Below are 72,089 nucleotides of genomic sequence, written 5' to 3' on the forward strand. Positions count from 1 at the left end.
TAGTCAGATTGTTTACACACTAAATTGTCAACGGATTTTCCCGGTTCTTTTCATGACAGACCGTCACGGTAGCTCAGTCGGTAGAGCGCTCGCTCCGTGATCGGAAGGTCGTGTGTTTGAATCACGGCCGTGACTGACCTAAGTCGATAAAAAATAGGCAGCAACTGTTCCTTCGCCAAGCGCTCGGCACTTTGAAGTGAAAGTAACGGGTCTTTCGGATGAGACCTTAAAAACCGAGGCCCCGTGTCACGAATACTGATCGTTACCTCCATATTTCATTCAGAGGTATTCATGATTATAAATTTGTTAACAATTATTGTTTGTTTGCTATGGATATGCAAAAAGATTTCAGAATTCGATACGTGGCCAATGTGATCCTAAAGGTCTTTAAAGGTACATGTGTTCAAAAGGAAAGTTTTTATTGGAATCCATCCTGCAATCTCTGTAGTATGATATTGACCATACCATTTAAATATGCAATAAGGTGCTAGAATAGTGATATCTTTTACGATTATATTGGGATCCAAAAAAAAACCTGGTGCCTAATAAAAATTTGACATTTTTTTTATATTCTTGGATTTTAAGATGGAAAAGCCTATAGGTGTGCAATAAGGTTTTGGATATTTCAAGGATTCAAGTTTTCTGGTGGTTGATCGTCTTTATAGCATGATCGGTTCCCACGTTACTAATTCTTCATTGTTCAAACTTACATAGATTGTAATACAAAGGTGCATAGTTATAATAATAATTTGGATATTGGATGTTCAAAGTATTTATAAAGGTAATCTAGGAGATGTTTCTGGAACAGGTCTACATGTATACCCACGCAAGTAACTGTTGCTCCCACCTTGAGCAGGGTTGCCCAGATATGAAATTTTCTGATGCTATGTATACAAATGTACTAATATTCATGTTTCGTAGGATGTTTGTAATGCATATTTACTGACAAATGATCAATTTAAATCTGTTTGAGCAGGTGATATTTCCAGCGGATTTATTGTGTAATCACCAACAGTGCATGGATAATATTACTAAGGAGGTAAGTCTTGCTTCGGATGATACATTGTACACAAAAGTTAACATCTACAAGGACTAAATTTGACTAAATATTGCAGGTTGGAATGCATTTCTGTAATGCTGCTGAATTTGTTCTATATTTTTCTGATTATTTTCCAAAAGAAATTTATTTCCAACAGATAGCACACCAAGTAATGACCCAATGCCCACACTTGAGCTAAATGTAGTATCGGATTAAACGTTCATCCGTTCATATTTTTATGCCCTTGTGCTCTTATATTTAACCTAATCATTCCAGCATTTGTTTCTTTCAAAATGAAAAAAAGGGCTGAATATGTGCATATTTTAAGACGTTGAATAAATTTAAGTCCTTTTTCTCTTAATTTCTATCATTTCTATTAATTTTTTTCAATGCAACCCAAATACCATCTTTGTTATCATTTATACTTTGATTTGGGTTACAAATATAAGCAAAGTGAGGAGTAAGCATATATGAATTTCATGTTTTTAATGAATTTATGGGTTAATAAAAAGGACTGAATTGATAAAGAGCGATCACTTTTTTCAAGATGAAAGAATGTCTCCAGCTTTGCAAGATTTTTCTCTATTTTGAACTTTTCTGAAAAAAAAAGTAAAGATAAAGAACAGTGGTCGATCTCAAAAAATTCAGCAAACATTGCAAATCTGTAAACAGGGCATAAAACATGAATCCATGGAAATTCCAGAGATGGGATCAAGTGCCTAGGAGGATTAAGCATTCCCTGTTGACCGGTCACACCCTTCATGAGTTCATATATTGATCATGTAGACAGAAATTTAGTTAAAAAAACAAAGGCTTAACAATTGGTATGAAAACTTCAGCCAATATAAGACCCAATGATGGGTTAAATTTGTTAACAAAGTCATTATAACGACTATGGAATTTACGAAATGCTGACTTTACACAATGTTGTTGAACTGTGACATCAACTTATCTGTCAGTAGTCTGCCTCGGTTTAAAAATTGATCGTACTCAGAGCATATTCTTGAATACAGTTATGTTGTTTACGGTGAAAAGAAAAATGTATTTTTTTTTAAACAATCAAGTAAATAAATATCTTATATTTAAAATTATGCCTATTTCTTCAATACTTTAACAAAACAAGATATCTTTTCCCCCTTTTTAACCAGTGTAAGTGATGTCATCTTACTGAATATAAAGAGTAAAATACTACTTGCTATGCAATTTATTACTAGACATGTTTCTAAGTTTACCATTAATATTGAAAGATAATGCCAATGAATTTCTAAGATAATAAATTACTTTCCCACCTTGATTTCAATTATTCCTCAAATCCATTAGTACTTTCTAATCAGAATAGAAGACCCATTACAAATAAACATCCTAAACAATTTACGAAGCTATATTAATATTCAGTACATGCACAAACTAAGTAAGAGTATGAATATGATTCATAACTAGATATTAAATACTTCAGTAGCAAAGTAACTGCTACCATATATATAATTTCTAAAGCTTTAATCCAAATCTAAGCTCAGAGGAATGTCATATTTCTACTTCGTATTTGAATGGTTAAAAAATTTATCATCTTTTTTTTCAAAAGTTTATTAAATATTTAAATTTTACACTTTATAAATTTTATAAATGTAATTTTTTTTTTTACATCTGTCATTAGGACTTGACTGGTGATTTCAAATACTCCCAATGTAACTTGAATGAAAAATGTGAAAGAAAAGCTTTGATATATATAAGTTTATCTCCTCACGTATGATTGACTTTGTACCTATAGTTTCTCACAATTTTATTAGTCCCCAACCGGTGACATCGGAGGGGACTATAGGTTTCCTCTGGGTCTGTCCGTCCGTCTGTCTGTCTGTCCCTCTAGCTGTCCCTCTGTCTCTTTGTCAGTCTGTCCCACTTGGTTTTCTGCACTTTTTTTTTCTTAACGCTTGCAGATATTGAGCTGATTTTGGTATGTGACTTAACCTTGAACAGTTATAGATCAAGTTTGCATTTCGTTCCGCTTCACTGATTTTTGAGATTTAACGGGAACCAGATTACACTTGCTGGTAGGTGACTAGTATTCTAATGCAATACTCTCAGAATGCTTGTTACATATGTTTTTGACTTAAAGTACATTGCCAGTGATTTTTAACACGGCCAATTTACTAGAGTGCATTATTTTTTTATTAATTGTACTTATGATAAGAAATGCCTGATAAGATTTAGAATGTATTTGATTATGAGAACAAGATACATGATTTTCGTATAAATGGAAGATAAACTATTGATAGACTATTGAATTTAAATGATTTTAAAAAATTCAAGCAATCAAAACCACCTATTTTATTCCTTGGCGATTTGAAAAGGATCAGAAAATTAATATATTTTCATTTGAATATTTTGTCATATTTTCAGACTGTCCATCCTGTCCATTCAATATAAAACTATGTAAAATTATGATTATGATTGATAACTACACATTATATACCTAAGTAGTATGGTGATACCATAATTCGTAATTTTTGAATCAGAATTTTCTGAAGTATCATATTTCTACTTCCTATGATTTTAAGACTAGTCATTTTCCACCATTTTATTAAATATGTGCCATAAAATGACATTAACACTTTGAGTTGTATTTTGGTATACATTTGTCATTAGATATTGAGGGTTTTTGTACAGATTTCACATGTACGTAACTTGTATATATGAAAAATAGCTAAAGAAAAGCCTTTGAAGCTTTGAAAAAAACTTTTAAAACATTTGAAATCACGCAATTTATCAAAATCAATAGCATCAAAACGTACATGCACAGCATGCACTTTATACAACCATTTCCCACGATAAATATACAGGTTTTTGACATCATGAAGAATTAACTGCTTTTTAAGAAGAATGGAGCTCGTGAATATGCATACCTTGTCAATGGACATCTGCATACTTACTATGTAAAAAACAAAACATTCTGATTCTACGCACAAGTAGTCTGAGTTTCTCATTGACAATATCTATGCAGTTTTTGGAGGCTAAGTTTTCCAAACATCTATTAGAATTCACAGGGGTACTAACTGTGCCCATTTATAAGCAGACCTGTTTTGTATTCTTATGAAGCAGAATTTATTCAAAACCATTTACATAAAAAGAAGAAGTCTCTTGCAGTGGCCTTTAATTCGATATTTATATCTATCGATGAAGTTTTATGAATTAACAATAATTATTTTCATTCAAACACTCATTCTTTACACTTTGTCAGAATGGATTAAAGTATCAGATGGGTGTTGAAATCCCGCAGTAAACGGTTGAGGGGCATGTCTTAAATAATTATGAAGTGAAAAAAAGAGTAAGATAGATAACACGATCACTATACACTGGTCCCAGCTGACAAAGCAGGTAATAGTATAATTATCTTTGTTTGTAAGGCTCATTATCATTGAGGTATTTTAGAGGAACTTTAATTCTGCAAGTGATAATCCAACTAAAACTCGTATTTTTCTTTCTAAGGGGGGAAATTCTTCAAAATTATATGCAAGTTTTGAATATTTATTATTATTAATATTTCAAATAATAAAATTGAATTTGAATAACCATACCAAATTGAAATTGAATTACCATACCAAACATGAATGAAAAGAGACAAACCATTTTTTCACACTTCACGATAATTAAAAGTGAAATCTTTAATATCAATGTAATTGCTTTAAGAACAGATAACCACGTCTCTAAAATTGCATTGGCACTCCGAGTTAAACATTGTACGTGTATATATCGTAATCATGTAATTTTGTAATGTTGAAAATATAACGAGTAGATCCTCCAAAATAAAATTTTATGACTCTAAACTGCTTAAGTGTATTTTTTAATTCACAACTTTTAAGATACTTCAGTCTTCAGACCAATAATTGTAAATAGATGTAAACGTGATTGTGTGATCTACATGTACCAGAATATTCCTATGTCCTTTAATGAACGCTGTAGGTGTATAATTTACATTTTGTAAACAAAATTATTTTTAAAAAAATAGGTTTAAATGTGTAAAACGTGGTATTACTGATACTATTATTACCAGATTCTATAAGGTAATATTTCTTTATTTACTGTGAGTATTAGCGCGTTGTATTATGTGTTGAGGGTCTTTTTTTATTTTACAGTACACATATATTTTGGAAACATCCTAATTAAATTTTTGTTTTATACTATGCTTAATCGATGAATTAATTGTTTTTAGTTTTAAATTAAGTAATCACTTGCCAAATGATTAATGCCATTTATGCATTAAACTATTGATTCATAGGGGTTGTGGGTTTTAAATTTATTTCGTGGTTCCTTCTTAAATTCGGTCGCGAAATGACCGCGAATATTAACACTTCGCGTAAGACTTGTGCCACAGTTCAATTTGAAATGATGGAGAACTCTGCTTAATGATAGGTTGTATTTGCTGACAAGGTCATTGCATCGATCATAAAACTTGCGAAAGTATGACTTAAACGAGACTGTTGATATCCTTGATTCATCAACTTGTTTGTCAATAGCTTGTCTCGTTATAGAAATTATTCATACGTAGAGCATGCTCTTGCGTTTCGAATCAACTGAGAGACAAAACCCCATAAGCAGGTGATACATGTAAGGGTATATTTCTACATAAGTAAGGGAAGTAGACGATAGAAAAATTGAAGTCATCAAGTTTATCATAAAGTTTTGTTGTTATAGGTTATCATTAAAGTCTTTTTCTAGTAATATATTCAAATATCAAACAGATGAGTCAGACTATGTGGTATCTTTTATATCAAGATCAATGGGATATATCGAGTCGACATATATGAATGGAAGTAAACATTGTTAATTGATAATACGTCGTCGATGTATCCAAATGTGGCGTTGAAGGCCACAGCAAGTGTTTTCTTCTTCTCATGTAGAAGTTTTTGATTAAAGTCTGCTTCATATGAATACAAAAATGTGTCTGCTAATAAGGGGGCGCACTTGGGAATTCAGAAAGATTATTGGAATACCTTATCTCCAAAAACTACATAGATATTGTCAATCAGAAACTCAAGCATCTTTTTTTTTTATATCAACTTCAGAGTACTTGTGTGTACAATCAGAATGTTTTTTATAATAAAATAATTTTGCAAATGACCAATGACAAGTACATTTAAGAGTTCCATTTTCATTGAAAAAGCAGCTGTCTATGATGTCAAAAAGCTTGAACTTTACTTTATCCTTTGGAATGGTTGTATAAAGTTTTGAAAAGTTTTGCGTTTTGATGTTATTGATTTTGTTAGAATTTTGTGATTTCAAATTTTCTAAAAGTTCCATGGAGTTTTTAAGCATCCACTTCTGATTAATACCACTTCTCGAATATGCTGGTGTACAGTACTCCTGAAGTTTCTCTTAGGAGTAAAGAAAAAGGGTTGGTAGAACATTTACTGGAACCCGCTATGTACTGAGTATCTTAGTTTGTAAGGATTTTTGTGGATTTTTGGAATAAAGTATATATAGGTATGGTAATTCAAATTCATCATATTCGAGAAAGGTTAATCAGATGAGGATACTTAAAAACTCTAAGTAACTTTAAGAAAATTTGAAATCACTAATTTTACCAACTTTTGCTTTTGTTTCAATTAGTTTTCCCATTCCCATATTAACATTTCCAAATGTTTTCCTTAAGATTCTTTGCAAATTAGAAAAAGTGTATGTTCTCACGAAGTATATACGTGGCATGAGTAAGAATATTTCCATTGTGGTGTGATTGAAGTCAAAAAATATTTCAAACTTTTTTTTCACAAATGATCATTGAATGACAAAAATATGTGGCAAGTCATCAGAAAAATAATGTAAATATAAGATATATGTAATGAATATCATTTTTGAGAATTCATGAGGTACATGAACTACAACGCTTCACGCATGCATATTTATCATTTAAATATGCAGGCGTGAAGCGTCGTTACGGTAGTTCATGTCCTCATGAATTCACATAAATTAAATTCATCTCTTAAGTAATATAAATCCCAGATGAAAGCATGCTAAGAGCTTTTCAGTACTTTGTTTATTGGGATCCGCGCCTCTCCTGAATTTCGAAATTGCGAATTGAGTTGCTCGCCCTTTGTTTATGTCGGATGTTTACATTATGTTTATACGTTTACTTTTCATAGAACAAGTTACAATTTGATATTATTTTTCACCGATAAATTCATTTAAACCGGTGAAACTTTACATTCTATGATGCATGCATGGGTTGGTTTTATATCAGCTTGAAAACAGTCACGGTTTAAAAATATATATATTACACATACTTAAAGGATTTCCTTATAAGGAATGAGACGAAGTATTCTGTATTGTCCAGACTAACCTGTAAGTTATTTCAACGCAGTTGTTCGGTGAATATACTGGTAAGTATGTATACTCTATATATTTGTCGAATTTAACGTAATTGAATTAATTGATGGGTTATGGTATTATATTAATTGAAACTGAATTTTTATATTTATTCGATATGTGCATGATATGCTCTATAACTGAATGACATGCTAGTAAATATTCAAACTAGTGCCATTGTATTAAATTTGTGCAATGATATTTACATGAACTGACAGGACATGTCTCTAGCGGACTTTCTGAGGGGAAATCTCCCTAACCCAGCTGATGACAATCCCATAGATGAGAACCCCGGAACGGCTAGTCTCCCCATCAAATGGAAGACCACCTGTGTCACGATACCTGAGGATGAGCACACCATTTTTACTGCTGTACGATATAACGACTGCCAGAGAGTCGAACAAATACTACGACAGAGCGACATTGACGTCAATATAGTACACAGATGTGAGTAGCTCAGATGCATGTATATCTTATGTTATGTACAGTATTTGTTGATAAGTAAAGGGTTTTTTTTATTATTGTTTTTTAAGATAAAAAAAATAAACATGGTACTCTACATAGAACAGTTGTTAAAATATTTTACTCTGTTATTTTTTTATAGCATCACAATGTTTACTGAAAAAAAGTAGGGTACAGAAAAGTGTGGCTATGCAGTTGAATGAATATACCCCTCTACATATTGCCTGCTTACATTCTAATATCGTGGTAAGTGTTAATCTTTTTTTATTGATTATAATTTATGAGTCTATTTCATTTATTTAAATGATAATGAATATGAAACATATCTAACGCTTCACAATTCCTTACAACTCTTTAATCAGGTTATTAGGTTACTACTGAAACACAACGCCGACGTTAACGTTAAAGATTCGACCAATCGAACACCACTTCACTATGCTGTTCTTGCTAATCGTTCGGATGTTGTTAATCTCTGCATAGAAAATGGTGAGTACATCAGATACTGTATAGTTATGATTTATCATAATCTTTCAGAGTTGTAATGTGAGCGTAAAATAGATCTAATTTTAATGTTAGTGAAGTGAAAGTTTCGCATCGGTAGGTGCTGACGTTAACCAGCAAACTTCCAGTGGGAAGACCGCCTTAATGTACGCTGTACAAGAGAAAAGCATAAATATAGTACAGGCTTTACTGGACGCTGGAGCTGACGTCAGTCTAAAAGATGTCAAGGGTGGGACAGCACTGGAGATCTGTTTGTTATCAGGGGGAAGGACAGTTAACACCGAGATTGTTAAGGCACTTCTGCAGGGTAGGTATTCTTACGTAATTTTAGATTAATTTCATAACGTATTAACAACACTTTAGAACAAAGTAAATTTTAAAGCTGTTATCACAGTTTTTATCCTGAATTTGTATTATTTGCACTGAGTCTTCCATCCATGTAAAAGCTTAACCATAACCATTTATTAGCATTTTTCAAGAATAAAAGAATGTCCAGAAGAATGGAAATATTCATTGGATATAAAAAGAAAAATTATTAAAGCATGAATGACCTTGATATGACTTTGTTCTCTCTTTAAGCTGGAAGTGACCCAAACGTGGAAAACCTTTATAAAGCCACGCCTTTGATGTTGGCGGCAGGTACTGGACAGCTAGAGGTCATCAACTTGTTGTTAGACGCGGGCGCTGATATAAACCATGTATGTCAAATGTACACTGTTTACAAAAATATATTATGAATACTTTTTAGCAATCTGAATGGAATTGTAACCCGTACATTATATTGGTTTGAAAACAGGAATTTTGGTCACCTGCAAAAAGTTAAAGCATAATCCCTGTTAATTTGTGCCTCTGCGTTATTTCCGCGTCTGATCACATAAATTTTATTCAAGATGATCTTCCATTTTAACGCTTTGTGGTTTTTGTCATCAAAAAGAGTAGTGATCAAAAATCATGAAGACAATATCAAGCTAGTAGATTGCTTACTTGAGAAAAGCCCCTCTTGTAAGGGGGGGGGGGGGTCTTATCGGAAAAAATTCGGTAAGGGGGCGTTAAACTTTTCGGAAACGTCTGATTGCTATTTTGACTTTTTTATCGAATGTGTCCTCCTCCCGTTTTTGACGGGTTTTAGTTTCAAAGTAAAAATAACTCGAATTTCGGGTGATGAGGTAGTAATTCTAGTAGGTTGAAATAGAAACTCGGTAGCATAATGCGAAATCGGCAATTTTGCTAACGGTTTTTTTACTAAATACTTTTAATTTGTCGTCACTTATTATCATAGGAAGACAACAAGGGTAAAACCGCATTTAACATCTGTTGTGAACACACTCGTATGACGAAGGCGGGACGTCTGCTAATTTCCAGGGGCGCGGACATTAACCATAAGGATCACGCTGGTAAGTCATGGAAACCAAAAGTGTAAGTCAACATTTAGGAAAAGGAGCATGTTGTATTAATATTGTACTAGAGAGCATATAGTGTATTGAAATCAAACCCAGGGGAATGTAGAATTGATATCAAATTGAAAAGCTTGTGGTTAAACTCGGGAGCATAACTCAAAAGCACGAAGTATTCATATCAAATCCAAGAGAATGCTATATTGTTGATAAATTAAACCCAGAAGGATTAAGTATTAATATCAGACCCAGAAACATGTATCTAGTATTGATATCAAACCCTGGAGAATATAGTATTGAATTCAGAAGCCTGTAGCTAGTATTGAGATCAAATTCAGGAGCACGTGGTATCGATGTCAAGCCCATATAAGCACCTGGTATCAATGTCAAACCCATAAGCACGTAGTATTAATGTCAAATCCAGAAGCATGTAGTATTGGTGTCAAATCCAGGAGCATGAAGTATTGATGTGAAACCCTAAAGCATGAAATCATTGATGTCAAATTCTGAATCATAGAATTTATACTAAGTCATTTACAAAAAATTGTATTGACTTCCAAGAAGTTCTATAGGATTTTTTTGTTTTTTAAGTGTAGTAAAAATTGCTCAAACGCTCAGTCCAAATCAATTTATTATAAAAAGCACATTTTATTTTATTATGCAGAAATTCTTTAAAGTAAGTAATTTTTTTCGTGCAGCAATTTTCATTTTTTTTTTTTTTTTGGAAATAATCTATGGTAGATCGAGGCCTTTAAAAAGGTCAAGTAAATAGTATATTCCAAAGAATTAAAGTTGAAAGACGAATTAAAATACCACATAAGAATCGAAAACATGCAATTTTTTTTCAGATACCTGGATATCTATTATTTTTTATCCTGAAAATATAATGGTCAATTTCCAACAAGAAAATATACATTATTGATGTTTTGTTCTTACTACTTTAAAAATACAAGTATTTGGAATATTGTAATTTTCCATATATAGTGTGATTAGCATTAATGATGAACTTAGACGAAAATTGCATGGGTATAAAAATATATTATTTTGTGAATTCAGTGACTTTTTGTGAGCATTTTTAGTTTTTCAGAATCTGAAGGACGGTCAACCTTAGGTGTTCTAAAATCTAAAATGGCCAAAAATCTGTCTAAACGGATTGCGCAAAGAAAATTATTCTTGCTAATACACATTTAGAAGTCTTTCCTAGAATACTTACGATCCTATATTGAGTGGCGAGCCACTACATATTATGTTGATATAATTGTAGCTGAAGATCGGAGTTTGTAAAAACCAATATGAATAAAGTCTTGTGAATTTTTTTTGCTTTGTATAATGTTAAACTTTGCTTTAATAATTTTTTACAATCTACATATATTAGTCAAAGCGTGTGTTTGTTTTCATGTCTGTGTATATTTATATAACACTGAATTAATTATTAATCAAACAGGGAAAACGTCGTTGGAGAGAGCCCTACAGTACAATAAGATTGGTACCGTTATGTTCCTGTTACAAACTGATTGTCTTAGGAGTTCAGGCTTCATGGAATCGGAAAAGATCCAAGAGTTGTGCAAAATGTTTCCACCTCTTACATTATTTCTAGAACATGAGTTTCACCAACCATGGAGTTTGTTAAGACTGTGTAGATTTAACATCAGAAACGCAATTGAGCCCCAAGCGCTGAAGAATATACCAAATAAACTGTTATTACCACGGACACTCCTGCAATATGTGACCTTCAGTGACTTAATATAACACCATGACTTTATTGTGCAATAATTCTTCCTTCTTTAACAACTTGCTCAAGAAAAAAAATAAATCAAATGAATTTTGTGTCATTAGAGAGAGAAAAAAAATATTTAAAGGATATAAGATATGAACTGCATAGGAGAAATAGGGCACAGTTTTATCTTTAATGCAAAAAATAATAGAATATGGTGTTCAAAAATTCTCAGAAAAATGCTGATTCGGTGCACGTGTAGATTAACGATGAAATGCATTTTGTTTTGTAATTTAAAGCTTTATTATTAAAAAAAACTAAATTTTGTTGTAGATCAAATATTTTAAATTATGTCAATTAGTATCATCCTTGAATTTGAAAACACTAATAAACATTGAATCTTATGAAAGAGTCTTTCTTCCTTCACAGCTTATCCTATGTACAGTGAACATGTACATAGATTACGTTTCAAATTATATCAGGTATCTCTATCTAACGTTATATGTTCAGCATTGTAGTTTATCATTTTATATTTAAATTGATTTAATTAAAATGATTTAAAATAGTCTAGATCTGAATTGTGAATAAAAAAAAGTTAAAGTTTAGCTGACTCTTTTGATCCTTTGGAAGTTTTTAAGTACGTGTAAATGTAGTGGAAAATTCAGAAAATCTTATAGAAAAGGATAAACAAAAGTTGTCAACCCTAGTGTCCTTAGTTTTTTTGAATTTTGAGAAATTTAAATTAATGTAACCTTTCTAATTTCCTATTGAAGTAAAGGTTTTTATGTCTTTTAATATTGCCTATAGTGATTGTACCTAGATATCAACCAAAAGCCCTTAAAATAAGAGGGGTATCGTTATACCAAAATCTGTTGTCCTGCGTAAAATTAACAAGCTTTCTTAAAAGATCTAAAACCCTAGTTGGGGTGGGGTGTTAAGGGTTAAAACTAAAATTTACAATGCGAATACCTGTTGAACTTAACATTCTAGGTAACAAGTACGTCTTTTATTGTTTTATATATAAAATAAAAAGAAAATCAAAAAATCCCCGATGTTTGTTGTAAAAAAAAAAAAAGTACATTGAATAAACTGTACAATGTAAGTTTTAACAAAAAACAAATATCAGGAATTTTTTATGTTTTTTTTTAATTTTTATAGTCAGACAAACACAACATTGAATACACCATCCTGGACCCCCCCCCCCCCAAGTTCCTCGCTAGAAAAATAGATCATTGCCATGGACAACTTGCTTTTCTTTATTTCTGTATTCAGGAGGATAATAAAGGTAAAACAGCATTCCATATCTCCTGTGAACACACCAGATCTACCCGGGTAAAAACGTGTCGTCTGCTGATCTCTCGAGGAGCAGATGTTAATCACAAGGATCGAGCAGGTTTGACCAACTTTTTTCCGGAAAGAAAGGGGGCGCACTAATTGATTTTTCCAAACATCTCCTGAAAATGGTTCCTATGGAAATTAATTTTTTTTTAATGAAATAATTTCAGGGAAAACGCCATTAGATCTCGCTATGCAGCACAATAAACTTGATACTATGATGTTTTTGTTGCAAGTGGACTGTTGGAGGAATCCAGAATTCATGCTTGACATTAAGATTCAGGAAATATGTAAGGCCTATCCTCAAGTGAATATGTTTCTAGAACATGAGTTTCAACAGCCATGGAGTTTACTGAGGCTGTGTAGATTTACTATCAGAAACTCCATTACACCGACAAAGTTAAGGGATGTGTCACGTATCCCACATCTTCCCCAGACACTTCTGAAGTATTTAACTTTCGCCGATACAGATTTCGCCTAGATTTGATTTTTAGTAAATCTTATTATATGCATATATGTACATGTATTGTGTTTTGTGCATCTTTCCTTCTTTACAAATGTATACATATACACACAAAGTTGCAGTGTGTAAATTGGATATACTATATAGAATATCGATATCACGCATGAATGTTCCTCGTAAATTTGGTTATTTTATAGTTTTTTCCAATGTTTTTAATCAGCATTCATGCTCTCCATAATACTGTGTACAACTGTGGTATGTAATACATACATGTATATATATAATAATGTATATATAATAATCTTCATTCGTATGGAATTAAAAGTATTCGTTTTCCTGTGAGATGATGGATTTTATGTAATAATTCAGCATAAGACTCGACTTCCTTTTGTAATTTTATTGTTTTGTGGTAGTATTAATGAATGGATCATCTAATCTCTTAAGAAATAATGTAGAAAGAATTTGTTGGTCTAACAAATGCATTCTCCTTATATTTACGAACGAAGGAAATAACCAACTCTTGAATTAAATGTCTTATTTGAAAGTTAAACTATATATATATTCAATTTGCAAAGGTATTATCTTATACATCATGTGCATGCATGTATTTCAAAAAGTATACAGATTGGTCATTGATAAAGTTAATGTACAAGAGCTTTTGAAAGAAGTTTGAAAGAGGGATACTGGAATCAACTTTTCTGACCATCTGTCTTGTCTATCATTCAGCTGTTTGTCCGTCCGTAGACATTTTTTTCCCCGGAAATTGTCTCTGAAACTTTTTTTTTAACTTTGTAGAATTAATGTATACCTTTTGAACTTGTGTACCTGACCAATTCTGATTAATTCTTAAACGTTATGTAAGATTTCAGTGTACACTTAGTCTAGACAAAATTGCTAATGCACCTCTGCAAATACGACATCTGCCTCATCAACACGAATAAATCTAAACTGCCGTCTTGTCTACTGCAGTCGAATTTGCCGATGTCTTTATTTCAACACAGCACCCTCAAATATAGCCCTCTTGCGAGCAAACTAATTTCCCAAGCCGGTCTTTTATGCGATGATTTAAGGTTGGAGGTTACCGATGTTGGTCAGCGAGATTGCAACAGCGATGGTGAGTGGTGACCATGTCTGTCAAATGATATCAAGCAAAATGTCTAACATGTCACCTAGGAGTCACTTAGTTCTTTGGCATCCGTATCCGGTCCATCACACTTCCGGTTACCACAATTTTACTGTACAATTTTGCAACAGTCATGTGGAGTCTATTAAATATCAAGTTTACCCACAGAAGACATTTTTACATTCCATAAAATAGTCAAAGAACTTTTCAGCCAATAGAAACAACAGTTTTTGAAATGTTTTAAACAAACAACTTCAGAGGAACACATCACGGACACCATGTACATGTGTACCTACTGCTCTCCCACGCTTTTCACAGGTCAAACGTACGCTGCGTATCCACTAACTTTTTTTCTGAGTTTTTAATGAATGCAAACATAAAGAACACGATTTCTAAGAAGAACATGAAAATTTATTCCCCTAAAACGTATATGAGCACGATTTTCCTGCATTTCTATGAAATGATTTACGCTTCATTTATAATAATGTATTTATTTACCAATTTAGCCATTAAAACATCGTACTTTTAATCATAGTGACATATTTATATATCAGATACTTTTGAAAAGGTTAAAATTTATTTTCATGGTGGTGTGTTAGCAATTCTGTCTGGTGTACATATATCTTCTCTGAAGGGAATAAGAGGAGTGAACATGGTGAAGCTCTTATCAGATAGACATACATTAACTTTGAAATCAAAAACCTTAGGAGACTCATGCTGGATAGATAGGAAACTTGAGACCAGGGCTGCGTCTTACTCTGTATAAAGAGTACATAAATATCAAATTATTGTTTTAGCCACAACTTTGAAAGGGAAAAACGATAAATATTATACTTGAGACAAAGACTGGTTGTGACAAGAATATCTCTTGACCCTATTCCATATGGGTAATTCGACAAGGTCACAGCTTTTAGAATTCTTTTTTTCAGTTTTGCTTTAGTCATAACTTTGAAGTGAAAGAAAACATTAGATTTTATTAACAATTTAGGTTTATTATCACCTATCATAATTTTGAATTTTCCCGGCGGCAGTAATTTTGTATTAACTGCCACAAGGTATATTCAAAATTTACAATATCACAATAGGATGTGAAGCAATCCTATATAAAGTTGATAATAATGTAGAGTAGTTCTTATAATTCTCTAATTTGTTTGAAAGATGTTTTAATTTTGACTGTGTATTCCGGAAAATTATATCTTTATCAATTCGAAACTTAGTTTTATGGAACTCTCCAGTGCCAGGAAACAACAAATGGCCGCAGTTGATAGTTTCGACTTTTTGCTGAGAGAAATCGCAAAATTATGTTCTTACTACAGAGATGCATTGGCGTTGCTTGGTGCATTGTATGCATCGAGACAAGCATTAAGAGTCGTTTATTGCATACTGAAATCTGGGAATGATCACGTGTTAACCAAACTCTCAAGCCTTGTTGACTTACGAAGAAACTTTGGCAAATGGGCAGGTGCGCACTACTCAAAATAATCTTCTTCTTATTCGTAATAATATAGGTCTATTCACTTCACATTTCCATATAGAAAAAGACAATTTTCAACACTTTTTGCTAATTGTTTTTGAAATTAGAATCTGACGAATTCCAATTCCTAGAGAAGGGTAAGTGACGCAATCGTCTTAAATAAGTTTTGTAAACATGGTAAACAGGTCCAGCACAATCTCTTGATTTAGCTATATAGCTTGAATTAGCTATAAAGCTTTATTAAGGTATTCAGAATAGCTTGATAAAGCTATTTCAATACAGTTTTTCGCAAATTTTTTTTTTTAAAAGAAGTACATGTAACTAAGTAGTTCGAAATATCTGACGTTTTCCTGGCTAATTTTACGATTTGATATTTTATGTGCCAGGAAAACGTCAGAACTGGTGCCATTATGAAAACTGGAAATTTCACTATCTGCAACCTGAGTTGATTTTCGATACTTGCGAACCAAATTAAATGCCGAACTCACAATTTATCAATAGCACAATGCTTCTAGTACTCACCAACATCGATGAAAAGAAAACATCATTCCACATTTCGATACAGGAATTGCAAGATTTTAAAATGCACGAAATGAAAAGAAATGTCGACTGTCAGATAAAATGTTTTCACCGGATTGTATATTTTATAAATAAGCCATAAAAACGATGTTGGCAAGTACTAAAAGTATTGTACTATTGATAAGTTGTGAGTTTGACATTTAATTCAGTTCGCAAGTTTCGAAAATCAACCCGAGAATGCCGCCTCCGGTTGGAGGGGGCGAATTCCCAGTTTTCGTAATGGCGCCAGTTCTGACGTTTTCCTGGCACATAAAATATCAAATCGTAAAATAAGCCAGAAAAACGTCAGATATGTCGGACTAGTAACTAAGCAACACCAACAAATCTTACATGAATGCAGTGTAATGAATTAGATTTTGTATTTCCACTCGGTAGCATTGCCATGCTGTGAAGTTGATCTGCGCAGACTAGTCCATTAATTTTCATCATTTCACAGCATCGAGTAGAAAAAAATTGTTTTTGAGTTTTAGTGGTGTAATGATATTGATTGAACTTTTTTTCAGGAGAGGAATGTTAAGTGTTACAGTGGCTGCAACGTTATTGTTGACAACTTACACGAAGGATAACATTACACGAATGATTCCGCATGATTAAGGCACGATAAAATCTGTTACACGAACGATCCTTCATGCACACGATTCTACAAGTTACACGATTTAACACGATTGATAACGCAAATGCACGATTCTTCACGCAAACTAGTTCAAATTCTTTAGGAATGGATATTTTCAAAACAAAATAAGGCTTAATACTTATTTTAGATTTCAAATAATTATTGATATTATTTCATCGACTTTGAAAAATGAAAAAAAAAATGGAAATGGATATTTCTAGAACTAAATACATGGAAGACTTATTAATTATTTTAGATTACAAATAATTATTTGCATAATTTTCAGACTTAAGAAAACTGATTTTTTTTTTCATTCAATCAGAAGATGTACATGTAGGTGGACCGTGCATTTTGATTGAATTGGATTTCTTAATATGCAGAAAGGCATAAGTTTGAAAAAAAAAATGGCATGAAAATGAACTAAATTATATGTTATATCCATGTTTTCATTTGTAAATCTCTAAAATCAACAATTATTTTACAAATCATTTATTTGCAGAAATTATAAAAATAATTAAAAGTAAGCTCCAGAGATAAACACTGATAAACGAAACCCTGACAATCATATCATGTACATGTACATTCACCGACTAAATATTTATGTAAGCATTGAGAATTGTTTATTTATTTATTTGTAAAAATATCTATTTTTGATCTATTGATTTTAAAAATATCTTGACCATAATAAGCAGTAAACATAATTAACATCAGAGAAAAAAATCCTTAAACATCTAATTACGGTTTATCACAAAAACTCACGAGAACACAATATTTTGTGCGACTTACTATATTGCTTATTTCCAAGCAATAATTAGTTCATTCTGCTTTCAATTATGTAAATCGCGCTTTATTTATTTTATTTGGATTGAAAAAAAAAACAGAGAAGCGAAATGCTTGTATAACAAATAATATTTCGATAAAAACTTATAAAACGAAATTTACACGTTTCTTAACGCACGATCACGCACAATTAAAACCGCAAATGATTGATTCTGATACATGCACAATCTCACACGTTACATGAACGGTCAAGCACATTACACGAACGATTCTACACGATTGGTTTGTCAACAATAATGTTGCAGCCACTGTACATGTATCATAAGAAAAGATTTTTTTCTTAATTTATGAAATGACTGAGAATAATTAATATAGACAATCAAATAACCATAGAATTTATCATACTGGAGATGAAAAAAAAAAGGCTAATTTTTATAATTTATTGCTTGAAGTTGTTACTGGAAGCAGTGAAGGTATTGGAAAAGCTTATGCTAGGGAACTTGCAAAACGTGGCGTAAATGTCGTACTGATCAGCAGGGGAGAGAACCGCTTGTTTAGGACAGCTAAAGAAATTGGTGTGTGTATTCTACTTCTTAAAATAGTTAATGCCTTGTATTCATGGTATTGGATGCTGACAAATAATGGAACATTCAAGATGTGATGCATTTATTTAAATGTATTAATGTGCATGTGATACAAATCAATTTCATTTTATTTAAAGTTCCTTTCATCTTATCTAGACTGAATATTTAAACTCTACTCTTTATTATATTTTCTCTGATTTCCTTTTCAGAAAATGATTTCAAGGTTGAGACTTGCACGATTGCTGTTGATTTTAACATAGGAAAAGATGCTTATCCAATTATATGGGATAAGATTAAAGACAAAGAAATTGGTATTTTAGGTTTGTGCACATGTACACACAACACTTTTCTTGTTTAAGTAAAATTATGTCACATTTTACTTCATAAACTTCGTAGTGAATGTACTCTTGAATGATATAAGCAGATTGATTCAAAATATTTGTGCATTTGTTTCTTTTAAAATATATATTTATTTATTTTAAATTAGTGAACAATGTAGGAGTGATGTATGACTACCCTCAGTATTTCTTAGACGTCCCAGAGGAGAGACTTTGGCAGCTCATCAATGTCAATGTAGCAGCAGCAACAATGGTCTGTTGAACTGAAACTACAAGACAATACTAATCACATGTTTACTGTATAAACAAGATTCTTCTGTTGAGAGATATCTTGTCTACTTTATATAAAAAAAACAAGTTTGAAGTGTTTCCAATATCATAACTCCTTGTATTACATGAACATGTAGTTTATAATTATTCTCTTAATTTTTCAGATGACACATATGATAATGCCTCAAATGGTTGAAAGGTAATGCAACAAAATGAAATATTATTTCTTTTATTGATGTAAAGGTTACTTAAAATCAGAAATAAATGTATATTGTATATTTGTTTCTCGCTGCAGAGGAAAGGGGGCTGTAGTCATGGTGTCCTCCGGCGCTTGTTCACAGATAACTCCTCAGATGACAGTTTATGCTGCTACAAAGGTACAGAATAATAAAAGCTGGAGCACTCAGAGGTGTGCGTGTAATAATCCCACATAAATACCCATCAAATGATTGTAACATTGACTATTGTATCACAAATATTTTGACTGGTTACAACCATATTGTTACTAAGTCTGTGATTTTTATCTTTGTAAATTTTTATTGTATTTCAGAGTTTTCTAGACTACTTTGCCAGGGCACTTAATTATGAATACAGGAAGAAAGGAATAATTGTTCAGTCTCTAATGCCTTTTTATGTTGCTACCAGAATGACCCGCTTTAGTCAGACCCTATCTAAACCTAGTCTACTGATCCCCTCTGCTGAACAATATGCCCAAAATGCTGTGGCCACCCTGGGCTACACAAGTCGTACTTCTGGATACTGGCCACACACAGTGCAGGTAAATGAACAACTTTATAAAGAATACCTAGCATTCAACCAAGCATACCTCATAGAGTTTGATAGGCTTTTTTTTATTTAATTATTTCTTTATAAAGACCAGCTCACTGTCTGAACTGAAACCTGTTTTTAGCTCACCTCAACGAAGTTGGGGGAGCTTATGTAATACCCTCGGCGTCGGCGTCCCAGGTTAAGGTTTTTGGAGCTGTTTTCTTTTCAAGTACTTCTATGGCCTATATTAGTCAGAGATGCATGGAGGATGCTTCTAGTGTGTTTCATTGTACCAGTCAAGGTTTCAGATGCTGCAATTTCAGCTAAAGAATGACCAGGTTAATGTTTTTGGAGCAGGTTAAAGTTTTTGGAGCGGGTTAAAGTTTTTGGAGCAGGTCTCATTTCCAAGTAACTATATGCCCTATATTGACCAAACTTGCATGGATGATACATCTAAGGATGCACACTACTGGACTTGCTTCGGATGCTGGATCTGACCTATATTTTCCTGATGAGTGACCAGGTTAAGGTTTTTGGAGCAGATGTCATTTCCAAGTAACTAAAAGCCCTATATTGACCAAACTTGCATGGATGATACATCTAAGGATGCACACTACTGGACTTGCTTCGGATGCTGAATCTGACCTATATTTTCCGGATGAGTGACCAGGTTAAAGTTTTTGGAGCAGATGTCATTTCCAAGTATCTATAAACCCTATATTGACCAAACTTGCATGGATGATACATCTAAGGATGTACACTACTGGACTTGCTTCGGATGCTGGATCTGACCTACATTTTCCGGATGAGTGACCAGATTAAAGTTTTTGGAGCAGATGTCATTTCCAAGTAACTATAAACCCTATATTGACCAAACTTGCATGGATGATACATCTAAGGATTCACACTACTGGACTTGCTTCGGATGCTGGATCTGACCTACATTTTCCGGATGAGTAACCAGATTAAAGTTTTTGGAGCAGATCTCATTTCCAAGTAACTATAAGGCCTATCTGAACCAAACTTGCATGGATGATGCATCAAGGGACGAACAATCTCAAACTTGCTTCAGATGCTGGATTTGACTTACATTTTCTGGATGAGTGACTAGTTTAAAGTTTTCAGATAAGTCTTTTCCCAAGTAACTGCAAGCCCTTTCAGACCAAATTTGCACAAATGTTGCATCTAGGGATGCACACTCCTAGATTATTAGTTTAGTGTGTGACTTTGCCTTACTTAAAGACAACATTCTTTGAGATGAGCTCTGTAATCTCTGATTACCTGTGTTTCTGATTTACATAAGGCTTGGTTTGCTAACTGGATTCCCGAGTGGTTGTGGATGTGGGGAGCCACTGGACTTAATAATGCTCTACGAAGGCAAGCAGAACAAAAGTGGATAAAGAAGACACTGGTCAGATCAGACTCTAGTGAGTTAGACTTGTCCAAATACTCATAAAAACTTAACTTATCGAAGGAGATAGTTCTCTCTGTGATGTGGAGTTTTCCTAGTCTGATTGAGGTTGTAAATCACCGTATTAGCTTCAGTTCAGTTTGAATGCTATAGAAAATGATGTCTAAATGTATGTGACAGTTCAAGTGCTATTTTGTGTTCCATGTTGTAGAAGAAGTACTGTACTATATTTCCAGAGCAAATGCATAATGTGTCTAGTGTCAGTGGCAGCTTACCTCCTCCCTTGTATGGGATTGTGTAAATACTTAAGAAAGAATAATATGGCTAGTTACAGAAAAAAATAACAGCCCTTCCCATTTCTATAGATTTCCAACTGTTATATACAAATCTGCCTTTTTTATTTCAGTTTTAAAAGTTCAATTTTTTTTTATCAATTTTGTTTGCTTCACCCTATTTCAAATTTCTGAATCTGCCACTGTATGCATCAGGTTTAAAATGATAAAATACTTATAAAATCATGTGTTGCAATCCAATTGTTTTTCACTGTTGATAATGAAGATTTTTTTATGATAATAAAAAAAATAAAAACGTAATACATGTATATGGTTTATTTTTTATCACTTGAGTGCATTTTCAATCACAGAGGTGATTTCCCCTTTTGTCAGTAATTTGAGCTATTTTAGGAATGACTCTAATTCTTGGCCAAATTATTCGAGGATAACCTGGTTTGGGTCAGTTTACGCTTTATAATCCGCGAAGCGGATTATAAAACAACGTAAACTGACCCAAACCAGGTTATCCTCGAATAATTTGGCCAAGAATTAGAGTCATTCCTTATAATTTAATTCTAAAATCATTAAACAACTCTGGGTGTAAAATTTCGTTGCTTTTTATTAGTTCAAATTTGCCGCTCAATAATACAACCCTAGTAACGGAAGTGATGGGAAGCAAGGGGAGGTAAAAACTGATACATAGTCCTAGCAGCCATGTTTTTTGTTTACATGTGGTAAGATCCGAGTTACTGTTTGAAGTTAAAGGTACATTTATTAAATCTGGAATTTTCCATGAATCCCGAGGACTGGAAATGAGAGGATTGCATGGATACAGACGATTCAGCTGGTTGTCAGGGGGGTGTGTCCCCATACCAAACCAGGTTATACAGAAATAATTTGTGTTCCTTTTTGGATATTAACCAATCAGAGGCTAGAATACAAACAAAATTAAATTATATGTCCATAATCTCATCTTAGGAATACACTGGCTTAAGTTTGCTTTGAGGTGATCTTTTTTTAGATAATATATATAATAAGCTCACCTAAGCCAAAGGCTCATGATCAAAATTTGATTGTCATTGTTGTCATCATCATCGTTGTAAACTTTTCACAATTTCATCTTCTTCTTCAGGACCACTGTACCAGTTTCAACCAAACTTGGCACAGAGCATCCTTTGGTAAAGGGGATTCAAATTTGTTAAAATGAAAGGCTATGCTTTTTTCAAAGGGAGATAGTTAAGAAAGAGTGAAAATTTAATTGCATCTTTTATAAAATCTTTTTCTCAAAAACCACTTGGCCCAAAAAGAGGAACTTTTGTGAAAGCTTAGTGTAGAGTCAAGTTTGCACAAATCATGACCCCAGAGGTAGGATGGGGCCACAGTTGGCCATTAAAGTTTTGCATAAGAATACTTATGAAAAATATTCTCAAGAACAACAAAGCCAAGGTTAATCATATTTACATGGAAGCATCCTCAGGTAGTGTAGATTTACATTTGTTCACATTATGATCCCAGGGACAGGGTGGGCGACAATTGGTGATCAAATTATACATGGGAATTATTTAAGAACTAGAAATATGTCCATAGGACATGAATGCCCCGCTGAGGGTATATTAGTAATGCAACATGAAAATTTGTATTAGTGTATGAAATTTGATGAGAATATCTTGAATAGTTTCTTTAAAAGGTCAAGGTCAAAAAATGTTGATGCAGTTGAAAAGGTTACATCAGTATGTATTAGCATATGAAGTTTGATAAAAATATTATGAATGGTTTCTTTAAAACTGAGTTAAACACAAATTGAGAAAAGTGAGGTCAAGTCAAAGGAAAGGTCAATGTAAAAAAAAATATTGATGCAGTTGAATAGCTTACATCAGTATGAATCAACTTATCAAGTTTAATTACACTATCTTGAAGGGTATCTTTAAAACTGAGCTAAACACTAATTTAAGAAAAGTTAGGTCAAAGGAAAGGTCAAGGTCAAAAATGTTGATGCAGTTGAATAGCTTACATTAGTATGTATCAACATATGTAGTTTGATTACACTACCTTGAATGGTATCTTAAAAACTGAGCTAAACACTAATTTAAGAAAAGTGAGGTCAAGGTCAAAGGAAAGGTCAAGGTCTAAAAATGTTGAGGCAGTTGCATAGCTCTCATCAATATCTATCTGCATATGAAGTTAGATAAAAATATCTTAGATAGTTTCTTTGAAACTGAGCTTTGAACAGAGCTAAACACAAAGTGCCACAGAAAGAGAGACAGAAGGATGGACGGAAAACGGACATGTCAAACACTATATGCCCCTGTCATATTCATGAAAGGGCATAAAAATCTGAAGAAGAGCAGCAAATACATGATTAGTCATATTTATGGAAGCATCCTCAGGTAGTGTAAAGCAATTTTGTTCAAATCATTACCTCTGAGGGTAGAGTGGGGCAACGGTGGGCCATCATAGTTTTACATAAGGGTATTATTTATATGGAAACATTGGAGTCCTCGGGTTGTGTAGATTCAAGTTTGTTCAAATTGAAACCCCCAGGGATAGGGTGGGGCCACAGTGAGCTATCAAATTACACATACTTAAGAAAAATCTTCTCAAAAACAGCAAAGACATGATTTGTCATATTTATATGGAAGCATCCTCAGTAGTGTAGATTTAAGTTTGTTCAAATTATGACCCCCAGGGTAGGGTAGGGCCACAATCGAAAATCAGAACATAGGAAAAACTTCTCAAGAACAGAAAAGCCATAAATAGTCACATCTTCAGGTAGCAGAAGTTTATTCAAATCTTAACTTCAAGGGTAGGGTGGAGCCACAATAGGCAATCAAAGTTTTACATAATTATAAGAATATGGGGAGGGGGATCTGATGAAAAGCAGCAGGGCCATAGTGACTCAGATGAGCATTGTGGCCTGTGGACTCTTTTTCTTTATTTTCATTTGTATATTGAAGTGAAAAATGACACCAAGACTCTCCATGTCCAACTACCAAGCTAGCAATTTTTCAGCCATATTACCCAAATGCTTCCCTCTGTCTCAAGATGTATGTGAGTAACTTCAATTATATTTTTTCACTTCATCTGTCACATTGTTTTCACCTGCATAATTATAAGTTATTCCCAAAAAATTAGCACATTTGTTTTGGTGCATTTTATTGATTCTGTTGTCTTACATGTAAATGTTGTCTTTAAAAGGTTAGATATTTACTTAGCATATTATATAGAACATTTACATGTACATCAATTTGAAGGGATCCTAGGAATATCAATTCCACTCATCAAACATCTTGATATTAGTCCTGAATGACACCTCTGAACAAGAGGTTGATCAAATTTGGAGCTTAACTTGGATGGGTAATATATGGAGGTTAATCTGTCTCAGTCTGTAATATAGTAAATAGCTCTGCAATTGCATGCAGAATTAAAGGGAAACAACTTGAAAACTCAAAAAAAGTTGTTTTTTTTATTTTAAAATCTTTTAATTCAATTCACATGCCATTTTCAATGACATAAAAAGATAATAACAAATTTTAGTATAAAAAATAAAGTGACAAAAAATATAAGTTATCAGCAGTGTTGTATCACAGATACCATATAATATACATTTTAGCAATATACAAGACGAATCTGCCTTGACGGTCACCAAAGTATCATACACTAATTTTTTTCTTCATTACTTTCTATCAACCTAATATACACAAAGCTATCTTCATGTCATATACTTAGAAGATTCTCAATCAATCTCTCTCTTTTTTAACAAGTTAAAATTTGGCCTGAACTTTTTTGAATTCTTTTTTAACAATTTAAATGTCGTCGATCTTTTCAAAGACCTTAGGTCATGTTTTATAGCAGCACACCATCCAATGGATTTACAATTACAAAAGAACTTGCTGCTTATTACATTAAACACTGACTGCCTGCAAGTAAAAAAGATCAGTCAAATTAAAATGCTCTTTATATACATGTAGATCAAAATAGCCAATCTAAGTGCATGAACCCAGAAAGCCTGAATTTTGTTTTCACTGCCAAGTATGATATTTGCCAGCTAAATTCTACGGATTATAGCTTTTTTCAAGTACAGTCAAACCCATCTTCGCTAGCCAAGGGTTTCTGATACGCTACTCTCCTCATAAACCCTTGGCATACGGTGCTGACAAAAGACGGGATTGTTTTCGTCACGTGATCACGATAGGTACGCACAGATTGCGTCAAAGACAGAAATAAAAAGTGTATTTAAAAAAAATGTTTTTAAAGAATAATTAACAAGAAGGTATTGAGTTATGTTAATTTGTTATTTAAACATGTTAAAATGTAAATCTACATCTTCAGTATAGATTCTTAATCACATATTTTGCACGTAGCTTAAGATATTGGATGACACCATATAGCTATTCATAGAATGGCATGTTATCTTACGGATCGTTGTTTACTTGCGTTTTTCATTTCCGATATTAAAGAGTCAAGATATATCCAGAACGCAAATATCATCATTTACAAAAAAACAATTGCTGATTGGTCAAACGATGTCGATCAACTCCAATTACAACTTCAGAAAAAAATCCCAACTTTTTTTAACACCGTATGCCAAGGGCTTATGAGGAGAGTAGCGTATCAGAAACCCTTGGCTAGCGAAGATGAGTCAAACCTTATTATCTCAAACTCCATGGGACCAATTCAAGATATCCAAGGTAAAATTGGTAGAAATAAGTGGTTAGGACTTCCAAATCACTTTGACATATCCATGGTATTTGAGATACATGTACCAGTGTTTGAGATACCGAAGTTCAACTGTATATATTAATTGAGATTCTTGTTCCCACCCCCAGAGTGATGCAACAATGAAATTCACCATTTCTGTTCCTCTGTACCTAAAAGTACTATGTAACAAAAATTAGTTTAATTTGATTCAGCAGTTCAACAAAATCTGCTAATATATCATTAAAAGGTTTCTAAATGACAGGCAACCATAACACATTGATGGACATAGCAGATGGGAAACAGATAGCAATAGGTCATCTGATATTGATGACCTAATAATAACTGAGATGAATTTTCTCTTCTAGATAACATAATCAGTGTTCAATTACATATCAAAGATACAAAATACATTTCATATATTTATAATTATTGGCTTATTATGGATAAATTTTCTGAGACTTGTACAAACATATTATACTTCAGTATTTTTCATTAAATTTATAATTATTGGCTTATTATGGTTAAATTTTCTGAGACTTGTACAAACATATTATACTTCAGTATTTTTCATTAAAGAAAAAATATAAAACAAACATAACCCTGTACCTAGACAATGGTCTAAACTGACATTCAAAATGAGAACACAAGTGTAATTCACAACCTTGTTTAAAAATATACTGGGGAAAATAAAAATATCAATCAAGGCACAAATTCAATAATACTAGTCTTCTAATTTGGCTCACAAGACTTGGATGGAAAAACAAAAAACTTTTTAACAAACATGTATATGTTCACAGAGTCATTTGTAAATGGGCAAATAGGTAATACTGTCTAAATATTAAATATAAAGAGAGCTTCATTTTACAGTGTATGTGCAATGATAAAATAAAACTCAATACAGGATAGCTAATAAATACATGGCAAGACTACATTATCTTTAAAATCAACTACAACTACAGTTACAAAGTAAATACACTACCTATGTTCTCAGGCAAACAAACGATCAAACTGTACAGTTTTCATCATAAACACTTTACTGCACTGAAACATATAATCTAATTCTCAAAAGGAATACTTTCTACTCAATTTCTTATATTTTGCCAAACCTTAATTGGTAATCTCCAATTTACATTTTATCAAGTCAGCTGCAGTTTTTCCAGGCAGAACAAGAAAAATGTTCATACAGAACTTTTAATAAAAGAAATATAGCTTTTTGTGATATTATTCCAACAAAATATCAAAAAAGTGGGACTAAAGGGAGAGATTCTGTTAGTATATAGTACAAAACATAGGATAAACTGTCTACTTCAGTGATGAATAATGTACAGAATGACAACTAAATCTCAAACTGTAGCAAACATACACACAAAATGAAGTTGTATACATAAATTACATTATTTTCTTGCATACATATGTTTATAAACCTAGTAACAAGCTGTCCAGCAACAACATGCACTCATCAATACATGAACAAAGTGTTTCTTGAAATGACCATTCAAAAAGAAAAAGGTTTTCACATTCATAAATAACTCAAAAATTTCATCTTACTCATTTTATATGTGAAAAAACAAAAAAACCAACACATTATATACTATTATTCCAGAAAAATGAGAATATAAATAATAATAGAGGTGATTTTGTAAAGTCCCACAGTTCCTCAAAGAGTTTGGTTGTTCATTAAGTAACCCACAGCAACAGAGGTCCGTCTATTTATAGCTGGGAGTATACCACTGACTCTATCAAATGTTTCAGCAGTCAGATGGGAGGAGGACGGCATGATGGTGGGGGTCAGGGGAAGTGGGGAGGCTGAGGGAGTCAGTGACGTCCCCAAACTGGAGGGATATCTAGGTCGCAGAGGGTGGTACGGAATGGTTTTTACCTTTTTAGATATGGCTCTGACTAGATCTCTTGAGTGCTTCAGATTGTATGCTACAAAGTTAAGTCATTTTTTTTTTTATATGTACGTGTACTTGCAATAACTACAAAGTGTGAAACTTAAGTGTTTGATGACTATATTGAAATGAATTTGTAGAATTTTTTACCTTTTAGTCTTGCTTTGATTTCATCATCAAAATATCCACATTCAATCCATTCATCATAATCTATTATGTAATCAAAGGCAGTCTGACCTAAAATAGAAGTGAGCTGTCTTGTAAATAACTCAAATTGAACATTCATTGTGATCTGTCCAAAACAAGAGTACCTCCTTTCGAAAATACGTATATACTGTGCTCATGGCAAGCAACAAATTGCAACAACTACACATCTATTAAGTTCTCATATAACTAACATACATGTAGTTAAAAAGAATTAAGAATTCACTTAGTAAAGCTATTTTAATAAGACTAGTGTGATTTGAAAATAAAAGCATGAATAGTTATTTATAAACATACATGTATGTCAGGGAATGCAATGTATGGATGTTACTGTGATTCTGAACTTCATTTTGGTACTTTGTAAACAACTTAATATTAAATTTAGGGTATACTCTTTAACATAATATCTTCAAAATAATGTGTGGCAGTCAGATAGGTTTGATTGTTGGTGGCCAGATAGCTCAGATGGTAGAGCACCTGTCAAGCATTTAGGAGACAAGGGTTCAACTAGTACTTCAAATCCTGATCTGGTCTGTGACATTTTCTCCTTTCCATTACACATATGACATTGATTGAGGGACAAGAGTGTAATAATTATATCAAAAGTATGATTACCCATATTATTTTTATGCCTGTAGTTAGTTTTGCGGTCTATGAGAGTAGAAGCAGCAAACTGGTTATTGGACTTGGTGGCAAAAAACAATGGTGTCTCCCCCTCATCATTAATGGAATCCACTGAGGCATCATACTTCAGTAGTAACTCTAAAATGTCTGCCTCTCCACTCAAACTGGCAGCATAGTGAAGAGCTCTAAAACAACAGTGTGCTCATTGTAAAGAGACTGTATAAAGTATGTGTAGTTTTTAACTTTTTTTAACAGAAAATGGTAAATATGCCAATTAGCTTTTACCTGATTTAGAATGATTGTGCAGATAATAAAAATGTAAATAAATTTCCTTACGAGTTGTTTCCTGGATAGTATCTGGGGTTTACATCTGCTCCATTGTCCAACAAAAACTTCACTGCATCCTGACTGTCTTTTCTACAAAAAAAAAATCATGCACATGTGTACTAAAAAATGTTTACAAGAACATAGTGCTTATAAATGCAACACTCACTAAAGCATGAAAAAAGCAATCTGATGATTAGACTATTTGTATTTTTTTTTTCTGAATGGACACTTCAATACTTAAAACGTAACTCAGTGTCTTGTTCTTAAATGGTGTATACATCAGTCCTGTAGTGGGGACAGACAAGAAATATAACCAATATACATCAGTCCTATTGGCCAGACATAACCCATATACATTTAATCCATCATATATCTATATGTCTTCAACAGTCATATTAATTCATATGTGAACCAGTCTCATACAGAACACAATTTAAATGGCAGGATGCTACTTTTATTTAATATACCAAACGAATGTAGAACAAACACACTATAAACATGGAAATTTTATGTGTGGGGGTAATATATGCTAAATAGGTTATAAGAATGCTTTCATGTAAATATCCAACCACATAACTCCGTTTTAACAATCTTATCCCAGAATCAAGGAACTATAACCCCCAAGTGTAATTTCTTGCTTCAACAACACACATAAATATCAACAATTAGAGTATAATATGTCTACAATGTAACAGTAGTTGTAAACCACCTACAGTATGATTTGTTCTGTCAGAATTCTTCTCATCAGTATGTCCTGTTCCTTCTCCTTGAAGTAAAACCCATTTGCCAAAAGCCTAAAAGGAATATTATAATACAAAATGGAATAAATACAGCAGCAATTAATAAATTATTATCAAATTAATTATTAGACATGCACCAGTAATTGTGATTTAACTTAGAAATAAAGATTATCTTTCAGAGGATGAGATATGTAAGGGCTAAATTCTGGCCAGGATCAATAGACCAGATTTAAAAAGTGTTGAAAAGCACAGTGATTATACTAATGATAGTTTTTAAAACAAATGGTCCATAGGCCTTTTGAAAAATATTATTTTACACTCCTTTTAATACAATGTAAAAATAAACCCCATGAGAGATTGTATAATGTTGAAAGTGCATTTAATTTTAAACTTTTAGGATTTTTTTTTTTTTAGGATTTTAAACTTTTTAGGATTCTAAACTATAAAAGTAATACATGTATTGTAATTTACATACCTGGTAATTACTTTTATAGTCTAAAATCCCTCCCTGCTCAAAAGAAATAAAGAAAAGAACAATGGTTGGTACTAAGATCTTACCACTGTGCACATTCTGTGAAGTCGTTAGCGATGGCGAGGTTAAGCAGGCTAGGAGGAGGTTTGTTGGACTCCTCTCCTGCGATGGCTTTAGCCATGAATCCATCATGGTCATATCGCATCATCATTCGCATCACATCAATACGACCCTGCATGGCACAGCAATGAATTGGTAAAAGACCCTGCAAAAAAATCATATGGTCAACAAGGGGAATTATACTGTAATCTAATTAGGATACTAAGATGTAAAAAACAAGGGGTATTTTATCATATTTTGAGCACATTCTTGGATCCTAAAGTTAAATACCATGCATCATAAATGCATTGGAAAGCATATTACATACTATAAATATTATATGCATAATATCAATTTACATATTAATATGAACTAGATATCATTGAGATGGTGGCCATCTCAAAGGGCCCCACTTTCAGCAATGAACATAAAAATGTAAGGTAGCTGAAAAGGGTTTATTTTGAAGAGGAACATTGTGTACTATTAAGAGATGTGTTGTTTGAGTCTAAAGGGCTTCTATGTCATCCTTTTTATAATAAAAAATGGCACGAAAATCACGAGTGCTCAATACCCTCTATCAAAAAACGGCACAAAAATTACGAATGTTGCACATCCTCTATCAAAATATGGAAGGAAAATCACAAATGTTTCGTACCTTAAGTTAATTGGTAAAGTTTGAGGTTGACTGGACTTAAGGGAAAGAAATTATGCACCAAACAAAAATTTTGAACAGAGAGGCTATTTTTGACCTTTACCTAGAAACTTTTTTCAAGGTCACTGCACATCCACTGACCAGTGGCACTCTGTGAGTGAAGTATGAGCCACATTGGACCAAGAGGAGAGGAGATATGCTCCGTACAAGGATTTTTCATATAATTCTGCTATGACCTTAACCTTTGACGTAGAAACATGATTCAAGATCACTGCACATCCTTTACCCAAAGGCACTCTGTGGGTGAGGTATGAGCCAGATTGGGCCAAGGAGAAAGAAAATATGCTCCAGACAAGAATTTAAACAGAGAGGCTATTTTTGACCTTGACCCTTGACCTAGAAACTTAGTTCAAGGTCACTGTACATCCATTGACCAGTGGCACTCTATGAGTGAAGTATGAGCCACAATGGACCAAGGGGAGAGGAGATATGCTCCGGACATGGATTTTTCATATAATTCTGCTATGACCTTAACCTTTGACCTAGAAACATGGTTCAATGTCACTGCACACCCTTTACCCATAGACACTCTGTGGGTGAAGTATGAGCCAGATTGGGCCAAGGAGAGAGGAGATATGCTCCGGACAAGAGATCTCGGACGGACAGACGGACGGACGGACAGACTGATCACTATAGGGCACCCACAGAGCGGGGCCCTGATTAATACAAATGTAACAAAAAATTATGAACAAGATAAAACAATAAATCGATCAATTATCACATACCCTAGAGTTCCTTTTACTGAGACTGGCATTTTTGTTCAGCAGAAGTTCTATACTAGTCATGTCTGATGGCTTGCCACTCTCTCCATAACACTTGACGTGAAGGGGGGTGTTCCCTTCTACATCCTCAGCATCAACCAGGGCCCCTGCATCTAGTAGCAGCTAAGTACAAAATATAGAAAATAACAACAGTTACTACATACAACAACTTACCATTACTTGTATTTGGATCTACTTGAGGAGGTCTAGTGAGACAAACCTCCATGATTTCTGTGTTTTTGGATCTGTGTAATGGAGTAGCTCCCTTGTAATCTCGTACATTAATGTCCATCCTCAGCCTCAGAAGTTCCCGGATGGCATTTTTATGTCCATAGTAGGCAGCAGTATGGAGCAAGGTGCTACCATTTATGCATCTTGGAAAAGAAATAATTTCAACTTTTATTTTCAGTTCAAATATTGCACACTAATGTGCTTTACTGTATTGTACAAGCACATGCTTTTGATGTAGTTGAACAGATACATGTACCAATAATAGATTCATTCCACAAACATTTCATCAATTAATATATATGAACTGACTGTTGCAAATAAAATAGTTCAAATTTGATAACAAATTCCCAACATACAGGCAAGTCAATAGTTATCCCCAGTAATCAAAATTATGGAATTTGACGAAAGTTCTTAATGTTCTGGACAGTTATTCATACCAAATACAATAAGGCCCTTTACCCCCTTCTCCTGATATTTGAACCCCGAGGCATAAATACCTGCTCCACAGACAACAGACACTGACACTATTACCTGCTCTACAGACAACAGAGGCATTATTCATTCCCTTCTCCATTAAAAAGAGGCATAATTACCTGCTCCACAGACAACAGAGGCATAATTACCTGCTACATAGACAACAGAGACATTATTACCTGCTCTGCAGACAACAGGCACATTTTTACCTGCTCCGCAGACAACAGAGGCATTATTACTGCTCCTCACACAAAAGAGGCATTATTACTGCTCTGCAACAGAGGCATTATTACTGCTCCGCAGACAACAGATGCATTATTACCTGCTCCGCAGACAACAGAGGCATAATTACCTGCTCTACTGACAACAGAGGTATAATTACCTGCTCCACAGACAACAGACACTGACATTATTACCTGCTCTACAAACAACAGAGGCAATATTACCTGCTCCACAGACAACAGAGGCATAATTACCTGCTCTACTGACAACAGAGGTATAATTACCTGCTCCACAGACAAAGATACTGACATTATTACCTGCTCTACTGACAACAGAGGCAATATTATAGCTCCACAGACAACAGAGGCATAATTACCTGCTCCCCAGACAATAGATGCATTATTACCTGCTCCACAGACAACAGAGGCATTATTACCTGCTCCGCAGACAACAGAGTTCCTTGACTCCAGTAGCATGGTCTTTAATGACACGGTCCATTAACTTCATGTCTCCACTCATAATCCTAGGAACAACAGCCGAGTAGAATTCATACAGTTCTGAAAAAAACAAAAATGACTGTACTGGTTTATTCATTCTTTGAAAGGTGCTTGTTGACAGGATTCCCTCTACCTAAGTATCAGCCCAAACATTTTTAGCTCTACTGGTCAGAGACCCAAAGACCTTATGCAATAGTGAAGTTTCTGTCATCCATCCGTCTGTAAACAATATTTCAAAATGCTACTCCACCTACAGTTTTGGTCTGATTTCATTATAACTTAGCACACAAGTAGATTACATCAAGATACATTCTGTGTACTGGTTTTTGATTTCAATGAACTGTTTTGCCCATGGCTACTAAACATAGAATTTTTTATGATATTCTTTCGAAATGCTACTCCTCCTACAGTTTTGGTATGATTTAGATATAACTTGGCACATAAGTAGACTACACTTAGATACATAATTCTGTGCACCTGTTTTCTTTTATTTTGATCAAGAGTGTTGCCATGGTTACTAAAAATAGAAATTTCTGTGAAATCTTTTCAAAATGCTTCTCCTCCTACAGTTTTGGTCTGATTTTGATATAACTTTGCATGTAAGTAGACTGCATTTAGATTAATTTACCTACCTACATTTACCTAATTTTCTTTAATATTTTTCAATTTTGATGAACAATGTTACCAAGGTTACTAAAAATAGAAATTCTGTAAAATTCTTTTAAAAGGCTACTCCTCCCACAGTTTAATCTGATTGCAATTATAAATCTTGCCACAAAAAGAGACTAAACCAATGATCATTATTCTATATAGTGCTGTTGCATAGTTTCAAGTCACTGTGAAATCAAATCTTTGTGGGGAGTTTTACAGTAAATGTGTTCTTGTACCAGAAAAACATGTTACTTTGGTTTCTGGGCTTGTTTGTATATCTACTTTCTGAGAGCTACTCACCTATCAGGTATCTCTTAAATTCATCATTTTTTACTGTCTCAAATGGTGTCAGATTTTTGGTGTTTTTAAAGTGAACATCACATCCCCATTCTATTAGATACTACAATCAAAGAAAAAATAAATGATATATATTTAAGGTAAAATGCTACCAGTTCAGGAGAATAGTGTACTTTAAATTGGTACATATATCTATTAAGAAATTAGAAATTAAAAAAAAAAGTATACATGCAGTAAAAATTGAAATGATTGGTATACATTACTTCATGACATGATATTAGAATTTATTAACATTCTTTGTACATGTACTACTCATAAGAGAAAGGCCCATGGGTCACTTTGCTCACATGAATTTGAGTTTCAATGTTGATGAACTTAATTGTTTGCAACCATTTTAATTATGATATAGAAGCTTAATTGATATTAAACATGCAATTTTTACAAATTTAAGCTTTGTTGTTCTTGGAGAAAATTATTCTTTTCTCTGTAAAACTTAAAGGGTTTTTATCACGTATCTAAATTTCTTAAAATGAAATGCTATTATATTCTTGAAACATATAATTATCGTTTAATTATGAAATAATGTTGAAAAAAGCCATAATTAGACGATAAAACTCCCGTAATATAGGGTCCTCGTAGTAAAAATCTCCACTAATTAGATAGGGGTCACGTGGTACTGAAACGTCATAGGTGTCAATGGTCAATAGAATTGGTAAAGCTTATCGTAAGAAAAAATATATTGAATAAATTTTTATGCTAAATAAATAGAAAACCCAATATGCCCGGTTGAAATTTTGACATCGACTATATTCCTTTGATTATGGATGGTCAATCTTTTATGTATGAACGTCTAGCAGAGAGAAATAATCAGAAAATATGCCGACAATTGGAGAGGTCACCGAAGACGAAGCCGTTGACAACTTGGGACTTCGACTAAATAGAACAAATTACTAGAGTTTAACTTCGTAAACATTTCTAAATATGGGAATTTATTCTCCTTCATTATTATTTTAATTAATTATATATAAATAAATCCTGTATATCTTCTATCTGTTCTAGCAGTGAATATCATGTACTAGAAATGACACTTCTTCAATGGCGCTGTACGCCATTATTGCGAAGTTCACAACATTCCTACTAGATTCTGTGCGACTTTTAAAAAACGCATGTTAGTCATTTATTATTTTTTTTAAAGGTATCTTTCCTTAACATATTTTATAGGACAGAAAAAATAATTCCTGATCGATCGGCATAAGCGACTTGCAGAAAAAGGCCCCCCTTTCATCTCTCGAACAGTCCAGGAAATGTGGGGAAAAATTCTTCCTAAAATCTTTCTTGTGCAAATTTGTGCATCCTAACGCCATAAATTATACCTTACTAGCTGTCAATTATCCAGTTATCACTAAATTATTTTCTAACAGGTTTAATAGACACAACAAATGAGCCCTTTTGTATACACAATAAGTATTTCGCTTGACCAGGATTGACACCTATGACGTCAGAGCAATGGCGCGTAACATCGGCGATCAAAATATGCATAATGAGAAATTCAAACTTTGAATCGCTGAAACATCAAAAATATTAATTTTCTAGCAAAGATATTTAAATATATGATTTTAATAGCTTGTAAACTTTGTCATATCAAAAAATTTTGAGACGTGATAAAAACCCTTTAAAATATGCCTATAAGGACCCATCCTGACCACAGAGCATGTCTCCTGAACAAAATTGAATCTTTGCTGATTAAGCTACACAGGAATAAACTTTACAAATTGAAACCCTGTGATTTTTTGAGGATTTTTATAAATCATTGCAGAACATTTATCTTTAAACTTTGATCAAATACTGAGCCAAATCTTACTATGGGACCATGATTTAAACAAACAAAACTTATATGTAAGGAAAATGACCAAATGTGAAAGAGACTGATTCATAGACAACAGACAAACATTGATCACAAATGTTCACTTACACCACTGATTCAGGTGAATCTTTGGCCTTGGCAAATTTAAAATGGGGCAAAATAGTTTGCAAATATAATAAGGCAAAATATCCCTGTATACAGTATATTTTCCACTTTCTTCAGCTTTTGGTATACTAATTTAACACTTAACATACATGACATATTTTTCTCTGTAGGCCCTCAATCCCAGCATTCAGTGGGGTGTTTTTCAGAATGTTTTTACTATCAATATTGGCACCATTCTCCATCAACAGCCTGGCTATTTCCTACAAGATTGATAAAATAAAACTGCATTATATATGAATACGATTATCAATGTACAGAATGAATTACTACACATGTACATAGTCATTAGTGGTGATCATATTTTAGTGCCTATTAATAAGCTGCTTCGTAACTGCTAATTCAAGTATACACTATGATTAAGTCAAATACATTTAGACGCTTGCTCCCAAATGTCAGAAATTATCATTATGCTAAACAGTTGATGAGGATGTCTACACAAAATTTTGATGAGATAATTTATGTATGTTTACAGTATGCATACTGATGTACATGTATAATATTATAGATATACATTTGAATGTATATCTATGAATTTTCTTAATAATATCATTTAAATTAATGAATCTTTCCCAGAGATCTGCAATCATATGGTCTAGCTTTATCAAAAAAACCCTGAATCTCCACATTTACAGTAAAACACACTTTATAATATAACGAAGTGCCAGCGAGGGACAATTTTACTTCATTATAAGCGTAATTCATTATATCTGTTACTTTGCTGTAAGAGTGAATTCATTATAAGCGTGTTCTCTATAAGCGTGTTTTACTGTACGTGAAAGTTGAAAGCTTACTGAAATGTCCTAGCTGCTTTTATTCTGTATGAAAAACTTGTTTTAAAATTTTAATGACAAAAACACAGTTTTGTTCTTGTATGCACCATACTTAAAGTTGCTGCTGTCACTAATTTGCATTTTAACTGACTTTATTTCATTCTTTCCATGAGATCTTAATTTTTGTAATTATCAGAATTAGCACTATTACTTTGGTTCAAAAGACAAAATTACATGTATACGTGCCATGTACATGTGTTACTCTCTGTCAAAATTTGTGGAAAGTTATAGCACATATCAATTTAAATGTAATTGAAATAAAATAAAAAATAAATTAATAAACATGCCATTTACAATCTAATTCTATGAATTAGCATAATGATGACAATTTTGAAACACAATATTAAAATGCAGCTAGAATTTTAACATGATCTTAGTGCTCATCACCATTCAATCACTCCAATTGCTTTTAACAAACCTTATAATTTATATAATAAAATGTACAATTTTCTATAATATTGTAAAACACTGTTGTGTTTTTTGCATGTAAAAGTATACTCTAGCAAATACATGTACACCTGGCATTGCAAAACAAACTAAAAAAACAAAAACTCTATGGTGCATTAGCCAGCCACCCTACAGTAATTAATCTTACAAAATGGCCATTTTTGCAGGCCCAGTGAAGGGCTGTATATCCCATTGAATCTTTGGCTTTCAACAGCCAGCGATTGTGATTCAGCCAATACTATCACAAAATAAAATCATATTAATAAAATATTATTCAGTTTATATGTTTTTTGTTTAATGAGTTGATAATTAGGAACCTTATGCAGTTAACCAGTTAGCAGTTGTGTATTTGAATGTCTTCCCTAATTCATATACATGTAACACTAAATATTACGATTCAGCCACCTAACATAGCCTAATACTTACAAAATGTCCATTCCTGCAGGCCCAGTGTAGTGCAGTGTTTCCTGATTTAGGCTCCTTAGCATTGATGAACTGTGGATGACTCTGAAAGAAAATGATCATCTTCTCCACGGTCTCAAACTCGTTATCCCTCGCGGATTTGATAAATAGACGCTGCCAGGATCCCGTGTTCCCAGGGAACACCTGGTACAGAAACTTGATCCCTGCCTTCAATTGTTTGTTACGACTTGGTGCCTCCAGGAAAATCTAGGGAAAAATAATCTTTTTTAAATTCAATTCAATTCAATTCAGTTTATTGACATCACCATGTTGGCATACAGTCAAAATAAGAAATCAAATGACAGATAACAGAAAAAAAAAGAGAAGAATATCATAACATAATTGCATGCAATTCAATTTTACACAGTTCCTTATAGACCTTGGGATTGTTTCCTCTGCATAAAACATTTATCTAAGTAGATACATAAACGTTTTGTAGTATTATAATCACATGGGTTAACAATTTCTTTAATGGGATCAGTACTACAGTATAATTTATCATCAAAAATATCACAATATTGAAATCAAAGATTGTCATACACAGGACAGTAAAGTACAAAATGTTTTTCATTTTCAACCAATAATTTACAAGCATAATCTTTTTCAAAAAGAACAATTAAAACAGTTACTGTTACATACACATCCTCTAGTCGCAAGTAATTTTTGAGTGAATATAAACATCTTAGATTTCTCCACAGAAAATTATAGACCTGTCGTGTATTGTACACTTTTTCTACCAGTAACCTTGAACTTGCCACAATGACCTTGAGTCAAGATTATGACACACTTTAAGCTCACAAATAATTTTTGTTAAAGTTGCAACTTTCAACAAAAATTTTATACTTTTTCCACCAGTGAACTTGAACTTGTGAAATGACCTTGGGTCATGGTCATGACACTGTCAAGACATAAGTAATATCTGTGTGAAGTATGAACAATACTTAAATACAATGAACACAGATTTTACACTTTTTCTGCCAGTGGCCTAGAAAAGCCAAAATGACCTTAGGTTAGATCATACACACCAATAGATCATAAGCAATCTTCATATCAAGTATCAACTTCCATTTAGCCTCCATTTGAGAGTAATAGTTGGGACAAAAATAAAACACATTTCTTTTGTCAGTGACCTTGAACTTTCTGGAATGACCTTAGTTCATTGTCAATAAATACCCTTAGATCATATGCAATATTTGTGAGAAGTACGAGTCTCTAAAGTTATGGTCAGGAAAGGAGTTAAACATTTTTCTGCCTGTGACCTTGAACTTTCCAGTATGACCTTGGTCAAGGTCATGCCACAACCAAAGGTCACAAACAATCTTTGTACCAAGTATGAGCTTCCAGTGATTCTCCATTACAAAGTAATACACAAGATTGCATGGACAGGAACCTGGACAGGGTAATTCCTATATACCCCCTAAACTTCATTTGCAGGGGTTATAATTTACAAAATAAAGATGACAACTTATATGCATAACTTTACTACTCTCTCAAGAATGTACATGTTCATGCATCTATTTATGAAGGATACATCTTATTCAATAATACCATGTTTAATGAAGAATTTCTTAAAATACCTCATACTCTGGGTGATCTCCAGGCATAATCTCAATTACCCCAGCATCTGGTAGCTTCAGCAGCTCTTTTACACTTGGTCCTGAAACCATAAATATATGATATGCCAACTCTCACACAATATTTCTTATCAAGCCCTTCTTTTCTCAAATGTCATAAGTTCAAAGAAATAACAAGAAGTCTGTGAGTGAACTAACTAGTAATACCCCCACTCTGATGTGAATATACACTCTCGTGTTGACATCGAATTCATACAAAAATGAATCCAACCATTGCATGCCTAAACAAAGATTGTGCTAAAATTTCAAGCATCTGCGCTGAGCAGTTTTGCTGAGAAAAGTGTGACGGAAATTTGGTACGGACAGACACATGGATAAACAGGAAGTTAACATCAAATTCAAACAAAAATGAATCCCACCATATGACATGCCTAAACAAAGATTGTGCTAAAATTTCAAGCATCGATGAGTAGCTGCTGAGAAAACTGTGATGAAAATTTGTTACAGATAGATCCACAGATAAACAGGAAGATGACATCGGATTCAAGCAAAAGTGAATACTACCATATGGCATGCCTAAACAAAGACTGTGCTAAAATTTCAAGCATCTGTGATGAGTAGATGCTGAGAAAACTGTGATGAAAATTTGTTACGGACAGACACACAGCTAAACGGACACACAGAGAGACAGACACATGGGTAAAACAGTATACCCCGCTCTCCTTCGGAGAGGGGGGTACATGTATAACAATAATATAAGATGTTTTGTGCAACATATTAAATATGTATGTAATACTGCTATCATATCAATGAGAAATTATTTCAGAGAATCTGAAAATAATGATAGGAACAGCCCTCAGTGTAACCCCTCCCACTCCCATCCGACCTCTTTCTTGTACTAACGGATCCCTCTTTTGTAATAACTAAATAACCTGAGCACAAATCAACCAAAAAATAAAAATCAAACCAACCTTTGTTGACCCCACTGAAGTCATCAGTAAACTCCCCCGTCTCTTTGTTTTTGATGACGATTTTCCTCCCCTCCGTCCAAACTTCTTTTGATGTTACTTCATAAAACCCAGAGCCATTTGTCAAACTCTGAAAATGAGATGAATACAAAATTCAACATTATCTAGAAAATATGAAATGCTACTTTTTGCCACTGATGAAATTCTGAGAAGGGTGAGATTCTCACCAAGCCTAACAAATGGATTGAAGACAGGACTCTGACAATATTTCTATAGAACAGTGCTGGACCATAAGGCACTTCACCGATAATTTACAAGTATTTTATTAATATGTGTCCAGCACTGTTTACTGTTTTGTTTGTGTAACTCTGATGTTATAATTAAATGTGCATTTGACTACATACCAGATTGATGACAAAAGACAAACACAGGTCATTGACGGTGATATTCCTAGGAATCGTAATAATATCAAATCGGCTTCTCATTTTGTCTCTAATAGAGCGTCGAACCTGAAGAACACACAAAAAAACATTGAAGTCCTGCATCATCATTAGTACACTGAAGAAAAATCGGAAGAATTTAATTAATCCCCAAAGCCATTTATCATTGTATAATCATAGGACTTCATAATTATCAAATATTTCTTTCTGTTCAATTCTCCTCTTGGTGATTTTAAAATGCCATTCTATACATTTAATGGTTTGAACAGTGTATGTAACAAAATGTTACGTTTGATTTGTACCTCACTCTTGGCATGTTCAATATGCTGCATCCATTTTTTACAATAATCTACATCAAACTTCTTCTTTATTTTATCCTGGGCTATTAAAACAAAATCAAAGTTTAAAAATAAGTAAACTGCACGTATACACATATCTGATCCAGGAGTGTTGATATAGTACTTTTCTTAGCATCACTTCCATTAAGACTTTTGTAATGATAAATCAGTATGACTATACAGCTATACACAAAGTTGACCTTCACCTTGTCTGTGCATTTCAATCTCATTCTTGAGTTCTTTCCTCCTCTGTAGTTCCTGCATGTTAGCCACTATTGGTGCAAACTTGTCTATCTCATGCTGGGCCTCTCTGATGAGCATGCCAATAAATTCCTACCCAAAAAACAACAAAAAGGCTGTGAAGAGTCACCTGAATATCATGAGCAGTTTCCTGCTTAATTATATCTAAGATAAGAGATTTACGAAAGCTGCATAAATTTGGATGATTTCAGTCCCAACCAAAGGCCCCTCCCCCCAGTTTGTGATAATATTATTAATATTACTATAACATTTACGATTTTGTCCAACAAATAAGCTATTATAATAAGCATATTGTACTGTATAACATTTTGATTTAAGTAAATGATAGTGTAACACAGTGGGAACTAGAAATAATTCATGCATTTCCATGAATTGTATATTCTGCTATAATAGATACCATTACCAATGTAGATAACTGACACCAAAAGACAACTGAGGCAATTGGAAAGTTTAATATTATGGAAGTTTTTAGTTTTAAATGAGTTTTAAATTAGTTTTAAATGATCTTCCATGATCCTAAATCATTCTCAAGTAAATGCTTACTATATACCTATAATCAATCACAAGACTTACAAATCTGTTGACAACAGCTCGACATTGACGAAATTTGTAGGCCATCATAAAGAAAAAACAAAAGTATGAACACACTGCCATTGGGTCTGCCTGTAATGTATAAAAAATATCATAATCAAGGCTGGTAGTAGTATTATTATAATATGAATATCTTGAAATTTAACAGGGCAACTGGATCCTGTAGAAAAGAATCTTAATAAAGAACTGAAATTTGTTAGTGTTCAATTGGAGTCTATCTTAACATAATTAAAGATGAAGCATTATTACCTCAACCAAATCTTCTGAATCAAATGGTGTGTCAGCATAAAACATTCTCTCTGCAGTCTTCAGTGCCAAGATAATTGTCCACCTTAAGAGATTTATACAGTCACTAACTCTCAGTCTGTCTTATATACTTGTACATGTCCTTTACCAGAAGTCATTCCATGAAGACATGCAGTCTTATAACATTAATTTTTAGGATATAATTAAAACTTTAGTCTAACATGCAGGTATCCTAGCCAATTTTATTCACAGCTGAGTGCATAAGGAAAGAACTCTTTACAGCTGTACATAGCTCAGCATTCAGTGATCTGACTAAAACTTTAATGACTCTATCTAGAATCATCTACAGCTCTATATTTCACAAGCATCGCTGTGACTGGCTCCTCATAATTCTTCAAACAATAATGCTAGATCATGACTCATCACTGTTAATAAACAATCAAAAAAAGTTTACCTGGTGCTATACATGAAAATTATTGTGTCTATTTTATCTAGCATCTTTTATGACACTTTGACAACATTTCAAGAAAGTTTGCAGAATCAGAAAAAAATGCCTTTGAACAAATTTACTTTAATCAGCAGGGGTTATACAATTGTAATTTTATTTACATACAAAATTGTATCATTTGATTACAACATTTTAACTATGAAATGATGTTTAATGCTCATTCAGTTTTTTAGTATTTTTTGTAGTCTACATGTATGCATGCAGTTACAAGACTACCATATTTCTCCTTTAAATTTAAAGTTACATATATGTACTGACTAGGGTTTTTTCCATTCCATATTTATTATCATACTGAAACTTTCGGTGTAAACATGTAGATAGTGTGATTGTGTACAGTAAACGATCAAAGTAAATACACTGAATTTTATACAATAATGTTGTTACATGTATTAGAATATTTTGATATTTTTTTAAGTCTATGCTTAGAGTTAAATAACTTCCATGGGTATACTAATTATATGTTCTTAATCTACATGCAGTCTGACTTGTTACTATACATGTATATAGAATATTTCATTCTATATAAGTATATTATACATGCTTCAATGGGAGTACCATGGGTATACTAATTGTACATTTAAGTGACTAGAATAACTTACCGATCATTCAGGAGCAGGTCAGAGGTAAATGTGTTAGGTACAAAGGAGTTGACTAGAGCACACAGCACTCGGCTATCTACAAGGTCATCTATGGACTGAAAAAGTCAACATTCCATCAAACCAGGCCAAGTCTAAACTCACAGATTCCCATACTGGCACCTGGGAGTGTATTACTGACTTTGTTTTATGTTAATCTACTGGCATTAATCAATGTTGTTATTGATTTCTGAGTGACCTGGGTGTTATGTATTAAAAGATGCATGCATCAACTCCATTCTACAGGGTAAAGGGTATCTATAGGAATCTATAGCACATACTACTTCATTCATCAGAATATTGCTAATAAACCACAAGTACAGTACTAAATTCATTGTACAGTATTATCAATGTATCAAATGTAATTATGGTTTTCTTTAAATTTAAGGTTCCTGTGGCAGTCAATCAATCAAAACGTTTAAACAATTAATGTACACTGTAACCTTAAATATTTCTCAATAATTCCTAAAAACTTGCTTTAATAAAAAATGGTGAACTATGAAAGTATAGGCATAATGACACGTACAGGTACACAGCTTTCTACCCATGAAAACCTCCATCTCTTTATTATGTTACCTTCATTTTCATTTATAAATTTCTAAAATTCTCCTAAACATATTAATATTATCATTCTAAGCACACTTACATGACAATTCAGGTTTTTCCCATCCTTGACAGTCTGTAAGTAAAAAAGAATTATAACAATAAAATTTTTAGAAAATTCAACTGTTCCAAAACTTAAGCATTTGAACTTCTTCGTCTTCAATATGTCAAATACGAAGGATATTTCAAACGAGTTGGCAATCATGAACACTTAATTCATTAATATTTAATTTTGATATCTCAAACACTTGAATTGCATTGCACTGATAGTTATCTGTCTACACAGTTTAGTCCTTAAGACTAGGATCCTTATAATTATAGATAATTTATTACTTATTATGTTTGTTTATGACTGTGTACGTAAATATATCAGTTTGATCAATCTCAAAATTGGCTTGAATTCACATTGTTGTCTTTTTGAGTTTGATCAAACTGTAGAGTCAGTAACAAACCTAATGTGTTTAATTTCTTGAGAACAACTAGAAAACTGACCAGTCAGCAAGGGTCCCACCGAGGGGTAGAAATATAAGGGTGCAGCTTACAGAATGAGAATTTTAATTGATTACAAAAATTTAAAAATATATGAAGAAGAATATGCAACAACAACTGTGTTTATAAAATTTCAAGATAATTCCTAAATATCCAACAACCTGTAAATAGTATACCTGTATTTACACAAGGCGGTAAAAAACACCATATCTATAATAACTCAATTAAATGTATATAATTAAACAAAAAATAAAGCATGTGTTTTATAAAATGCCAGCCTTCAGTGAATGCAAATATCACCCAGGCTTGACCTTAACTTCAAAAACAAACATCAGTTGCAGACAAAGGTGTTAATTTATCTTAAAGTGACAAATAAAGATGAGCCTCTAAAATTTTCTGCACCAAGCAAGATAATTAATCCCAGGGGATTAATTGTACTGCGCTCTCATCCTTTTCTTCCAAGTTTACAAAAGAACTTTTTCAGTAATGAAAGAATGAGGTTATTATCTAAATACCTGTTAAAATAAATAGTATTCTTGAATTTACATAAGGCAGCAAAATAAATAAATAAATAAATAAATAGAATAAATAAATCAATTTAAAAAACAAAAAAAAAATAAGAAAGATATCATTATGTATATCTTGTTTTTAGAATTCAATAAAATCATAACTCATTGTGTATTTCACCAAAATAATTAAGTATGAACATTATTTAAATCCACATTTCAGAGAATGTAAACATCATTCAGAATTGACCTCAACTTCAAAACAAACTTCATTTGCAGACAGAAGTGTTAATTAATCTCAATTTGACAGAAACGGGTCATGCTTTGGATTTTCTTCAAGAGGAAAGTTAATTATACCCACGGGACTAGTTGTAGCTTTCATAGTTTACAATAGGAGCATTCTCAGTAGTTATCTCTCTTTGCCCTGACATTCATTCTGATGTAAAGTTAAGGAATCTACCCCACCACCCCAGCTCAAAACTGGATGGCACAGAGAACCAAACTTAGCATCAAAATATGTCTTACTGCCTATTCAACCAACATACCAAATTTGAATTTAAATGGTCAATTATAAAAAAAGTTATTAGCAAAAAACAGAAAATTTGTGGATGGAAGAATGACAGATGGACAGACAGACAGACAGACAGAGTGATTACTATAGGGCACCCGCAAATTCTTGTGGGGCCCTAATAATGTGAGTGAAATATTAGGGATGGGTATCGGCAAAATTTTCGTATCGGGATATATCACGATTTTTTCCCAAAAATATCACGATAAATCGCGATATTTTTACACACAATTTTTACTACAGTTTCAAATGAATTTCCATAATATTTCTTAAAATATCTTTACTTTTTAATTTTTATTTAATATAAAACATGTTTGGAGGCATTGTTTAACTGTTTTCAACATTTTTTACACTTCCTGTAATTGTAATTCAATAGTTTGAACAATTAAATGAATAATTTCCGGAATTTATAGTTATGTACCAAATACCGGTATTTTAGTCTCCGTATCATGATACGTATCACGCAATAAAAAATCGCGATATACCGGTATACCGATAAAATCGCGCATCCCTATGAAATATACAAAAGAACTAATGAGCCAAATATTGAGATGGTTAGGCATCAGCATTTTTCTCACCTGCTGGACACATAAATATAACCAGTAATCATGTTTAAACCAAAGAATGTGCAAAATTTCAGTTCAAGGAAAAAAATTGATAATGTTTAGTTACCTTAAGTTGATAGTTAACCATCTCCAGTATACAGTCATCAGGGCTGGGATAATCTCCAAAATCCCTTTTCTTCTTTTTGAAGTTTTTGACATAGTCAGCATTTGGCCACTTGATCCAGTCAGCCAAATCTTCCTCCTACAGACAGTTTATATCATAAAACATAATTAATTTCAGGAAAGAAACTAGAAGATTATCTTCTATTAGTGCAAGAATCATGGATTTTTCACTGTTGTCTGCTATTACTGCTTTTAGTCATTTCTAATGGTATTAAGTTTTTGGGTGATGCCAATTCAATATTGCTGATTCTGGTGCTGGGGAAAATTTCCACCATAAAGAAAAAAAAATTAACACCTTTCATTCAAGGAATTAACAAATACAGTGAATCTCCATTGTTTTAGGGGGGACCAATCTTCAAGGATTTCATGGGTCACACTTTCTCGTGAATTTACATATATTCCCCATAATGACAATAACCTTGTCAATGTACATGTGTATTACTATCGAATCATCTTTATGAATGACTTTATACCACAAAATTATGTCCCCACAAACCAGTAAAATTTTGGTTGCCAACAAACACTGCCCCCCCCCCCCCCCAAATTAAAATGATTCCATGTTATTTTACACTTTTCACTGGTAAAATGTAGTCTAAGTTATCAATATTTAACAAAAACTTGTTTTGTATTAAGGCAAAATGTTAATGCCTTCATACACTTATGAAAAGTATTGAACTAAGAGAACAATATATGCCTAAAATGAAACTGACATCTAGTTCATCCTGAGACCCTGCTCCTCCAAAACCAGAGAGCAGAGATTTCTTCTGCTGCTTCTTCTTCTTTTTAACCGGCGGCGGCTCGGGTGTCCACTACAATACAATATCCACTTAAATAAAGGCAATATAGGATACATGGATATAGAGTCTGATCCACTGATACTTATTACTTCACATCTTGTTAAATTGAACTGTGCTATATTTACCTTGAAGGGGACCTGACAAAGAACATCCTCGTCCAACTGCTGGAGGTACTCAGCCCTCTCCCACACAAACCAGATGTCATGACTGATCAGTCTCCACAGCAGGTCAAAAACCTGTTACAGAAATAAATCATCATCTAAACACAAATAACATTCATCTTCCAAGTCAAACTGAGAATTTAAAAGATTGTTATACTAACATTGAATTATAAAATGCTACATAGTAGTGATCTGAAATTCCGTATACAAATATATATATTTTTTTAAACGTTAGTGAAAATATTTTGAGTAAAAATTTCAATTATATCTTATTAGTGAAAGAAGTACTCACAGGCACCTGACATTACTTATTTTTCTTTTAATAAAAAAATATACCCCCTACCTAATTATTAGGTAGGGGGTATATTTTTTTATTAAAAGAAAAAATAAGTAATGTTAGGTGCCTGCGGAATTACTCTCCTATTTGGGTCCTGACTGACCTGGTCAGCACTTCTCATGGCAAACAGCCGAGTGTCCACATGAACATCTGACGGCAAAACAGATGCTTTCTTCAGCTCATCCACTATCCAGTCTACCCTGGTTTGTTTCTGCTGCTGTGACAGGCTGAAACATATAACAATTATTTGTGTGCATAATTAAAAGCAATTTCAAAACAAGCATAACTGTGTGAAGGTTTTCCCTTTCCTTAAAGCACATTGGCACACAAAATTTTGCATCATCTTCTAGCTTTGCTAATTCAGATAAAAACTGAAAAACACAAAAATCAAAGACTCAACCTGGCCAATAGTAATTATACAAATGTAGGCAGAGTGAATATATGCAAAATTTGTCATACATACTCATCAAAGCTCTCCAGTCTTTTGATATCATAGCCAGTAATGCTCTCCACGAGATATTTCATGTGTGTTCCTGTTAGCAGATCCATTATAACATTGTTTAGTAAATGGTCGTAGGGCATAAGGCGCAGGTTCACCCATGCTGTAAAACCCTTGATTCTTGTTCTTAAAGACATGGTGGAAAACCAAAAAGATCAACCCAACTACATTATTTTTTCCAGAAATCTGTAACAAAAAAAAAACAGATTAATGCACATCAAGTCTTGATTTGAAATTAAAGTTAAGTAAAATGACTAGGAAGCATAGGTATTCATAACTTCAGTTATTGACAGATACAGACAGTGTATACATGGAAATTTTTGCCCGTTTTATTTTCGCTGTTTTCAGCCTTTCGCCTCACAAGTGGATGAATTTAAAATGGGGCGAATTCAAAGAACACAGTATAATTTCTTAAACAGAACTGTGACTGGGCGAATTTAAAACAGGGCAAATTGGGAATGGGGCCTTTGAATGGCCCTAAATATAGACAATTAAGAGTCCTGTGGATTATGGCACCTAATGTAACAGGAGAGGAGAAAAATGTGACAGACCAGACAGGGATTCAAACCCTGCCCCCTGAATCTCTAGTCCGGTGCTCTACCAACTGAGCTATCTGGCCACCCATGCAGTGATCAAACCCATCTGACCGCCACAGGTTAAACCACCTGACTGGTGATACAAGGGCCCCGGGTTTGTTCCCAGTCCAGCCATTTTTTCTTTTTACATTCATTTCTTTTTCCCTACTACAATTTAAAATAAATGTATCAAATACACTGAACATGCTGTGTATTGATAATCAGTAGTGCATCATTTTTTTTCATTTAGAAAAGTCAGACTGAATGTAGCTAATAAATTACGCAATTTACACCGCTTTTATCGGGAAAAAAATCGGAATCAACTTGCAATTGGAAGGATTGGTCGCACATGTTGACACAAAATTATATCAATTAACTCGCAATCAGACAATGATATGACTATAGAGAGAGGTGAGACTTACAGATTGAATGCAATATGACTTCGCTGAGTATGTCTACTGTATTGTCGGTAAATGTAAATAACGCTGTGTAACTTACGCATTAAATCGTCAATTTTGTTTAGATTTACGATAATCTTTCCCTTTCCGCCATTTGTAAACAACCTAGATGTTTCCAATGATTTGCTTTCTCGGAACTAATACTCGGGGACCATCATTAATAAAACCCGAGAAGTTCGATAGTTTTGAGTCTCGAACCCGATTTTAAAGAAGGGCTCGCCGGAACTCACTCGAGATTACTTTTAACACGAAATCAAATCGCCATTCATTCCACATCTTCAGACAAGAAATACCATGTTTTTTTTTTTGTTTTTTTAAATCGTATACCTATATACATAAACTTTACGTTCAATGTATATAGGTGTGGTACGTTTTTTTTTAAAACGGTATTTCTTGTCTGAAAGTGTCAGAATCTTTATTATAACAACTTTTTAAGTGTTTTTAAGGTAGATTCAAAATTTTTTAAACTTATTTTTACATTTAACAATCCGGAAGGCAAGCCCCTATGGGGGTTTCTGCCCGCTTCACTCCCCATAAACAGTGATGCGAAGACGAGCGATTGTAATTATTTCCAGCGAAAATAAAACAGGCAAAAATTTCCATGTATATACTGTCTGTATCTGACAATAATTGAAGTGATGAATACCTCTGCTTCCTAGTCATTTTACTAAATATTAATTTCAAATCAATACTTGATTAATTATCTTAATTATTTAAGATTGAAAACACAGCAAACATGGATTTCAACAACATATTTGGTGAAACTAGTTTTAGTTTATCTTGGGATGGTTTATTCACTCTCTCTAAAACTTTTTACGAGCCTCCTCCTAAAGGGTAAAAAAACTGAGTTTAGTCGGGACACTGCTGATATTTTTTCACACTGTGACAAAATATCACTTTTATTCAATAAATAAAAAAAAACAATGTTTCACTGTTGAAAATGCATCATGGGACAAATTTACATTTCCAAATATTTTTCCTTAAGATTCTTTGCAAAGTCGACAAAGTTCACGTTCTCATGAACTACCGTGGGATAAGTAGGAATGTATCCATTGTGAGGTAATTGAAATTAAAAAAAAAAAATAGCGCAATTTTTTTAAAATGATCGTTGAATGACAAAAATATGTGGCAAGTCACCAGAAAAATAATGTAAATATAAGATATTAATTTTTGAGAATTCATGAGGTACATGAACTATACAACGCTTCTCGTCTGCATATTTATCATGAAGCGCTAACGCGCTTCATGAAACATGAGGCGTTAAGCGTCGTAGTTCATGTCCTCATGAATTATCAAAAAAAATAATTCATTAATTAATGCCCCGCTCAGGGTTCATTAGTAATGCAACATGAAAATTTGTATTAGTGTATGCTCAACACAAATTTAAAGTCAAGGTCAAAGAAAAGCTCAAGGTCAAAAATGTTTGATGCAGTTGAATAGCTCTCGCCAATATGTATCAGCATATACGGTTTGATAAAAAATATCTTGAAAGGTTTTTGAAACTGAACTAAACACTGATTAAGAACAGTGAGTTAAAGGTCAAAGGGAAGGTCAAGGTAAAAAAAAAATGTTAATGCAGTTGAATAGCTCTCATCAATACTAGAAAGTATCAGCATATGACATTTGATAAAAATATCATGAACAATTTTTCATTGAAACTGGGCTAAACGCAAAGTGTGACGGAAGGACAGACGGAAGACAGACATGACAAACACTACATGCCCCGGCCATATTCATGGCGGGCATAAAAATAGCTCTTCGAATCTTAGAAAAACATTGCTTTATCAGTTATTGATAAATCAAGATTGTCTTTTTCACTCTAGTACATGTGATGATTTTTAATTGATAAAGAAGGCAAAAAAAATGTTGTATTTTAAATCTGAAAAGCGATAGAATCTTGATCATTACCATTAATGCAGACCCTTATTAAAAAAATTTCAGCAGTGTCAAATATTTCAGTTTCTATCTGACAAATACATTTCCCAAAGTGACCCATTCCTCTCTGGGTGGAGAAGGGGGGAATATTATATTTTTTTCCAGACTACCTACTTTATTAAGAGTAAAAAAAATGGGGTGGGTTGGGTTGTTGGCATCCTGTTCAAGTGAGAATCATTGACTAAAGATTCTCCCTTTAGACTATCACAGACTATTTAAAACATTATTTCTGGAAACATCCACTGCTGAGTGCCATATAAAAAACCGTAATTTGTTAAATGTCCGACAAGAAATGGTTAACCACCTCATAGAGCATTTTATTGTTTAGTCATTCGATCATTTTTTATTAAGTACGTGTACACTCAATTCAGATTTTTAAAAGAACGGGGTCGGTGCACAATTACTGCGCGTTATAGTTTCTTTTCAAATATGATAATTCAGCAAAGATATAATATTGATAGAGAAGCACAACTGTCTTGTTTTTTAGCAAAAGGTTGGCGGTGTGCTATTTGCAAGGCATTACAGTTCCCCCCTATTGCAGTATAAGCATTATTCCTCTCCTATGCAGGTCTCCGATAATAGGTTAATTGATGAACAGTCTTCCCGGTAAAACACAGCCTCAAAAAGGTAAGAACACCTCCGTAATTTATATGTCAAATTTGTAGCAACCTTTCGGATTTGGGTGGGGTGGCGGATCCAAAATACATACGGTAATCCAGTGGGAGGGAGTGGCGCTGGGTATCACAGTCATCAAAGATTATATCACTTATCTGAAGCATAGGGAGGGAGAATGTACCTCCATCCCGCCTTTTTCGTCCATAAATATACCAATCGAAATATTCCATTTCCCGATTGTTAAATTTTCGCTGCGCATTGTCCCTTAAATGTTGCATCAAGAAAAAAAGAAATCGTTAAGTAGGCCTAGATCTTGCAGCTGCAGGTGTTTGATTTTGTCGTCGTTTGAATAAAAAAAAACAACACTTTAATCAATTGGGAGTAAGAGGGGATGCACCATGTGCAAGGTACTTCAGTTGCATTTGTTTTCATTGTTTGCCTAAAACGGGATATAGATTCGTACACATAGATTTAAAACATACTGCCTTTGAACTATTTTAATCAGTTTAACTCAATCGTAGCATTACAAGCTACAAACAAATGATGTGTAAAATTTGCGTGTCAACAAATATTTACCCCTCCCTCTCCCAAGTAAATATCCTGAAATCAAATCATTCTGTTAATTGGATCCACCCACCCCCGAAACACATACAGATTCCCTAACCCTACCCGCATGAAAACATTTCTGTGTTTTACAGTTTCGTCAGCTCCCCCTTTTTTTAAAGTAAGAGTTATTCTTATATGAAAGATATTTTGCATGGCATTATTCATTGAAGTGATTTTTTTTTTAAAAAATATACTTCTAAAATCATTTGCCTTAAAAACAGCAATATTCTATTCTTGTACGCCACTAAAAAAGTGGCTTTTTAAAAGGGTTCACGACTACATGCATGGTATATTTTTCGGCGTATAGAATGGTGGTTAATTATACACGATTGCTGCGATCAAAAATATCGGTATTCCTTTTTATAAAGTGGCCTGGGAATAAGGGATATCAAGCATGCGCCGTTTATCAAAAACCATGAATGAATACATCTACATAACGGAATTATTTATTTGAAAGTTTGATATTGGGGGGGGGGGGGGCAGATAAAACGAAACGGATTGATTTCCAGTAATGGTGGCCGTAACAAATATCGCCATGTACACGGTTTCGAAGTGGAAACTACAAGAAAAATGTTCCCAACAGTTTATTTTTACCCATTTACTGAAGTTCTTTCCTTTTCTATTGTTCTTTTTCAGATACCCAATTGAGAGAAACTGATGTTAGTACCGACATTGAATAATACAGATAACATCATCTGGATCATAATCCTACTCACACTGTCTTCGTCAAGTACGTAAAATTTCTTAATAGGGCTGGGACGATATATCGAGATATCGATTCAATATGAGGATGATAGGCATATCGATACATATGAAGAAATACCGAAATATCACAAAAAATTCTGACCTATGATTTTCTTTGTCTACTTAATATTTTGGGTTAAATATATAAAATAAATATGCTAAATATGAATATAAATATGAAATACATAATACTTAACACCACTTGTGTAATTTTTTTTTTACAACAGATATACAACTTCTTTACATAAATTATTATTTGTAAAAAAAATGTTTTGTTCATTTCAATACAAAAAAAAAATTCATAACCAATTCAACATATCGTGATACATATCGTATCTTGGCTCAAATATCATGCAATCTAATTAAAATTAGATTGAAATATCATGATATGTATCGATATAAAAATGTTGTATCATCCCAGCCCTTTTTCTTAATTGTACTTATGTATTTATTCATTTAATTTTTTTTTTATTTATTCAAATATTTCTTAATTTATTTTGACTTTTATTTCAGTTGATGAAGGGTTGGCTCAATGTAAAAAGGGGTTTCAAAGAGTGGTAAAATGGTGCATTTCTTTACACGAGACTCCAATGTCTGCTGCGGACTCGATAAAGACATGTCATGAACAGGGAGGGAGAATGGTGGTTCTAGACTCTAGGGAGAAAGAGTACACAATTACACAATACATAGAAGGTCAGATAAAAGAATACTTATCAATAAAAATACGTCGTCATTATGCTATGTACAGCGTATTTGTCACATCTTTTATGAAAATCAAAAAAGAACAGATGAAAAAAAAAACATATTATGTAAAAATTATCTTGTATGACTAAATGAATTGATTGTGTGATTAAAAGAAATAATTATTCATCAATCTTATTTACTCTTTTTTAACTTCACAGAATTAGAATTTTTTAGAAAATCAGAAAGCAAACAGGTAAGAGTGACGATTTCCGGTCGTCATGTTGCCTACATTTTTTTTATTGAACTCTTACATGTACTAGGCCCCCCCAGTGCTAAACGGTAAATAAATCTGTAATTAAATTATTTTTTATTTATTTATCTATTTATTTATCTTTTATTTTATTTATTTATTTTATCTAATTTATTTATCTAATCTATTTTTGCGTAGACTCATCTTCATACATCACTTCAAGAAATGAACGAGATAGAAGAAGAGTCAAAGAGATGTAAGTACATGTACATGTAATTATTTACATTTGCAAATATTTTTCTTAGATGAACCTATTGAAGAGAAAATATGTTCAATTCTGTATGAACTTATTAGGGGGTCAGAGGTCATGGCGTGACCGAATCACACAGCGAGACGATATCTTCAGGTCTACATATAAAATTTCTGTTACCAGCTGGTTACGGTGACACTAGTTTCGAAACTTCTAAGCCGTTAAAGCGATGAAAAAGATAAAATTATTGAAACATTTTTTTTGTTCAACAAATGATCATCAGATCTCTCTTCGGTGTGAAGAATGCTTTTAATTAGCCTAAAATCACGCTTACCTTTTTAACCCGAAATTCCTTTGAAGGTATGTAAACTGAAGACGATACCACCGCTTTTGACTTTATATAAAAGAACTCATACAATAATAGTAAGATTATTCTCAGTAACGATCATTGTTTTTTTTTTCATAGGCCTAATAAACAGATATTTCCTGAACTGGACTACTGAACACGTCATCAATGTAAATATTCAAATGTTGGAGCGAGGCGAACTCTCTAGACCAAACAGCTTCTAGGTCTTTGCGCGTCACAACATAGCAATACGGCGGGTCGTTCGTGTAATAAATGCAGTTCTATTCAGAATATTCGTCTAAAATGTAAATAAAAGTAATAAACAACAATGTTAAAAAGCTCACTGGGAAATGAACTTGGTTGGTACGTGATCAAATCTTCCGAGAAGCCCTTCGGGCTTCACAGGATTTGATCACGTGACCAACCAAGTTCATTTCCCAGAGAACTTTTTAACATTGTTGTTTATTTCTTAAATAATTTGGGTGTTCTGTACAAGTTTATCTTCAACTTTAGGGATCTCTCTCTCTCTCTCTCTCTCTCTCTCTCTCTCTCTCTCTCTCTCTCTAACATTTCATTTTATCATGAAGGATTATCTTAAAGATCGATGATAAAAACAAATTCTTTCAAAAATCATGAAAAATGTTTGTTTAAGTAATCACGAAAATAACATCTGAAGTTATGTTATGTTTGTTTAAGTAAAATGAGTTGTTATTTTCCTGATTTTTGAAATATTAGGTTTAAGTTTAATGAATAGATTTTAATTTTTCATTCAAAGTTTCACAATCATGTCCTATGTTGTGAAAAAAATGTATAGATTTATAAGGATGATTGCAGAAGGGGAGATTTTTGAATATGATAAACTAAAAAGTTTACAATTCTTTATGTTTTAGAAATTTGATATTTGCATCATTTACAACCAAAATAGGTCCAAAAATATTTATCAATCCAGGCATCCATTTTTTTTTTGTATCATCTGTCCTTAAATCACTTATCCTTTTTTACTATGTAAAAACAGCGCTTTTTATATGTGTAGCACTTAACAAGTCTCATTTCTAATAAATCTGTAATTTCCTTAAAGATACCTCTGCACATCACAGACATATGTTCAATTTTTTATTAAATATAAGTAAAAATAAGTAGATATAAATAATGTTTTAACATGTCTTAAAAGTGTTTCGTCGTTAAACAATGAAGCACGCTAAGACGATTTATTTTCTAAACACAGTTTTTACAGTGTGCGTGTAAATAAAATATTAATATCTCAAACCTGCTTCTTCTAATATAATGTATTTTGTCATACAGTTTGTGAGGAATACCAAAAATACAGAGAAAATGTCCCTTCATACACCTATATAAAGGACAGCGAGGTAATGCTAGATTATGGACCTCATGCAACTATATATCTGAATGCTTCTCAAGCAAATCTTCAAATTCTAAGTTAATATTTATAAAACTGTGTTTCCTTTCATTTTAATGGATATATATACAACAGAAAAATTGCTAACGCACCAATCAATCTAATATGTAAAAAGAACATTTGCCTTACCATTACGTGTAAATCTAAGATGCCATTATCATATATTATCAAGCAAGTCAGATTTGCAGATGTCATGACGTCAATACTAGAACCTCACTTGCCCTTCTTGCCCCAAAACTAATTTTTTGAAGCCGATTGTGCTCATTTTTTTTAACGATATGAATATAGTCGGTAGCTACCAATGGTGGTCAGAGTTTGCAACAATGGTGGTTTCCCCGTTTCTCTGATGATGCTGTCTATCTTATCGCCTAGAAATCATCCAACACTTTGGCATCCGTATTCGGTCCACCACACTGCTGGTTACCACAGAGTTACAGTGCAATCTTGTAATAATTGTGTGATGTACATGTATAATGAATGCCGTGGCTACCTGACCAATAGAAAACATTTTCATATTGCTGCAGTATTTTTACCTAGAAGAAACAAAAATATTTAACTTGTTTAAATTATTTGACAAACCTTTTGAAAGAAACACCCTGCAAAGACCATATACTGACTGTTCTACCATGCTCTTCTATGATCAAATACTACATAGGGTATCAGTTACCCATTTTTTATGAATCCAACATAAAGGACACAAATCAAGGAAGAAATCAGAAATTTATGAATTCCTCAATAAAGCATGATTTTCATGTATTTCTCTTCATTTATCATTGCATTTATCAATCATTTTGGGCATTTAAATGCCTTACTTTTAACAATGATAAGTTAACATATCTATACAACAAATTAATCATAAACATATTATTTTAAAAAAGTAATTATTAATTTGTTAAAGTGATGCGTTAGCAATTTTGTCTATTGTATTTGCAATTAATTACCCTTTTGTGAAGGAGGAAAACACGGATGACTCTACCTTACTTAACCACGCCCGTAACAAAATCTAAATGTTTTGCAATGTAAATCATAAAATATTAATTTTATATATTAATTCTATACATTTAATCATAAAATATTAATTTTATATTGTAGATAATTCAATTTAAAAAATGCTTTCTTTGCACGTTACTTAGTATGGGAATTGATGTTGCAGCTTTGTAGAAAAAATACATAACCCGCGAAAACGGGTTATGTAATTTTTTCCTAAAATAGCCACAACGTTCATTCCCAAATGAATGATGAAAAGTTTCTGAACTTTTGTAGATACCGACTGGATCTTCTGTATCTACTCGAGCCAACAAGACAACTCCAGAGGGATTTTACATATCGCTTTCCGGTATTCCTGACGCGGGTCTAGGGGTTTGGTCTAATATTCCTGTACCAAGGTTTACAGTCTTAGGTGAATATGATGGTCTCGAATACAACATTGCTGTACATTGTAAGGATAAAGTCTGCTGCAATAATTACTCCTGGTTATACTCTTGGGTGGTAAGTGTAATGTTTATACACTTAGGGGTTTTAATTCATTGGAATCTCAAAAAAATGTTGGTAGTATAGTACAGAGATCTTTAAAACAAAATATTTTGCAGTGAAATATTCTCTTTAACAAGTATATAATTACATCGCCAAGCGAATTTTTTTTACGACTTTAAATTAAAAAAATTGTATCAACTTGTCTACTTGGACCATGCTGAAATATCACAATGGGGGGGGGGGGTCTCCTTGTGCATCTCTTTCAATCACTGTTACATATGATATTGTATTGGGAAAATGAAAAGTTCATTGCAAAAGATCAAAGGCTTCTCGAGATATCGCCCTAAAACGAAAATTGTTACACACAGACAAAATTATGAATTTATTATCTTGACTTTTGACCTCAAAGTCAAAGGAGTCTTTTGTAGGCCATGGGGAATTGTGATATAAAATTTCATTGCAAAAACTTAAAGAGTTCTTGAGATATCGTCCGGAAACGAAAGTGTTACACACAGACAGAAATACAGCTAGACGGACAGGTATACCCAAATTAATATCTCCACTTTCAGTGAAAGCGGGGGACAATGAATTTGAGTTTCACATCTGTAATCAACACACAGCATCACTGCATCTAGTAATGTGAACATGTTGAAAGTATTGGTTATTTCTGAAATTAGGTGAGAAGCACTGACGATGATTTTGTCTATAAAATCGACGCAACGTCTCCCGAGTGTGGTAACTGGCTCCGTTATGTAAACAGTGCTGTCCATTTTACACAAGAAAACGTACATGGTTTTACGTGCGCGGGACTGGTTTTCTACATGACGACAAGGGACATAACTCCACGAACCGAGTTACTCCTGTGGTACGGAGATGCATATGGGAATTATCTGCATTTGAAAAGAATTCATCCAGGTATTGTTTCGTTGGAAATCAATTCATGTTTAATTACTTATAATTATACTTGCTGCAGATCTTTCGCTCGCTGGTCTGAAATTTTTTTTAGATGGATGTCCATCACAATTTTTTTCAGACCAGCGAGCCACAAATAGGTTGTCTGTATAATTTATATTTAACACGATAAGTATAATTAAGCCTGTTCCTTTACATCTAATTCTGGCATTCAAGAGGCCCCTATGCCAAAATGCTCACCTGAAGTAAATTAAGGATAGAGCTATGATTTGTTGAAATTTTTCAAATAGAATGATTTGTCTTTTATGATCAATTGACAACATTAATCGACCGACTTCAATTTACACTATGTGGAAACCCTTCCATATTGTTTTGACAAATGTATCAGTGTTTAAAAGATTTTTTTAAAAATAATTCCCATATATATTTCAGAGAGAGCCTCGGGGAAAGAGAAAGAGAGAGGGGGAGGGAGAGAGAGAGAGAATTTTGTATATTTTCTATCTACCGGTTGAACAAGTTGCATCTGAGTGCACATTTGTTTTAAATCAGTGATTTTAACAGTGCACATACATGTAATTTTCGGAAGCCAAAGTATCTTACAATTTGAATAAGAAGTTAAGAAGTATAACGCGATGTTTTAGAGATTTTGGGTACATTTTCATTTGAAATGAAAGAAAAAAAAAACATAAATTAACTCTCCAATATATATATATATATATATATATATATATATATATATATATATATATATATATATATATATATATATATATATATATATATATATATATGCAGACTATTGCATTATATTATGTATTATATGGCCTTCATGGATTTTTGTAAATTTGTTAGTTATCAAGATTCTAAAATTACAAAATGTATTTGCTAACAAGGTCATGATAATGACCCAGGAATTTTTGAAATGCTGACTTTGATTGAGACTGTTGAAAGCTCTGTAACATCAACTTATTAGTTAGTATCCTGCCTCAATTTAAAAGCTGATCATACTCAGGTCATGCTCTAGCGTACTGAATATGTTGGGAGATATAACATCTTATGCAGGCGATAGTGGAATATTACTGCATAAATACATATGCTAGAAGTTTGCGATGGGAAATTAAGCCGATTCCAGGTTATTTTGTTTAGATGTTAGACGACTGTAAACGTCTATAATTAGTAAAATATCCAAATATTTAACAGACGATAAAGAAAGATTAACATGTGCATTACGTTTGACAAGTCCGTTTTATGTGTGTTATGATTTTTGACTTCGTAACCTTCAACTCTAAGACTGGCCTACTTTTCAAAACGTCTAATTTTTGTCGTAGCTATTGCATCTGAAGAGACAGAGCTTTCACAATATTTAAAAAGTAGGTCGAACATCAGGGTCATGAAGTCAAAAACCCTAACACATTTAAAAAGGCATCACTTGTGACAAGACCTTTCAAATGTATTGTGGTTTTTGACCTCATGACCTTAACGTTCGACCTACTTTTGAAAAATTTAAACTTATCCAAAAGTTTGCACCATTAGAGACAGGCTTAAGTATTTCACGTATTTCATATGTGCATTACCTGTGTTAAGGCATTTCCAAATGTTGTATGATTTTTTACCTCATGACATAGACATCGAAATCTGATCTTCAAAAACTTTACTCTTGGTCGTATTTTTGCATCAGTACATATTAGGGATGTCAAATTTACTCGGATAACTTATCTAAATACAGGATATCAAACGCTTGCATTTGCCCTTTCTTTTCATGACGCTAGTACTTGAGTGTACCTCTTATTGATCTATCACCAGAGGCTATTTGAACATGTCTATTCAGTGACCCATGGCTGTTAAACAGTTAAAAAAAAAACTTAGAGCTTGCGATAAAGAAGATGGGCGAATAAGGCGAGCGAAGTGCCTATAGTGCGACAAATATGAAGGTGAAAAATTGAATCTCAATTATAACAAAATTTTCGTTGATATTTCGTCTTACATTAAATATACTTAAAATCTCCAAAATTTGCAAAGATTGAAAATTTTTTGCCTATGAAATAGCATACACACACTAAAGAGGGCAAAAAGTATCATTTTCTCATAATTTTTTGATATGAGTGGGTCTTCGTTTCATTTTTTTTTTTTAAGTTTATCCTCAAAGTTTTCTTAAAAATATACATATTTTGGTTAACAAAAACATGAAGCAAAGACCCACTATACCTTAAGAATAAACTTTTATGACACAACATTCGCATCTTCTAAAAAATACCATTAAGTCAAGGGTCATATATATCACAAACATGATTTAAATGCCGCTATTTATTAGGAGCTGTGTAGCGTAGTGTTAGCGCGTTAGTCTCAAAGGATAATAATACTTAGTTTTTTTATTGCTAGGGTTCGAACCCCACGAATACCACATTAATGTTGAATAACAGAATAATTTTTGTCGAAAAAAAATTTCCTCAGAAAAGTTTTGTTCATCATAATTTCATAAATTTCAATAAAGATAACTTTACTCTAAATTCTAAATTCACAAACTGAATATGATTTTTATATATCTGAATCTATAGGCATTCTGCACGCCTTGTTCTGTTTAATTAAGTGTATCATTAATTTATTACTAGTTGCAAAAAGCGTGATCTTATGGTATCGCTGGTTGAAAATTTATAATTTGAGCTAACAAATCAAATATTTATTGAAAGCTCTCTCATTCTGCAGCACTAAGTGTTAGACAATCATTATTTTATCATCATATTTGTGATAGCAAGTTATTTATTTCGACTCTGTACTCGAATATTCGTTGACATCCCTAGTACATACTAAATAAAAAATATACTTTTTAGCACAAGACAAGACAGGTACAATATGCCATAGATCATTGCACCATAACCATAATAAGACCCCAACAGGTGGGATACCATAATTCTTTGAATTGGCTTGTTTCTCTTGCTTTAGCATCTCTTCCCTCGATGCCCCTTACAATATATCTCAGATGTGCCGATTGTACTCGATGTGAGGACTGAGATAAATAATAGTCTGCGATTATTGACACGTGAAGAAATCTTTTTTTTTTCAGAAAAGGACATGGGAAACAACGTCAAGATAAGAGTTAATGTCATTACCAAAAAATCGGACAAAATGTTCTATGAAGATGGCACTCCTATGAACTACACCCGCTGGGTTCCTGGATCCACCCGGGGACTTCCTGATGGTGTTTTTGGTTTATCATTGGTTCATAAAGAAATTGAATGGAAATGGCATCCCGAGAAAAACTATTCTTATTTCACAGGACCAGAGGGTCTTAAACTCCCATTTATATGTGAGCAAATGTACAAAATGTAGCTAGTATAATATTAACTCTATTTCCCTATACCCAGTGGTTACAATTATCTGCTATGCAGATCCCTGCTTAGTCTCCCACCAGTGAAACTGGTCTGTCTGTTAATATTGCTTGATATGCGATATACTCTCAGAATTTTTGTTTTAAATGTTTTGTGTCTTAGGTTTAAAGGCCATGTGCATATGTGAACATCTTGTTTCTTATGTGTCTTCAACTAATGAATAACCTTCGTTAAAACTGAGGTGAAATTCGGAATTTTACGTAATAGAAACTTCATGTTATACCGACATACCGGTATATCTTTAAAACCATTGAAGGTTTGAAGATAAAACCTTCTAAATGGATCTAAGAAAAGGTCAATGTTTACGATCATAAGATTTCCCCTCGGAAAATAGGTTTAATTTTTATAGAAGGATTTTCCCCCACGGAAAAATGGCACTAGATTACTCAGTTTCCCCAATTGAAATCCCAAGCCAGGTACAATTTTCCGTGGCGGGGGGGGGGGGGGGGGGGGGTGGTCCTACTCTGTGTACCGCTAGAAGTTAGAGTGCGATTTTCTCCAGAGTCAACACCCCCCTTCCAATTAAAGAGTATTCATATACCCAAAAGCACAATTTTGGCCTGACTGCAAAGCGAAACTGATCTTTTGAATAATGAAGTCTGTCTGTCTCTGAAGACATATTGTTGTAATTGTTCCGCCTAAAATTTTGTCCGTAGATGTTGTCGCAGATGGGATGGATGGATGATCTTAGTGAAACTTCACAAAAGTTATCATCAATTTTAGTTGTGCTTTCAACATTTAAAATTTTCAAAATGCTGACCATTTCCATGTAAACAGATTTAATATGAATATTTTATTTCCAGCCTCATTTTCTAAGTAACTGCCCATGCAGCCAATTCTTTGAAGCATTCAAGGATTGTTCCTTGAATTGGAATCGGTTGTAGACAAAGTTTTTCACTGTTACCATGGAAATTAAAAGGGAAATTTTCTTTATAATATGATTTTTCTTGAATGGTATTTCAAACTGTAAAATTTTGAAGTAAAAGTGTCTCCCCAAGTTTCTGGGTTTAAAATATCCAAAATGGCTGTTGTTGCCATAAAACCAAAACTGGAGTCTATTTCTGGTCATAAAAATTTAAAATTTAAATTTGCATTTAAAAACAGTATTTGCTTAGACCATCTTTAAAAAGAAATGTTTGCTTGCCCTCTGCCGACTCAGGATCTAAAAAAAATTAGGACATACGCAACGTAGTTTTGAACTTAAAATTTTCATTCTCTGTTTAATTTAAAAGTTCCATTATTGAAGGAACTTTTTACGATTTTATAATGCCTGGTAAAACTGTACACCTTCTCTAAATCACATTTTTAGGAAAAACCAGCCAAAAATATATCTATGTTAATTTTGCTTTAAAAAATACTAGCATTCTCATCATTTTATATCTGTTCAAAACTCCTGGTAATGTATGCTGATTTTTTGTGTAAGAACATCTAATGGTACTGTGATTAAAATTGAGAATATCTGGGAAAGTTATCAGTGGGAAAGGTACATTGTAGAGTTTGTGTACATGTACTTTGCGTATGTCCTTAAAATAGTTTTCAATGGGATGAGAAAACTTCGGAATGAATAAAAAAACAAATTGTTTCCCGGAGGTTAAAAAAGTTTTTGAGTAGGGGTGTCTTTAGTCGATTGGTCGGGAGAGGGCAAACAAACTTTTTTTTAAAAGATGGCCTTACTCTATTTCAACTCCAGTGGAGCACCGCTGGGATCATCGGGGGGGGGGGGGGGGGGGGGCTCTCGACCTGACTGAAGAACTACCCTAGTCAAATACTCTCAAGAAGGTACATGTATGTGGAACTGATCAATAGTTTCAAGTTAAGAGTTAATTTTTAGCCAAATATGCTAGATATGGTTAATAATGTTCCCGAATCTTACATTAATTTTAGTTTTTGATAGAGAAAAATCCTACTCTTGGAAAGTGCGTGGGGGAAATCTGGTAGTAGTGTAAGATTTTCTATCGGGGATAAGGATTCTACCCTATCCCCGATACCGGTATCAAAATCTATTGAAGTTGTTTAAATGTTATGGACTTGGAGTCCAGACAACGTTTTAATAATTTATTTCCAAAGATATACCAGTAGTAAGTGGACAGAGTTGAAAGCCATTGTTAATGTATAACAAATGATATATAGCACACATACACAAATTAAAATTCAAAATCCAATGCTATAGTCTTTGAAGCTTTTAAAAATATTCGTTCTGAGGTGACTGGGTGCTGTCACACTGTGGCCTTATTAAACTTCAGAAAAGTTTGTCTTACAATATTCTGTGTACATAATAAAGGTACGAAAAGGTAATGTGTGTTGTGTTGTTTTAATTCTTCGTTTTTCTTCTTTAACATTTTTCATTTAAAAAAAACAAAAAAAGGTTGTTGATGTCCTCATGTGAGGCATCAACTCAAAACATTTTTTATTACATAAAACAAACAGAATGTCTTAGAAAACATGCAATTAAAATTTGGACCCCTTCAACTGCGTCCATATCTATCACGTTTTCAGACACATGTCTCTGAAGTAAGTATTAAATGGGAATGTCAAAAAAATTTGCGTTTTCGTTATTATCAAAACATACAATTAATTAACATGTATTTGTTTAACTCGACCTAGAACTGACTATACTTCTTTCCTTAATGGCATTTTTCAGCTGTGTTTTTGAGGAGACATCCCAATCCATGTATTTACTATAGTGCATATAAAATAAATGGTTAAATTTTCGTCTCCAGCATTAATTTAACCATGATCTTTCTTTCTAAACCCAGGATCAATTCCGGTATTAAAGAATTCATTTTTTTCTCCATAACATCATCAAAAAAAAAAAAAAAAAAAAAAAAAAAAAAAAAAAAAAATTCAATGATTTGCTACTGATCTTGGATATTAAATCTCCAAAATCTTCCTAAAACTACCTTTGATCTCTACAGACGTGGAACATAATAATTTTAAACAGTTTTTTTTTCTTCAAATTTTGTTTATAAATATCCCCCCTCTCTCTCTCTCTCATTAAATATTGTAATTATGATTTGCTATGTTATGTTTTGACTTAACTGAGATCGAAATGTAATGTGTTTATTTTATTATAAAGAGACTACCATGATTTCTTTATGAGTATTTGTGAATTTATATCAAGGGGTCGCGCACCAGGCGAATCCCCTTAAATCCCTCTACTTGACATTCTTAGCTTGATGATATACGTATGGATAAAATGCAAAATTAATATAATGAAAATTACCCCCACTTTTCCACAATTTAGAAGAAATCATTAACTATGTTCATAGTTCAAGTTAATCCTACTGGAGAGTTATATCATGAATTGTCATTGTAAAATTTAACATTGATATAGCATCGTTTAAACGGATTATAAACGGAAGATACCCTAGAAATGTTAGGATATCTTTTTTTATCAAAGTTATTTAGAATTATGATACAATTGACCGTTTAGTCTAAAACTTGCCGTAGAGGTGGAGGCTGACGAGAGAGGTGCGTACCTGACTGAAGAACTACCCGACTCAAATACTCTCAAGAAGGTACATGTATGTGGAACTGATCAATAGTTTCAAGTTAAGAGTTAATTTTTAGCCAAATATGCTAGATATGGTTAATAATGTTCCCGAATCTTACATTAATTTTAGTTTTTGGTAGGGAAAAATCCTACTCTTGGAAAGTGCGTGGGGGAAATCTGGTAGTAGTGTAAGATTTTCTATCGGGGATAGGGATTCTACCCTACAACACCGGTATCAAAATCTATTGAAGTTGTTTAAATGTTATGGACTTGGAGTCCAGACAACGTTTTAATAATTTATTTCCAAAGATATACCAGTAGTAAGTGGACAGAGTTGAAAGCCGTTGTTAATATATAACAAATGATATATAGCACACATACACAAATTAAAATTCAAAATCCAATGCTATAGTCTTTGAAGCTTTTAAAAATATTCGTTCTGAGGTGACTGGGTGCTGTCACACTGTGGCCTTATTAAACTTCAGAAAAGTTTGTCTTACAATATTCTGTGTACATAATAAAGGTACGAAAAGGTAATGTGTGTTGTGTTGTTTTAATTCTTCGTTTTTCTTCTTTAACATTTTTCATTTAAAAAAAAACAAAAAAAAAAAGGTTGTTGATGTCCTCATGTGAGGCATCAACTCAAAACATTTTTTATTACATAAAACAAACAGAATGTCTTAGAAAACATGCAATTAAAATTTGGACCCCTTCAACTGCGTCCATATCTATCACGTTTTCAGACACATGTCTCTGAAGTAAGTATTAAATGGGAATGTCAAAAAAATTTGCGTTTTCGTTATTATCAAAACCATGATTTCTTTATGAGTATTTGTGAATTTATATCAAGGGGTCGCGCACCAGGCGAATCCCCTTAACTCCCTCTACTTGACATTCTTAGCTTGTTGATATACGTATGGATAAAATGCAAAATTAATATAATGAAAATTACCCCCACTTTTCCACAATTTAGAAGAAATCATTAACTATTGTCATTGTAAAATTTAACATTGATATAGCATCGTTTAAACGGAATATCTCTTAAAATATTTTTCATTATATTTCAAGATACCCTAGAAATGTTAGGATATCTTTTTTTTATCAAAGTTATTTAGAATTATGATACAATTGACCATTTAGTCTAAAACTTGCCGTAGAGGTGGAGGCTGACGAGAGAGGTGCGTACTCATTTAAAAGTCAAGAAGGCTAACTTAAGTTACTTTGCATCTTCTGTATTTTAGGGGGGGGGGTCGCAATTTAAAGAGAACAATGTATTAATATACATTTTTATAATATTATTGAGAAAGTCAGCGAGATTCCAGGAATGAGAGTGGTTCTTAAGATGCCAATGATATTATACATTACAGCTCATGAGAAAACTAAGCTACTTTGTAAGTGTGTCCCCTCAATAATTACGTCTGATGCCCTTATTTATTTATTTATTTTTGCTTGTCAAAGAATGTTTGCTTGGTAGTGCCCGCCTAAGTTCAGCCAAACTAAAAATGTTTAGTTTTAGACCCCTCCCCCCTCCTTTTTCCTTCTGCTTCCTACGGGTCTGCACGTTGCAGGATGTTAACTATTTGTGGCTGATTTTGAGAGAGTCAGATCAAACTTCCTTATTTATGAGAAGAATTTGACAATGCATGTATGTTTTATATTTTTCTTCCTTAATAATGTTTCCTGGCAGAAACACATCGTTGTCTTTTCGTGAGCCAAACTCTGATATCAAAAATGATTCAAACTATGTCATTCATTATTCTTTTTTAGGATGTAAGTTGATTGTTTAATGTTATGTCTCATGACAAGTGGAATCATGGAAACATTGTTTTTTGTATTTCAGTCTATGGGCAGGGCTTTTTGTACTTCAGTCTATGGGCAGGGCTTTTTGTATTTCAGTCTATGGGCAGGGCTTTTTGTACTTCAGTCTATGGGCAGGGCTTTTTGTATTTCAGTCTATGGGCAGGGCTTTTTGTATTTCAGTCTATGGGCAGGGCTTTTTGTATTTCAGTCTATGAGCAGGGCTTTTTGTATTTCAGTCTATGGGCAGGGCTTTTTGTACTTCAGTCTATGGGCAGGGCTTTTTGTATTTCAGTCTATGGGCAGGGCTTTTTGTACTTCAGTCTATGAGCAGGGCTTTTTGTACTTCAGTCTATGGGCAGGGCTTTTTGTACTTCAGTCTATGAGCAGGGCTTTTTGTATTTCAGTCTATGGGCAGGGCTTTTTGTACTTCAGTCTATGGGCAGGGCTTTTTGTACTTCAGTCTATGGGCAGGGCTTTTTGTATTTCAGTCTATGGGCAGGGCTTTTTGTACTTCAGTCTATGAGCAGGGCTTTTTGTACTTCAGTCTATGAGCAGGGCTTTTTGTATTTCAGTCTATGGGCAGGGCTTTTTGTACTTCAGTCTATGAGCAGGGCTTTTTGTATTTCAGTCTATGGGCAGGGCTTTTTGTATTTCAGTCTATGGGCAGGGCTTTTTGTATTTCAGTCTATGGGCAGGGCTTTTTGTATTTCAGTCTATGGGCAGGGCTTTTTGTACTTCAGTCTATGAGCAGGGCTTTTTGTATTTCAGTCTATGGGCAGGGCTTTTTGTACTTCAGTCTATGGGCAGGGCATTTTGTATGTCAGTCTATGAGCAGGGCTTTTTGTACTTCAGTCTATGGGCAGGGCTTTTTGTACTTCAGTCTATAAGCAGGGCTTTTTGTATGTCAGTCTATGGGCAGGGCTTTTTGTATTTCAGTCTCTGGGCAGGGCTTTTTGTACTTCAGTCTATGAGCAGGGCTTTTTGCATTTCAGTCTATGGGCAGGGCTTTTTGTACTTCAGTCTATGAGCAGGGCATTTTGTATGTCAGTCTATGGGCAGGGCTTTTTGTATTTCATTCAATTTCAGCATGTGTACGGTACTTTTTTTTCAAGATATGAGCAGTGGTTTTATATTTCACTATATCAGGATATGAGCGGCTATGTAAAGAAAGGTGGCTGGAATTGTCGTATAAGATCATGTAAAATGTGTGAATCACTCACTATACTTAAAAGCTGTTTGGATCAGGTTGGTGATGGAAGTCGAAAATTTCCTCACCGTGAACAGGTTTCTCTGCGTCACGTTTTCATCAATTTTATTAAAATACTGTCTTGTGGGCGATTATTAATTTCTCATCTTAGAGGTAAATAAAAAAGCTATGAGAACCTTTATAAAAGAGTGTTTTCTAGAGTACTTAAAGAAATTTTACCCAGACCGTCTCTCACACTCCATATTCTAGGCTTGCAGGTATGTAAATGGTATTAAAAAAAGAAATTATATTAAAATTTATTAAAATTTTATTAAAATCAATGAAATTTTGATATTTCTCCAATGAAACAATTCTAACATAAATAATCAAAGCATGAATGTATTTAATTAGTTTATTCAGGATAGCGGAATATTTTTAAAGGGGTTTTCACCTAAGATAAATTTAAAATATTTTCACCTAAGATAAATTGTATATATATGTTAGGGATGACAATTTCTAACCGGTTACTAGGTCGGAACGATGGTAATTGGTTAGAAAATCTGAAATCGGTTAGTCGGAAAAAAATTAAATATGTGTAAATTTGAACAAAATTATCATGATATTCAATGATACAAAAATACAAATAAAAAGAAGATTGGAGAACAAGGCGAGCGGAATGCCTACAGTGCAACAAACATGACGGTGAAAAATTACATCTCAGTTATAACAAAATTTTCTTTGATATTTCATCTAAGATTAAAGTATACTTTATGTAAAATCTCTACAATTTGCAATAATCTCTCTAAGATTGAAATTATTTGCCTATGAAATAGCATACACACACTAGAGAGGGCAAAGAGGGTCATTTTCTCATACTAAAACACAATTTTTCGATATGAGTGGGTCTTCGCTCCATATTTTTCAGAGTTTATCCTCAAAGTTTGCCAAAAAATATACATTTTTTGGTCAACAAAAACATGGAGCAAAGACCCACTATACATCAAAAATACACTTTGTTGACACAACATTCGCATTTTTTCGAGAAATACTTGAAGTCCTATTAATAAAGGGCCATATCACAAACATGATTTAAATGCCACAATTTCTGTGTAGCTGTAGTTGTTAGCGTGTTAGTCTCAAAGGAAAATGATACTCAGGATTTTTATTTCTAGGGTTCGAACCCCACGAATACCACATTATTTTTTTAATAACAGAAAATTTTTTGCCGATAAAATTATCCTCAGAAAAGTTTTTTTTTATCATAATTTCATTAATGAGAACTTTACTCTAAATACTAAATTCACAAATTGATTATGATTTTTATATATCTGCGCGCCTTGTTCACCCATCTCCTTTTCAGAATGTTAGTATTTTCGCCTATTTAAGCTGATTTAGAAATGATAAAGGCTCTCTGGATTCACTTAGTGGGTGTAATTCATTAGTTTGTGAGATGTTAACTGCTGTTTAAACATCATGTCCTTACCAAGCCTGAGTTCATACCTCGTTTATCTTTTGCAGTTACCTATCACATTATAATTTATTAAAAAAGAAAAAAGCAAATCAAGCGATTTTTCCGACTTAGTTCTGATTATGGTGACAATCGAATGCAGAATGAACTTGCGAGACATCTGGTCTCAAATTTTTCAAATATATCTCATATTTTAGTATGTGTCATAGTAATTTTATTTATTTTTTCTTTTTTTCTTTAGGATATATATATATATATATATATATTTCCATTTCGATTTGTTTTCTCTGTGATAACTCTTTCAAAGTTAGGAGAGTTGATTTCTTGATCATTCCACTCGAATGCAAATTTCGCCAAGCGAAAGGTCAGGAGCTAAGAAGGCCTAATATGCATGTAATTCTCGTGCGGCTGTCTTTGTGTCTGAATCTAAGGAGGCCTAATATGCATGTAAATCTCGTACGGCTGTCTTTGTGTTTGATGTCAGTGGGCGGGGACTATTGAAATTGACATGTGAGGCCTCGTGTAATTTAAATCTATTAGTCTACATTTTTAAAATCTAAATTTACAATTTTATTTCACAATGAAATGGAAATATAAGGAATCACTGTCTAGTTAGTAGAGTATGCCAGGGACATCAACGATAGTTGGAAACGTGGGATAATTTATGCATAACGGGCTTCGCCCGTTATGCAAATTATCCCACGTTTCCAACTATCGTTGATGCCCTAGCATACTCTACTAACTAGACAGTGATTCCTTATATATATATATATATATATATATATATATATATATATATATATATATATATATATATAATTATATATATATTCTGATCAAATATAAACATAATATTACCTAACGCCTTTTATTCTTGTTTTTTTTTTTTAATAGTTCACTTTATAAAGTACGTCAAGAAATTTTGATACGATTGAGTGACTGATTGATTTAAGGAATGTTTTTAAGTTTTGTGTGAGTTATTGGTGTGTAAATCACACAGACTTGTCACGTATGCTTATTTCATGAAGCGCGCTATATTTAAAGAAAATAATTTAAATAGCAATTACTACAGGAAAAAAGATGAAAATTTGACAACATTCAAAATTCGATTAAAAAGAAGTTGAAGAAAATAGTACAAGATAATTATAAAGGCAAAACTATGGAAAAAGTATCCAAATTCACAGAAAACTCCAAACTATATTTGTACAGTAAAATAAAACACAATCTCAATATGGAAGAATATCTTATGCTTGAAAATAGTTTCAAGAATAGACAATTGCTAACTAAGTTTCGAACAAGTGACCACTGCCTACTGATTGAAACTGGTAGACTGGTAGACCTCGACAACAAAGATTTTGCACTTCATGCAATGCTACTGATGATGATTTTCATTTCTTTTTACACTGTAATTTGAATATACAAGGAAGGAATATACTCATAAAAACCATGTTAGATAATTGTTCCTCATTCTATCCTCATTCTATCTCAAATCACCCATACAGAAACTTGAATATGTACTTAGTCCAACAATTGAAGTTATACCGGCTTTTTGCACTTTTATAAAACATTCATTAGAATTAAGAAATAAAAGGTCCACATCGGTGTAACATATAAGGAGTAAACTACTTAAATTGCGCCTATTGTATAAATATATCATAACCGGGTCAACCTCATTCCGGACTCCAGCCTAATGGTTCTTATTTTCTGTACCTCAACCACTGAAGTTTGAGGAGGCAGAGTCCCGAATGACATTGGGCCGATCATGCATTTGTTTGTATAACCCGGGATCTTTGGCTATGCAAGTGAGAGGACGCACCAAGTGGAATAACTCTTATAATCTTTGAGCTTGGTCGAAGTGACCCAAGTCAACTTTTTATGTCTGCGAAATGACCCTTGTATATTACGCTTCCAATTTCCCTCTAAATCTGAGGACCTTCCCTCACCAGAGCGGCTCACAGGTGTTAAGGTGTGGCACTGTTACCCAACCTGTATAAAATGCAAGCAGAGACAGACACAATCCAGTTTCTGACTTTATTAAATTAAACAATCCATTTTTTTCTATTAATGATTACAATAAATATTTTTACACAAGATAC

At 33.2% G+C, this 72,089-nt stretch overlaps 3 protein-coding genes and 1 non-coding gene across 4 annotated transcripts; 2 read left to right on the top strand and 2 right to left on the bottom strand.

Moving 5' to 3' along the window:
• The first annotated feature begins 7,186 nt into the window (after window positions 1–7,186).
• LOC133190706 (ankyrin-1-like) lies at window positions 7,187–21,798 on the top strand. Its single transcript, XM_061326396.1, has 14 exons — window positions 7,187–7,410; window positions 7,615–7,843; window positions 8,001–8,104; window positions 8,221–8,344; window positions 8,460–8,666; window positions 8,939–9,057; window positions 9,639–9,753; window positions 18,287–18,409; window positions 18,628–18,738; window positions 18,906–19,009; window positions 19,191–19,225; window positions 19,322–19,403; window positions 19,577–19,804; window positions 21,098–21,798. Exons 2-14 carry the CDS (start codon window positions 7,618–7,620, stop codon window positions 21,248–21,250), a joined length of 1,731 nt encoding a protein of 576 aa, XP_061182380.1. The 5' UTR covers window positions 7,187–7,410; window positions 7,615–7,617; the 3' UTR covers window positions 21,251–21,798.
• A 5,369-nt stretch (window positions 21,799–27,167) lies between these two features.
• LOC133190936 (uncharacterized) lies at window positions 27,168–49,562 on the bottom strand. The gene is made up of 27 exons (XM_061326621.1): window positions 49,469–49,562; window positions 48,360–48,581; window positions 48,000–48,123; window positions 47,524–47,634; window positions 47,312–47,410; window positions 46,546–46,680; window positions 44,354–44,386; window positions 43,672–43,766; window positions 42,568–42,649; window positions 42,301–42,390; window positions 41,673–41,799; window positions 41,431–41,510; window positions 41,093–41,197; window positions 40,692–40,818; window positions 39,724–39,803; window positions 38,111–38,353; window positions 36,497–36,607; window positions 34,382–34,481; window positions 33,370–33,490; window positions 32,227–32,380; window positions 31,971–32,129; window positions 30,521–30,699; window positions 29,936–30,016; window positions 29,232–29,312; window positions 28,887–29,080; window positions 28,218–28,304; window positions 27,168–28,104 (listed from the first exon to the last, which is right to left on the bottom strand). Exons 2-27 carry the CDS (start codon window positions 48,530–48,532, stop codon window positions 27,833–27,835), a joined length of 3,243 nt encoding a protein of 1,080 aa, XP_061182605.1. The 5' UTR covers window positions 48,533–48,581; window positions 49,469–49,562; the 3' UTR covers window positions 27,168–27,832.
• On the bottom strand, window positions 48,943–49,014 carry Trnas-aga (transfer RNA serine (anticodon AGA)). The gene has a single exon. It is a non-coding gene; the product is annotated as a tRNA-Ser (tRNA).
• Window positions 49,563–58,533: 8,971 nt separating the features above from the next.
• LOC133178822 (uncharacterized) lies at window positions 58,534–62,060 on the top strand. The gene is made up of 2 exons (XM_061313509.1): window positions 58,534–58,663; window positions 61,722–62,060. Exons 1-2 carry the CDS (start codon window positions 58,570–58,572, stop codon window positions 61,985–61,987), a joined length of 360 nt encoding a protein of 119 aa, XP_061169493.1. The 5' UTR covers window positions 58,534–58,569; the 3' UTR covers window positions 61,988–62,060.
• The last annotated feature ends 10,029 nt before the right edge of the window (window positions 62,061–72,089 follow it).

Source organism: Saccostrea echinata, unplaced genomic scaffold (genome assembly GCF_033153115.1).
Source record: "Saccostrea echinata isolate AGI-Se365-2 ecotype Australia unplaced genomic scaffold, CSIRO_AGI_Sech_v1 ptg000001l, whole genome shotgun sequence".
In the NCBI taxonomy this organism is placed as follows: domain Eukaryota; kingdom Metazoa; phylum Mollusca; class Bivalvia; order Ostreida; family Ostreidae; genus Saccostrea; species Saccostrea echinata.

Coding starts and splice junctions, on each gene's coding strand:
- LOC133190706 (XM_061326396.1), top strand. CDS start 7,618: ATGTCTCTAGCGGACTTTCTGAGGGGAAATCTCCCTAACCCAGCTGAT. Junction 9,754..18,286: donor TAACCATAAGGATCACGCTG/GTAAGTCATGGA, acceptor TATTGCTTGAAG/TTGTTACTGGAAGCAGTGAA. Junction 19,226..19,321: donor ATGCCTCAAATGGTTGAAAG/GTAATGCAACAA, acceptor TTCTCGCTGCAG/AGGAAAGGGGGCTGTAGTCA.
- LOC133190936 (XM_061326621.1), bottom strand. CDS start 48,532: ATGTCTTTAAGAACAAGAATCAAGGGTTTTACAGCATGGGTGAACCTG. Junction 41,511..41,672: donor GATTGAAATGCACAGACAAG/GTGAAGGTCAAC, acceptor TTGTTTTAATAG/CCCAGGATAAAATAAAGAAG. Junction 28,305..28,886: donor CAGGCATAAAAATAATATGG/GTAATCATACTT, acceptor CTTCTATTTTAG/GTCAGACTGCCTTTGATTAC.
- LOC133178822 (XM_061313509.1), top strand. CDS start 58,570: ATGACGACAAGGGACATAACTCCACGAACCGAGTTACTCCTGTGGTAC. Junction 58,664..61,721: donor TTTGAAAAGAATTCATCCAG/GTATTGTTTCGT, acceptor TTTTTTTTTCAG/AAAAGGACATGGGAAACAAC.